This window comes from Pistacia vera, unplaced genomic scaffold, assembly GCF_008641045.1.
Source record: "Pistacia vera cultivar Batoury unplaced genomic scaffold, PisVer_v2 Contig842, whole genome shotgun sequence".
NCBI lineage: Eukaryota > Viridiplantae > Streptophyta > Magnoliopsida > Sapindales > Anacardiaceae > Pistacia > Pistacia vera.
In genome coordinates this window covers 192,506-264,594 of record NW_022196715.1, presented here as the reverse complement: position 1 = coordinate 264,594, position 72,089 = coordinate 192,506, and the positions used below count along the sequence as shown (strand labels likewise).

The following is a 72,089-nucleotide window of genomic DNA, read 5'->3' as shown; positions in this document are numbered from 1 at the left end:
CAAACCGGTAGTATTTCGTTAAACTTCAAATCCTAGAAAGTATTTCACTGCCCCAAGAGCTTTAAAAGCAAATTTACTATCCAAATCAGCAACCAAAGTAGAAATGAGCTTAGCATTATTTCCTGTCACAAGGATATCATCTACATAAACTAATAGATACATTAGTGTAGATTCTTTCCTATAGAAAAACAAACTCACATATGAAACTGAATTCTCAAAGCCCCAATCAATCAATGCAGATTTGAGTCCATACAAAGCTTTATTTAATCGACAAACCTAATGAGGATTTTTCTTATTTCCTGCAAAACTAGAGTAACCTTCAGGGGCTAACATAAACACTTTCTCTATCAAGTCTCCATTCAAGAAAGCATTATTGACATATAACTACTGAATGGTCCAGTTTTGATGCACTGCCAAGGACAACATAACTCTGATTGTTGCTACTTTGACTACCGGTGAGAAATTATCAAAGTAATCCACACTAGGAGTCTGTTGGAAGCCCTTGGCAACCAACCTGGCTTTGTACTTCTGAAGAGTACCATCTGAGTTCAATTTGGTTTTTAAAACCCATTTGCAACCTACCATATTCACTCCTTCTTCATAGGGAATAAGTTCCCATGTATTATTCTACAACAAAGCTTGATATTCATAGTCCATAGCTTGCTTCCACTCAGGACTAAGTAAGGCTTCCATGACAAATTTAAGTTCTGGAAGAATGACACTGTTAGTCACTATAGCTTGATAGGCAGTAAAATCAAGGTTTGTCCTAGAACTATCAGCCTTGGACCTAGTGAGCATGGGATGAGTATTCAATGCTAAATTAGAAGTACAAGGTAGTACAACTTCTAATTAAATACCAGGGAAAGTTCTCTATGAAGATGTTGATTGATTATGTGTATCAGATAGAGATGACAGACTATAATCAGATTGTCTTCTCTTGAGGACTAAGAAGAATCTAACACAGTTGGTGAAACAACATTTGTAGGCAAAACACCATGTGAGACATCATGTCTTAAAGATTCTAAATCAAAACCAGAAGCAGTTGGTAATGTCTTTTGGGAATCAATAGGTCATGGATGTTCTAGAGCATAATCATAAAGAGTTGTTAATGTTGAGAAGGTAAGGGCTAGTTGTGGTAAAGTCCAAGGCGCAGCAGATGTATTCATAGAAGGATCATTTTGTGAGGTAAAGTCAGTAGATGTAGGGAAGGTAAAACTAGTTTTAAAGGGAATTCTACCTCATTAAACCTGACTTGCCTAACAATTTAAATTCTACCTGTAGAAGCAAGACAGGTGTACCTCTTATGGGAAAGACTATAGCCAAGGAAAGCACACTTTTCAGTGTGATAAGTAAGTTTATGTTTGTTGTAAGGTCTTAGGTAAGGGTAACAGCTACATCCAAAGACTTTCAACTCCGAGTAATCAAGTTCTTGATAAAACAATGTGAAGTAGGGTGATGTAAATCAAGAATTGAAGTAGGTAGTCTATTGAGCAAATAAGTTGATGTACTGAAGGCTGCCCCACCAATGTTTTAAATGCATATTAACATAAGCCAAGAGGGGTAATCCAAACTCTGTAATGGACATACGTTTTCTCTCAACTCTCCCATTTTGTTGGTGCAAATGAGGACATGAATGCCTAAACATAACTCCATTCTGCTGTAGATAACCAATAAAAGTCTTATATTCTCCTCCCCAATCGGTTTGTACACATTTTAGCTTATATCCTAACTATTTTTCTACAAAGCAATGGAACTACATAAATATTGGATAAGCCTCGAATTTAAGTTTCAGTGGGTAAATCCAAGTAGATCTACTAAAATCATCCACAAAGATGATATAATATTTGAAACCTTCCCTAGAATTAACTAGAGCTGGACCCCACAGATCTGAATACACTAGTTTTAAAGGGACTTTGGCCCTAAAAGTAGAAGCAAGAAATTGACATTATTGCAGTTTACCATATTGACATGCTTCACAAAAGAAATTTTTATTTCCACTCAAGGAATGTTTTACATTCATCTTGTTCAAAACAACATTGAGAGTTCTAACATTGTCCTAATCTTGCATGCCATAGCATGAACAAATCTGCATTTGCAGTTTTATTTAAATTCCTAGAAAAGTGACAATCAATAAAAGAACCAGTAGTAGCAACTTCTATGGCAAAAGAAGCAGAAGTTTCTGATGATAATAGTGTAGTAGAGGGATAAGAGATAGAACCCAAGGGTGAGCTACCGGTGTGTGTGAATTCTAGCTGATATAGTCCATCCTTGACTATGCCTTGAAGTAGAACATCTCTACTGTGTTTGTCCTTTACCAAGCAATGGTCAGAATGAAACTCCATAATTACACTATTGTCCTTAGTAATTTGTGAAATACTAAGCAAATTCTTTGCAATTCTAGGAACACGTAATACATCCCTAAGATGAATAAGTATATTTGCATCATAAGAGTGTACTAGCATCATACCTGAATGAGTGATGGGAATGGATTCCCCATTACCAACCTGCACTTTTGAGTCTTCTGAATTAGCAGAGATTCGAGCACCAGATTTGATCCATCGACTATCATATGATTTGAGGCCCTAGAGTCCATATACCAAGATTGATCCTCAAGAGTCTGAGGTGTGGCAAAAACTTAGTAAAAGGCTACTGATGCAAGAGATGAGTCATTGGTAGCTCTTGATAAGTGAACAACAGAAGAATCAACAATAGGATTGTGTTGATAACCAGGACCAGAATGACGTTGATGATTTACTGGAGAAGGAAAATGTACACTTACACTTGAGTAATGGGGGTATTTTGGTGCTACAGGAACAAAATAATCATAGAAACCAGCGAGGGAATTATTTAAAACAGGGAAATTGGAACTGTTTGGTGTATGGCTGGAAAAGTTACTATAACTTGGTGTATAATGATTGGCAAACAAGGCCTGAGCATATTCAACAGGTCCTTCAGCTAAGGTATTTGAAGAGGGAGCTCGTGAATTATAGGCATTGGGCTGTGTTTGAGGATTATAGGAAGAGGGAACAAAACCCTGATATTCTTGATCAAATCTATGGTAACATTGCATGGCTGAGTGTCCTAGTTTACCACACACTTGGCAAATTAACCTTGGCATAAAATAAGCCTGACCTCTACCTTTACCCTTAACCATATTGTTATTGAACTGAAATGCTCCAGCATTGAAGGGTTGTGTATTAGGCAGGTAACCAGGTCCACTAAAGGTTGCTCCATGGTAGCTATTGTTTTTAAAATCAACATTACTAGCTGTAGAATGAAAAATACCAGGAGTAGGGACACCAATGTTGGGGTTATTATGATAAGTATAGCTAAGAGCAAGAGCTGGAAAATTTTGAACTGGCATTTTGAGACCAGGTGAACCATTGAGCAAATGCCATGCAGATGAATTAACATTCTCAATTTTTAGGCAAAAAGAGCATAATTAAAGTGCTCGTGGAAATGTGACATGGCATTGTCCTGTGGTTCTAACCTCATTTCATGCTGCTTCTTGAATGCTTGCATTACTACTATTGTAAGTTAGATTTGCTACCACTGCATCATATTCTAGTCTTAAACCTTCCAGAATATACAACAGCAATTCCTCATTTCCAAGATTAACACCACTAGCCACTAACTCATCTCCTAGCTCTTTCATCTTTAGCACATACTCATTAACACTCATATCACCTTTCTTAGTGGTTTGTAACAGATTTCTAAGATGTAAGGTTCTGGCTTTACAATAGGATTGAAAATGTAACTCCAAGGTGTTCCAAATTTCATATGAACTAGTACACTTAGCAACATGCCTAAACATAGATTCAGAAATTGAAGATAAAAGCCAACTTACTAAAAATTAATCTGTCTTTTTCCAATTAAAATCCTTAGGGTTTGGTTCTTTTACTAATTCCTTAGATTCAACAGATTTTCCAACTCGAAATATAGGTGGATAGATATTCTCACCGGTAATGAAACCATCAAGTTCATGAGATGCTAAAGCTAGAAAAATCCAAGATCGCCAGTGACTGTAGTTCCTCTCCACAAGCTTCAGCGAAATTGTAGTAAGTGTTGCATGCATAGTTGAATTGTTTGCGTTTGCACATCTAGCTTGTTCCATTTCTGGTTTCGAAGTAAAATTGGAAGATCTAAGATTCAATTGAGCCATTGACACTTGTCTATAGTTCTGATACCAAGTAGATTTTAGTACGGAATTGAAAATAAAACACAAAACAGAAAAGTATTTGAAAGGGAAAAAGCTTGAGCTGAAGAAAAGAGTGAGTTTTATTACTAAGTAACTAACTTACAAAACATAACAATCTGTTCTTATATAGCAGCTACAAAGTCTACAAAACGCCACCGTTCTAATCACAACTTTTAAACTTTATAAAATAGACCCTACTAATACTAACACTATTTGTAATCTTTACAAAAACAACTTTCTCATTCACTCTTATACTTAATAGACTCAGTACAAACAATTCAATTCAATTGAATACAATTTTTTCCCTCTCAAAGATTGGGTTTTAACCTATTAGTTATTTTACCTTAATTTTAAATGATAAAAGAAAACAATTTCCTACTTGAAGAAATATTCCCTTATGAAGAATATAAAAAAACGAAAAAAGCAGGATTAGAAAATAAAATTTGAAGGGTTTCAAGATTCGAGAAAACAAAAACAGAGGAATCAAACAAAAATTCTTAGCTGAATTGAATGAATGAATCAGTTACAGAATTGGCGACAAATTTATATGCAGCCATTATATCAAAATGCAGTGTTTCGATGTAGTTTTGAATCTTTACAGAGAACACCCCATGATTAGTTTCTATTTATTACAAAAGACACCCCAATTATACTAATATTCTCCCTTAAGCAAAACCATATAGTAGACTAATCTATACTTCTATATTGATATTCACCCTTAAGCTGAACACCATTAACAATGCTTCTATGCCAATATGCACCCTTAAACTGAACATTGATATGCTTCAACTCTACAGTTCAACCAAGAATACACTAGCAGATAACAGCAATGTCTCCAACTCTATAGTTCATCTGAGATTCAACTTTGTAGTTCAACCAAGAGAAACACTAGTAGATAACAACAATATCTCCAACTCTGCAATTCATCCGAGAGATACACTAGCAGATATAAGTAGTATCAAGTAACATGCTGGACTATTCAGTCCCAGTATTTGCCCTATTGTGAGTAGATTATGTTCCTCCCTGATTGAATAAGTAACAATTATTCTGCATTTCAGCGCTAGGATTACTCTGTAGTTCAAAAGTGACTTGCAACTCAAATTTGCTGCCAGACAGAGCCTTAGTTAGGATATCAGCAATTTGATAATCTGTACTCACATATTAAACAACTAATCTCTTCTCAATAGCCAACTCCTTAACATAATGGACATCAATTTCTATGTGCTTTGTTCTTGCATTGAACACATGGTTAGATGAAAATGCTCCAACACTTATGTTATCACACCATAGGATCGGAGTTTTGTTGATGCCAATGCCAAGTTCTTGAAACAAATGTTGAATCCAAACCAATTCAATAGCTGCTTGACTAAGGGCTTGGTATTCAGCTTCTGTGAAAGACAAAGAGACCACTTTCTACTTTCTAGAACTCTACTGCACTAAGTTTCCTCCAATAAAGATATTACATCCACTGGTAGAACGTCTATCACTAACATCACTTGCCCAATCGGCATCTAAATATCCTTCAAGTATGAAGTATGTATTTCTCTTGAATAAAATTCCATGCTGCAGTGTGCCCTTAATGTGCCAAAGTACTCTTTTGCAGGTTGTCCAATGTGTAGTTGTAGGAGCTTGAAGAAATCGGCTCAACCGATTGACAGAGAAAGCCAAATCAGGTCTAGAGAATGTGAGATACTGTAAGCTCCCAACCACACTTCTGTAGAGTAATGGTTCTTCAAAGAATGTGTTGTCTTCTTTGCCCTAATTTAACACCTACAACCATTGGTGTATTACAAGGTTTACATTCACTTATACCAGCTCGAGTTAGTAAGTCTTGAGCATATTTGGACTGAGTAGGTAATAAGGCTCAGTCATTTTGTTGGAAGTCAAAGCCTATGAAGTATTGCAAAGACCCGAGATGCTTAAGAGCAAAAGCCTTGTTTAAATCTTTAATGATTTCAGTTGTAAGAGTGGGATCAGTTCCTATGATGAGTAAATCATCCACATAAACTAGTAAGTAGATAACTTGACTATCTTGTTTGAAAAAGAAAAGACTAGTGTCTAAGACAAAGTTGGTGAATCTCCATGTAACTAAGGTTGTTTTTAATTTCTTAAACTAAGCTCTAGGAGCTTGCTTTAGGCAATACAAAGCCTTGCTAAGCTTGCAAACATGTTTAGGATAGGCTGAATCATGAAACCTCTTAGGTTGCATCATGAAAATTGTTTTGGTGAGCTCACCATTTAGGAATGCGTTATTAATGTCAATTTGTTGTATTTCCCACTGATAGTGAACAGCCAATGAAAGCATTATCCTAATGGTGGTAACCTTAACAACAGGGGAGAATGTATCAAGATAATCAAGGCCTGGAGTTTGCTGAAACCCCTTGGCGACCAGCCTTGCTTTATACTTTTGTAGTGTCCCATTAGCTTTAAGTTTGATTTTAAAAACCCATTTGCAGTAGACTATGTTCATGTTTGGTGAATAGGGAACTAGTTCCTAGGTTTTGTTTTGCAAGAGAGCTTGAAATTCATCATCCATAGCTGCTCTCCACTCAAGTATTTTCAAGGCTTCTGAAGAAGTCTTTGGTTCAGACAAAATTTGACAAGTAGAAAGTAAAGCATCAGTACACCAGATTTTGCAGTATTCTGCTCCTAATTCAGTACACCAGATTTTGCAGTATTCTGCTCCTGATTCAGTACACCAGATTTTGTAGTATGATGATGATGTTGACGCTTAGAGTGAGTTATCATAGGATGACAATTAGTGACAGATGGCATTTGCTTAGGTTTAGTAATAGGCAAGACAACATTTATCTTAATACCTGGTGATGTGTTATCCTAGGAAGAGAAACCTGAAGAGTCAATAACAGATGTAGACTGTAATCCTAAGCCCGATATGGCAGTAGTGGAGAAAGGATTTGAGAAAATTGGAATTGAAGGTTTTGTAAGAGGTAAAACAACGTGAAGAGGCTAAAGAGTTGGACTTTGAATCTGAGTTTGGTATGACAGTAGTGCAGTGAGAATTGGTATGGATCGAAGTACTAATATGAATACAAGGTTAGGTGTCTAAATTATGTGTATTTCGATGAGGATAATTCTGTAGGTTAGAAAAATTCCTTACAGAAGGAGATTCTGTAGGTTCCTGCCCAGACCTTGTATCAAGTGATCTAGGAATAGTAGTAGCAGAAGAATTAAGACAGGAGCCACAGCTGAACTAACTGGTATACTATCAGCTAATAAATCATTATGTAGACAATGAGTTAGATCTCAAGTAGAGGAAAAAGTACCTGACTGAAGATCTGATTTTAGGCTTACAAGATCAACATCTCTAAACATGTGACACTTAAACCCATTCTTAAAGGGGAACACAAACTCATTGAACTTGGCTTGCTTAACAATGTAGAGTTTGCCCAAAGGAGATAGGCACTTATAACCTTTGTGTGAAGAACTATAACCAAGAAATACACATGCTTCAATATGGTAAGAGAACTTTTGTCTTTGATAAGGTCGAATGAATAGATAACAACAACAACCAAAGACCTTAAACTCATTATAGTCAGGTTCTTGTTGAAATAGTTTCTGAAATGGTGAAAGATCTTCAATAGAAGAAGAAGGTAGTCTGTTAATAGTATAGGCTGTCACACAAAAGGCTTGCCACCAAAGACAAAGTGGCATGGCAGCATAAGCCAGGAGGGTTAAACCAAACTCAGTAACAGTTCTATGTTTGCGCTCCACTCTTCCATTTTGCTAATGAAGGTAGAGGCAAGGATGTCTAAAAACAATCCCATGGTCTTGTAGATAACTAGTAAAAGACTTAAATTCTCCACCCCAATCAGTTTGCAAACCTTTCAATTTGACATCAAATTATCTCTCAACCATAGTATGAAAATGCTTAAAAACAGAAAATACTTCAGATTTCAGTTTTAATGGATAAATCCACATATACCTACTAAAGCCATCTACAAACATCATGCAGTACTCAAATCTTTCGAATGAACAGATGGGTGTAGGACCCTATAAATCAAAATATACCAACTCAAGAGGACCCTTAGCATGAGATGATGATAAAGGGAATGATGCTTGCTGCATTTTGCCAAATTGGTAGGCTTCACAAAAAGCCATTTTATTTCTAAATGATCTAGCTACATGTATTTTATTCATTACAATTTTGAGATTCTTCTTATGTGGATGACCCAACCTAGGATACCACAAACTAGTAAGTCTAATTTTTGCATCAGCTTCACTACAGTAGGATGAACCAATTGGTACTGTAGGATTATTACTATTACACTTGATAGAAGAGACAATATTGGTACTTAAATCAGCAACAACAGATTTGGTTGTATTATTGTGGTTACTAGCAGTTGTTGTAGTATTAAGAGAGGTAACAAAAATAGTAGAGAGCAAGCCACCTTGTCGATCAGATCATGAGATAAGAGTAGTACCAGTAGGTAAAGACACTTGTAACTGATATAGACCATCCTTAAGAGATCCTTGTGTTAGAGTAGGTGCCCTAGAGCCAATCAATTATTGTAGAATTGACTCTTTGTAATAATGTTCATTAATCAATAAAAGGCATTTTATTCTATATCGCGTAAATCATTATTATTGCAATATGTATTGATATATTTCCTTAGAATGGTAGAACCATGACGAGGGTATCGACGAGGGTATCAAGTGTTTCAAATCTTGATAGTGAGAACCCTATGAGCACATATGGTGGCCATTCTAGAAACGTCCGTAGCCCTAGTATTATTCTAAAGTAAGGGCACAGATAATACGGTAAGGCTATCATAGTGTTGAACGACCCTGTCAAAAGACAGTGACTGATCTCACTTGTCAAGGTTGTTTGGTGATAACCTGGTGCAACACATGGGTGCTTGCTGTAGGCGATTACACCGCAACAAGTTCACTGGACTGACCCACCAGAGGATTCCATAAGGATGGTAACCCCAGTGTATGTGGAACAAATCCTCTAACGAATGGTGGTGCATGTGATCCTTAGACTTGAGATCACCGGAGCGCCTTGTACACCGATTGGTGTAGTTTGACACTAGCCTAACGTAGTTCTTTTCAGAGTTGTCAATACGGTGGTGATTGGCTGCATCAAGGAGTGTATCAAGACTATGGTGGATTGACAGAGGATTCATCACTCCCGGGTATGGGAGAAAGTTATCTCATAGCGCAATTCAGTATATGGCAATGACACTAAAACTGTGGCCACAGTGGGATTGAGTTGTTGCTCTATCTAGTTTATAATACGGGTCATTGGTCCAGAAACTGAATAAATAATATCGAGAGTAACCGAAGGTTGACACTATTTCTATGCCTTCGTCTCGTCGAGATAACGTATGATGAAAGGATCGAATTGCACGGTAACCATATCGTTGACAGGTAGCTACTTTGCTGAATCCGAATCTATCGGGTGGCCATGATGCCTTGCTAGGGGCCAATCTTGGTCTGTGTATTAGTGAGACGATTAATTGGTGTTAATCGCGATACTATACACTGCCGGTATGATGAGGAGCCTATGGGTCACACACATAGAAGATAATTTAAGAGCCAAGAAGAAAGAAGGGCGTTTTCGTTCTTTTAAGGCGAAAGGGTATTTTGGTAATTTCACAGTGTAATTAAATTTGCTGAGGTCGTAGCCTTTATTAATTTGTTAGAAAAATTAAATAAGTGAAATTACGTTTAAATGTGTGTTCGCACATATTTAAATATTATCATTATTGTTAAATGTTAATATATATTTAAATATATATAATTGATTTAATTGGGATAAAATGGAAAATAAAATAAATCAAAATGGGAGTGTTTGGCAAAATGGGGCGTTTGGGTTGGAGCCCAAGCCTATTCCGTATGGGATTAGGGCAAATGATTATTTACTATAAAAAGAAAAGTGTGTGTTAATTAAAAAAGAGAATTGATTTTCTTTGAAAACAAAAAACAAAGCCCCATTTGACACTCCCACGCCAGAAACCTTTCTTGGCCTAAATCAATTCAATTGATTTCTTTCTTATTAATTTGAGCCAAAGAGGATCTAGCAAATACCTCTTGGTTTTTGAGATTGTTCGTGTGGACTACGTTGGTTCGATCCTACACTGGATCGGTAGCAAAACGTTCAAAGCAATCGTGGTGGAGCCTCCAAACATGCGTATGGTTTTAAACACATATATTAATTTTTGTAGATTCTGTTTTAATATGAATTGTAAAATTACCCTTGATCTTGGCTCATGTAAACGATCCTGTTATATTAATTTTTTTGTTTCCGCTGCGTATACGGGACTGTTTACTAACACCTTGGAGTAGCACATCCTTGGTAAACTTATCCTATAAGACAACAATCACAATTAAATGCCACAATAAACATTATTATCCCTGGTTATTTGAGATATACTCAACAGATTCTTTGCAATATGTGGTACACATAGCATTTTCTTAAGATGTAGCAACCTAGGACGTGTAGGAGAGAAGATTAAAGACTCACCTGTATGAGTGATAGGTACATTCTGACCATGCTCAACCTGAATAATAGACCCTCCTTGATAGTTGTCTTTGTGCAACAAATTAGTTGCATCAGTAGTCATGTGATTAGTGGCCCTAGAGTCTATACCAAGTTTGATCAGTGAGAACTTAAGGTGTAGCAACTGGAACATTTTGAGAGTTGCCTCCTAAAGATAAGTAGGTCACTCCCTAAGATGGCTGAGCTGAAAAAGAAGAGGATCCAACTCCATGATTTTAAGAGCCAGGTTACTGATATTGACTTGTCAGGAACTGTTGAGATGAATTCGATCCTCCATAGCCAGTATATCTAGGATTGGCAAGCATGTTAGCAGAATTATGTGCTTGATTTTGAACGACTTGTCCAGGCATCTCTTGTAAACAAAGCATGAGCTCCATCATTGGCTTGATTAGGAATTGATCCTTGCAGTGCAAATTGATGAGGACTCCCAGTATTAACAAAGCCCTAGAATTCATGATCAAACCTATGGTAGCATTGGAGAGCAGAATGCCTCCTTTACCACAAACTTGACAAACTAGTCTAGGTCAAAAGTATCATATACCTCTACCACGACCTCTCATTCCTTGAGGATTATACAGAAACATAGCAGAGGGATCACCATTTAAAGCAAACAATGACTAAAACTAAGGAAGAAAACTAGGGCTGAAACTCACTTGATTACCATAAAATTGAGAAATAGTAGAACCCCTTGTTGAGTGTTAACAACCTGATGCTGAGGAAATTAAAGATTCTAGGGAAACGGAGGCAATGTTTGTGAGCTTAATGCTTGTGAGTTGAAATCTTTGGTAGGTTCAGTAACAAGGTTTATGTTGGGAGCAATTAAAGCATTGGTTTACGGAGCAATTAAAGAGGTGTTTGGTTGAGCCATAGAGGATTCATTGGAACTATGTTTAGCAGCTAATAAAGCTGAAGCTAATTGATCATGAACGGTTGTAAATGAGCTATTCTGTCGTTCTAGTCTGATTTTGTGTTTACAAAGCAAAAATTGTGCTTATTGTAAAGTTGTTTGGCCACTATTTGCAACTAGATTTGCCACTACAACGTCATACTTAGGTTTCAAACCATCAAGTATATACAATAACAACACCTCATCACTTAAATTCACTCCACTAGAAATCAATTCATCTCCTAGTTCTTTCATTCTCAAAACATACTCACTTATACTAGATGAATCTTTCTTGGTAGTTAGCAACATATTCCTCAAATGTAGAGTTCTAGCCTTTGATACAAATTGGAAATGTAACTCTAGCAGGTTCCAAATTTCATAAGAGGTACTACATTTTGCTACATGGCGAAACATGGATTCATAAATTGAGGAAAGAAGCTAGTTTACCAGGAATTGATCAACCTTTTTCCAAGTGAAATAGTTAGGGTTTGACCTTTTTATGGTTTCGTTTGGATCATCTGTTTTCTCGATCAAGAACAATGGAGGACAGCTTCTCTCACCAGTTATGAAGCCATAGAGTCCATGTGAAATTAGAGCTGGTAAGAACTATGAATTCCAGAAAGTATAATTTCTCTCTAGTAGCTTTACATAGATTGTTGGTAGTGTAGGAGGAACACTTGAATTGGTAAAACTTGAATCACCTTCCATCATTGAAGAAGCTGAATTTGTAGAAGAATAGAAGAAATTTGTAGAAAACAAAAATAGAGGAATCAAACGAATTCTTAGCTGAATTGGATGAATAAATCAATTACAGAATTGGTGGAAAATTTATATGCAGCCGTTGTATCAAAACGCGGTGTTTTGATGCAGTTTTAAATCTTTACAAAGAACACCCCATGAGTAGTTTCTATTTATTACAAAAAACACCACTCTTATACTAATATTCTCCCTTGAGCAAAACCATAGAGTAGATTAATCTATACTTCTATACTGATAAAATTAATTCTACATACTCAAATATTCAGTAGTTAAATTGCTACTAGAAACTATACTTTAATAAGTCGGATACTTAATAAAAAAATTCTTTATCAATTATAAAAATTACAGCTAGCTATAGCAAGGATGCAAAATGTTTAAATACTCCTTGTTAAGTTTGTTAAGATATGCCTATAATTGTTTTTCGATATTGTCAAAAAGAATTTTGAATGTTCAAAACTATTTTTGTGTTAATTTTGGTATGTTTAATTAAAAAAATTACCTGTTATTTCGGGGAAGGGTAGAGGGGATATCAGATGTAAAATACCCCACAAGTTTGGGTACCCTTGGGGAACCGCTTCCATTGGAGCGAGGATAGGGGATTTAATTTGGGGAATGCACTCCCTATGCAGGGATTCCTCATCCTCATCTCGTTTAAATAATTTCAGGAATGAGGTTGGGAAATAGGGACTAAAATCCTAAGTGGGGAGGGGAATGAGGAGGCTTCCCCGCCTCAAACCATCCCCTTTGCTAGCCTTGATATTATGAGCCTTCCCCTTAAAGAGTTTGTAAAATATTCATTTTTGTCAAACTTATGAGTTATGTGTGTGCACAACAGTTATGTGTGCACACTGGCTGCCAATCCTTTTATTTGGCTTGTTTCATCTGTTGTGTATGATCACATCAGTTCTTAGTGCACACTATTTGCCAGACTTGTGTCTTAGCTTGTTTTGTTTCGAGTGTGTGTGCACAACGGTATGTGCTTACACTCTAGCTTCAAATATTTTGCAACCCAACACGAGTTTTATGTCTAATAAAGTGAAAAAGATATTATTTATCTTTGTCTCTTGATATTTAGGAGTTTTTACATGTGTCATAATATCCTTAAGTGGTCCTAGGGAATAAAGTTATCTTTCCTAATTTGTTTTGTGGTCCAAACCAAAAGAAAGAATACTTTCCTTATTCGGACAATCATGGGTCAACCCCTTGTTGGCTGATGTGGCACTATATTGTTGAGCAAGAAATCCTTCATTATATAATACTCTTTCTTGCGTAAATGAATCTAACCTTTTGACAATTTGTTTCATTGTCCTCTGAATTTCTTAGAGTATTCTATCTCTTAAGGTTGAAGGTTCATTTCTCTTTTGTGCCAAAAACTCACCATATCAAAAACAGACTTGATGACTTTTGGAATATGGTTCCTTTGCTGATACTGGTGCATGGCGTCAGTGGTTGAAGCTTGGTGGTTCACAAGCTGCTCACGAGTGTGTTCCCAATGAGAAGAAGGTCCAAGGAGTTGCTATACGTTAAGGATTTAGAGTGTGGTGCTAAGTGTAAAGTTGAACAGGGAGTTCTTTTTACTGTAACATAGATCAGCTTTGAACTATATCTCATAATGCGTTTTGACTTTATTGGATTTTTTCGATCTAGACAAGGTCCCATAGATGTAGGCTAAATGCGGATTTAGCCGAACCATGTATATAGTTGTATTCTTTACTTTCTGCACTTATGTTTGTTGTGGTTAAAAACTGGAAATCTCTTAATCAACTTGGTAATATTCCATTACACATTAAAATAGGTACTCAAACACCGAAGTGTGTTAACCAATCCCCAACAAGTGGTATCAAAGCAGGTTCTGATAAGTTACTTCAATATTTCCTTACCCATTTTACTTGTTTTTGTGTGCATCTGAGTGGTCTAGTTGTTAGACGAAGTCTGGTCTGTGTTGCGTTTTTACTTTAGATCTACTGTTTATCTGTGTGTATATTTCCATTTATGTGTTAGCATCTGTCTGATTATTTTTCTTCATGAGTTTCTTCAGTAAAGGTGGATCTGCTCATAGACCTCCTCTGTTAGAAGGTCCTAACTACTATACATGGAGACCTAGGATGCGTGCTTTTCTAAAATCTATAGATGAAAGAGTCTGGTCCACGGTTGTGAACGGTTAGACAACCCTAGTTATTGTTGAAAATGAAGTGTCTAGACCAAAACCTGTTGCTAGTTGGACTAAACCTGTTGCTAGTTGGACTGCTGATGAAATAACTCTCGCTAATTATAACTCTAAAGCCCTTCATGCTCTTTTTAATGATGTTAATGTGAACCAAATGAAAGTCATAGCTAATTGTGAGCTTGCTAAAGATGATTGGGATAAGCTTCAAGTCAAGAATGAGGGAACTAGTGCCGTTAAAAGAAATAGGCTTAGAAGACTTGTCACTGATTTTGAAAATTTGAACATGGAAGAGGATAAGACTATAACTGATTTTTATGGTAGAGTTGTGATATTTCTAATGAATGTTTTGCTTTGGGAAGAACATATTCTAATGCTGAACTTGTTAGGAAAGTGCTTTGCTCTTTGCCTCGTAGATTTATGTCAAAGGTCACTACCATTGAAGAATGCAGAGATTTGGATGCTATGGACATTGATGAACTCATTGGCTCTCTCCAAACCTATGAGCTGAATCTGTAATGATGGGAAAAACAAAAACCAAGCAAAGGTATGGCTCTCAAACATGAGGTTGATTCTGATCCTTTTGATGACTATGATTTAAGTTCATTGGATGATGAAAATTGTGTTTTACTTACAAAGAATTTTGCAAAGTTTTTTAAGAAAAACATGAAAAAGCCTCATAACAGTGGTTATGACCGAAAACCTTTTATGAAAAAGCCTTATGACCATCAAAACCCTAGTACCTTTACAAAGAAATTTTCAAAAGATAAAGAAAAGAAAAATAAAGGTATCAAGTGTTTTGAATGTGAGGGTTTTGGGCACATACAATCTGAGTGTGCTAATACACTGAAAAAGAAGAAAGGTAAAGCCATGGCTACCAGTGAGCATGATGAGAGTGATGATGATGATTTAGCTGATGATGAGAATGTTTTAACCTTCACTGTTAATCAAAAAGATGGTAAGAGTAAAGTTTCGGACGACACTAAAGATATCTATGCTGAGCAACAAGAAGAATATGATAAGACGTATGACCAATGGCTAAAGGCTGTGAAAAAGTTGGAATCTCTTGGTATTGAGAATGCTTCCTTGTTGAAACAAAAGAAAGCCTTGTCCGAAAAGATTGTTGTTCTTACTGCTGAACTAATTGAGGCTAAGGCCATCATTGATAAGTTGAATGCAGGTTCTCTTAAGCTTGATGAAGTGCTTGGTTAAGGAAAATCCTTTGGAGATCAGTATGGTTTGGGCTTCAATCCTGGTGCTAGCACATCGAAAGTTGGTGCTAACATGTTTATGAAAGCCACCGGAATTCCTGTTGAAGGAACTACTATGAGACAGGTTACAAAGGTATCAAAATTCATTCCTATTTGTCATTTTTGTAACAAGAAAGGTCACATCAGACCCAAATGCTTCAGATTCATTGCTTATTTGAAGAAATTTTTTAAGAACCATAGTTTTGTTGCTAATATAAATCATAATACTAACAATGGTTTTTCTTCCAAAAGAGTTTTGAAACCCAAGGCTGATGTGAACTGTTTTGTGTCTCATACTTCTTTGCTTGCATTTCAAAATGATCTTTGGTATCTAGACAGTGGTTGTTCAAGACATATGACAGGTAATAAATCTCTCTTAACTGAACTTGAATCGGTTGATAGTGGACATGTCACTTATGGAGATGGGAAGAAAGGTAAAATTCTTGGCAAAGGATCAATTGTGCTTCCTAATTTTCTAGTTTTGAAAGATATCTTACTTGTTGATGGTTTGAAAGCTAATTTGATCAGTATTAGTCAAATTTGTGACATATATTTTGTGGTTCAACTCTCAAAGAACAAGTGTCAAATCTTGAATGGTAAAGGTGTTTCTCTACTTGAGGGGAAAATGTCAAATGACAATTGTTATTTACTTTCTAACCGTGTGTCATGTTTTAGTTCAAAAATAGATTCCATTAACTTGTGGCATGAGAAACTTGGTCACATGAACTTCAAGGACTTGGTGAGACTTTCAAAGAAGGAAGTAGTTAAAGGACTAGAAAAGCTTGAACTTCCAAAAGGTAATGTGTTTGGTCCATATCAATATGGTAAGCAAACCAGGATATCTCATAAAACTTTGTCTAATCTCAATACCTCATGTGTTTTGGAATTGCTCTATATGGATCTAATGGGTCCTATACAAACCGAGAGTTTGGGAGGTAAGAGGTATGTGTTTGTTTGTGTTGATGATTTTTCAAGGTATGCTTGGGTTGATTTTTTGAGTGAGAAATCTTATTCTTTTAATGCTTTTCAAAAATTGGCTAAAAGGTTGCTAGTTGAGAAGAGTTCTAAAGCTACAAAGATAGTGAGAATTAGGAGTGACCATGGAAAGGAATTTGAGAATGCTGAATTTGCTAATTTTTGTGAATTGCAGGGCATATTTCATGAATTTTCAGCACCAAAAACACCTTAACAAAATGGTGTTGTGGAAAGGAAAAACAGAGTGCTTCAAGAGATGGCTAGGGTAATGCTTAATGCAAAAAAGCTTCCTACAATACTTTGGGCAAAAGCCATTAACACGACATGTCATATTTCCAACAGGGTTTACCTTAGAAAAGGTACTATTCAAACTCCCTATGAGCTGTGGAAAGGTAAGAAACCTGATCTCTTATATTTTCATGTGTTTGGATGCAAATGTTACATTTTGAATGATAGAGAGAATTTAGGTAAGTTTGATTCTACGAATGATATAGGAGTTTTTATTAGATATTCTTCCAATAGCTGTGCATTTAGGATCTATAACATGCATTATGAAAAAGTCTTATAATCCATTAATGCTGTGTTTAGTGATGTAGAAGATTTTTCAGAATATTCTCAAGAATGTGAAATTCAAGACATATCTATTCCTCGTGTGCCCATATAAGATAGTGTGAACACTATTGAATCTCCTAAACCTAAACCTTCGACAAACATGCTATCAGTTGCTCCTGGTGCTACAGCAACAAGATCTGGCCTTTGCAAAGAATCATCTATTGATTCATCATTGCAAAATGAAGAGATTGAGCTGGTTATTGATCTTTCTTATGAGAATATTCAAAGGAGAAATCAAAGAAGAAAAGAACCACCAACGTGGGTTCAAAAAGCTCATCCGTTATCAACCGTGATTGGAGATCCAAATGAGGTCATGGTTACAAGGAGAAGAAGAGAAAATGAAATTAATCATCTTTGTTATGTGTCTCTTACAAAACCTAAGAATGTCAAACAAGCTTTGGAAGATGAAAATTGGATTGAAACAATGCAAGAAGAACTAGAAAAATTTGAAAGGAATGATGTGTGGACACTTGTACCAAGACCAGAGGGAATCAACATAATAGGTACCAAATGGGTTTTCAAAAATAAAACTGATGAGTTTTCTAATGTTGTTAGGAACAAAGCTAGGCTTGTAGCTCAAGGATATACACAAGTTGAAGGAATCGACTTTGATGAAACCTTCGCCCCTGTTACTCTACTTGAATCAATCCAATTGTTGTTGTCTGTTGCCTACTGCCTCAAGATCATATTATTCCAATTGGATGTCAAAAGCACCTTCTTGAATGGAATGCTCATTGAAGAAGTATATGTTGAACAACTGATTGGCTTTCAAGATCCCCACAAACCTGATCATGTATTCAGATTGAAGAAAGCTCTTTATGGTTTGAAACAAGCCCCACGGGCCTGGTATGAAAGGTTGAGAACTTTCCTTCTTGAGCATAACGATGAACGAGGTAATGCCGACGAAACCCTTTTCATTAAGCGTGATAACAATAAAATCATATGTGCATAGATTTACGTTGATGATATTGTGTTTGGTTTTACATCTCATTCACATGCTCTTGAATTCATTAGTCTAATGAAAAATGAGTTGGAGATGATTATGGTAAAGGAATTGAATATGTTTCTTTGTCTTCAAATTAAACAAATGAATAATGGAATGTTTGTTTCCCATTGAAAAGATTTTGTCTTAAGAATGCAAAGCATGCTAGAACCCCTATGAGTGCTACCCTTAAGCTGTGCAAAGACGAACATGATAAAAAGGTACACAATAAGATGTACCGAAGCATGATTGGAAGTCTTCTTTACTTAACTGCAAGCTAGTCTAATATTTGTTTTAGTGTTGGTGTTTATGCTAGGTTTCAAAGTAATCCATCTGAGTTGCACTTGAATGCAGTGAAAAGAATCATGAAATATGTTTTAGGTATGTGTGATTTTGGCCTTTGGTACTCATTTGATTCTAACAGTTGTTTGGTTGGACATCATGATGCAGATTGGGTAGGAAGTTTGGATGATAGGAAGAGTACTTCGGGTGGATGTTTCTATCTTGGAAACAATCTTGTGACATGAAACAGCAAGAAGCAAAATGCAATCTCCCTATCCACTGCCGAGGCTGAGTACATTGCCGCAGGAAGTTGTTACACTCAAATTTTATGGTTAAAGCAAATGTTGAATGATTATGGTATTGATCAAGATTGTGTGACTATTTTTTGTGATAACACGAGTGCCATTAACATCTCTACGAATGCAATCCAGCATTCTAGGACTAAGCACATTGACATTCGACATCATTTCATTAGAGAGTTAGTTTAGGAGAACATCATTGCACTTGCTCATATGAACACAAAATCTCAATTGGCTTATTTATTTACAAAAGCACTTGACTATGATACTTTTGTTTTCTTGAGGAAGTCCATTGGACTACTTCGACTTGAATAGTTTTTCATTTCAGTTAATGAATAAAGCATGAACATACTACTTTTATTTTTGTTTGTTAAGACTTCTTGATCTGTGCTATCATTCTAATTGTCATTTATTTTCTTTTATGTGTGTGCTAACTCTGGTATGTTATGTCCACTGAGACTCTCTCTAACATGACCTTATTGCATCATGAGTTGATTGTCCATTCTTGTCACCATTATGAAAGAGCTACCTTGCATGAAGTGTGAAAGTTGTTTTGAGTAATTTTCTGATTTGTAGAGACCCCTATATTTTAGAAAATCTACTATTAAGAAGACTACCTTCTTGCAAGTGTGAAAGCTACATTTTGGTTACGTCTATGAGAGTTATTTGCCCCTTTGATCAAAATGAAAAGAAAGAAAATTTCATTTACTATGCTGATAAAGAAAAATGCATAATATAGTTGGGCATGAGGTTCTCTTGCAAAAATTTAAAATTGACCAATGTGTCATTTCAGCCCCTTGACACTATCACACACTAAGACAAGCTCTTGGAAATTTATCTCACTTGTGTGTGATTAAGGAACTGTTGTTTTGATTGCACTATGTTGACAACTTCTGTATGAGTTTTCGTGCCTTTTAAGATTGAAAATTTGATCTCTTAGGTTGTTTTGCACAGATTGGTTGTCTTGACCTTCAAAAATTCATGTGACGCATTTCATAATTTTAATTTTATGTTCTTTAAATTTTGATCAATACAGTATAGTCTTTTGAAAATTTCTGATGTTCTTTTGGGATGCTGCGTATTCACACGATTGCATATGTACACTCATTTAGGATAGAGTCCTATTTTTTGGTAAAACTCTTTTTCAGCATCTCAGAATCGCCACCTACCATAAATGTGTTGCCCTATTTTTTCTTTCCGTCAATCTTCATTTTCTAAAACCCTATTACCCTACCTGTGTTCTCTATTCTTCACATTTATTTTCTCTCAAATCTTCACTGATTTTTCTCGAGTTTTTCTCACATGAATTCAAGAAAGAAAGCTATTGAGAACCCAAAAAGAAAGGCTATGGAGACATCTCTCAAGAAGGGATTTCAAGACCTGAAGAAATCCAGCAAGAAAAAGGTGCTGAAGGAGGAGATGCCACAAAAGTCTGATTCTGCGACTCCAAAGGAATCCTATAAAGAAGAAACCAGCCATTCACCCTCACCTGGTTCATCCCCTGTTTCCAATGACCACCAAAATTCAAAGCACTCACATAATGAGTCAGTCCGTGTCTCAGCTGAGAAGACTCCTAAAAAATCTTCTTCAGTGTGAGACAGTGCCTTAGAGAACACGCCGATAGCCATTCTAAAATCGCACAAAGAAAGTTCTTCAAAGAGCACGCCTTCAAAGACTCTAACTCCAGCAGATTTGGCGAAAAATAAAGGAAAAGTCGTTATGGAGAAGCCTTCGTCTAGTAAAATTTCTCCTTTTGTTTTACCTGCTGCTAAGAATAGATTTAGGAGCCACATTGTCAAGAAGACAATTGTGAGCGAAGCGAATGTTAGACTAGAAGACTTTGATGAATTCCTTGCTTTGATGAAAGAAAGAAACTGGTTAGGGACTATCACTGGGTTAACTTCCCTGTACAAACTCTTGTCCAAGAGGTTGTTGTCAATTTTGGCTTTGATAATGATAGAGTTTATGTTAGAGGACATTGGGTTCTGTTTGCGAAAAATGTTGTAAGGGATGCTCTTGGTTTTAAGAACAGCAAAAAGAATTTTGATTTGAAGAGTTTAGAATAGACAAAATTGTCAAAGTCATCACTAGTGGTTCAATTGTTGTTTGGCCAAGAACTGGTGTTCTTTAGCCTAGTGTGCTCACACCGTTTTACAGATTGTTGTTTAAAATCTCATTAAAAAATTGGTCCCCTTCAATGCACAATTCGACTCTCAGACCTAAACGAGCACAACTCCTTTATGGAATTGCTCAAAGGAAAAAGATTGAATTGGCTGAGTTGATTTTTACCAGTATTAGAGTTGCAGTGCAATCAACTCACTCTCTGCAGATTTTGTGCTTTCCTTCTTCACTTTACAAAATCATTTCCACTTACAAGCCCAAATCATATGAAGTGGAACTTGTTTTGAAGATAAAGACTGTCACCAAGAAATCTTTTAGACAGCCTACAGGGAACTTGCCACCATCTTCCTCAATTAATCAAGCAAGGACTAACACTTGGCAGTCCAAGCTTTTTGTTGCCATGCAGGACTTAAAGACTTCAATGGAGTCTGTCCTTCAATATGTGAAGAAAATTCACATTTCTCTCTGCTCACGGATGGACAAAATGGAGGTTGATCTGAAAAAGAAGAAAAAGAAGAAAGATAAGACTATTCTGACAGAACCTGCTGATCAGAATGTGGTACCTCCTGCTCCTCCAGTTGATGTTGTTGTCGTTCCTATGTCTGCCATACTTGCCAACGATGTTACTCCTGAGATTCAAGTTAAAGATGGACAGGCTATTGATGAGGGAGAAGAACAAGTTGGTGATGAGGAAAAAGAAAAAGTTGTTGATGACGATGAACAAGAACCTCCTGAAGGTGCAGCTGCTCAAATAGATTCTCATGTGCGCATTGACGCTGCTCCTCCAATTCAAGATGAAGCTATTGACACCTCCTCTGCTGCAATTCCAGAAGTTCATGTGGAGGACTCACATGTTACCATCACTGCCCCTCCAAAACGCAAAACCAAGAGGAAAGCTGTTGCTCTTCTCTACCCTCTCGAAAGTCATCAAGACTTATGAACAAAGAGGGAGGAGTAAGAAACATGTGGGAGTTTGTTACTTTGTTTGCTATTGTTTTTTTTTTTTTTTTTTTTTTTAACTCCTTAGTTATCTTACTTTGATGTTTTTATTTGTTTTATCTACTAACCATGTGTTTACATTTGTGTTGTTTTGGTTATTTTGTTTTCATGTTTGTTTGTGCAAATTTGCAGGTCTTAAATGGTTGTTTTAAACAGGTTTGCACTTGATCTCTTTTATTATGTTCTTTGTTCATAAGTTTGACAAAGGGGGAGAATGTAGAATATTCATTTTTGTCAAACTTATGAGTTATGTGTGTGCACAACAGTTATGTCTACACACTAGCTGCCAATCCTTTTATTTGGCTTGTTTCATCTATTGTGTGTACACATCAGTTCTTACTGCACACTATTTGCCAGACTTGTGTCTTGGCTTGTTTCGTTTCGAGTGTGTGTGCACAACGGTCTGTGCTTACACTCTAGCTTTAAATATTTTGTAACCCAACACGAGTTGCATGTCTGATAAAGTGAAAAAGATATTGTTTGTCTTTGTCTCTTGATATTTAGGACCTTTTACATGTGTCATAATATCCTTAAATGGTCCTAGGGAATAAAGTTATCTTTCCCGAATTGTTTTGTGGTCTAAACCAAAAGAAGTAATGCTTTCCTTATTTGGACAAACATGGGTCAGCCCCTTGTTGGCTGATGTGACACTATATTGTTGAGCAAGAAATCCTTCATTATATAATACTCTTTCTTGCATAAATGAATCTAACCTTTTGACAATTTGTTTCATTGTACTCTGAATTTCTTAGAGTATTCTATCTCTTAAGGTTCAAGGTTCATTTCTCTTTTGTGCCAAAACCTCACCATATCAAACATAGACTTGATGACTTTTAGAACGTGGTTCCTTTGCTGATGCTAGTGCGTGGCGTCGGTGGTTGAAGCTTGGTGGTTCACAAGCTACTCACGGATGTGTTCCCAGCGAGAAGAAGGTCCAAGGAGTTGCTATACGTTAAGGATTCAAAGTGTGGTGCTAAGTGTAAAGTTGAACAGGGAATTCTTTTTACTGTAACTTAGATCAACTTTGAACTATATCTCATAATGTGTTTTGACTTAGTGGATTATTTTGATCTGGACAAGGTTCCATGGATGTAGGCTAAATGTGGATTTAGTCGAATCATGTATATGGCTGTATTCTTTACTTTCTGCACTTATGTTTGCTGTGTTTAAAAACTGGAAATCTCTTAATCAATTTGGTAATATTCCGCTGCACATTAAAATGGATACTTAAACACCGAAGTGTTAACCAATCCCCAACAGAATTTAAACATTGAAAGAAATAGACTTTGAATTATCATTTTGGACACAGGAGAATATTTATAATTTTTCTTTTTAAATAGATGATAAATAATTTTTTAAAATAATTGCTTTTCGATACTTTTAAACAAATTCCATTTTAATTGAAAGTTCATTTATGCTAAGAGTACTTTCACACATCTTTTAAGTTTTATATCAAAGTAAAGTAACTTTAATTTAGAGCTATAAATTAGGGTTTATTTCATACACCTTTGTGGGGTTGTTTACTATGAAATGCACCCTAACTTTTTGGAAACCATTAAAACTTCCTATAATTATTAAAGACCCTTGTTAAATTATTAAACAATTATAGGGAGGTATTGGATGATTTCCAATTTTTTTTGGGTACGATCATATCAAATAATCTCATATGGTGGTATATAAAATAAATGCTTAGAAATTATAGCTATGTGGTCACATATTTAATTTGTTTGTCTAAAATAATGTCAAAATTTGAGATATATAATATTACTCTTACAATAAAATACTTTCAAATTAATTCTAACTGTTTATTAGTGCTTATTTTTATATCGTAATTTCCCCAATAATGCAGAGGACAGCCATGCTTTTAGAAATATATGTTTGACTTAATAAGCTAATTATGGCAAGTTTAGTCTAATAGGATAACAAACAAACAAAAAATGAAAAAAAAAAGAATCATACAATATTTCGTTAACCAAATTATATTCTCAACTTGCACTGTTTTATAACATGAAAACACATAGGATGTTTTAATTTATTGCTCAGTCTGACTCTGAACCGAAAGGCCAACAACCCATTTAAAATAAACAATAAGGTTTTATGAAAGATATAAATAATTTCCATGTGAACACCATTTTTTTCATACAACGGAGGCAGGCCTTATAAACGAAATAATTTTTGGTTGTTTCTTTAAAATCATCATTAAATTAACTTAAAAAAGAAAAAAAAAATTACAAGAAAAATCAACACCTTATCCAGTCGTCAAAGCACCTGTTATATATTATTAATTGATCAAAAATAATATACCAATAAGTGCCTCTTAATAAAAGACAACCAAGTTGAGGAATTAACTAAGTTTCCATGATTACAAAAGAAAATAGTATAATTAATTAAATTAAATTCAACATTCGTTTAATATTTGTTATAACGAGGTGAAAATGAATTTATGAATTCAAGCTTAATTTAGTAATTAAGACGAACAGTGAAGAGTGGCTCACAACTCATTATTACAAATTTTCTCTTACAATCTTGACGTGACAGTTTGTAATTGGTCAAACAAGAAAATTTATCAGAAATCAATTGCGAGCTGTTATGTTGGATTTGTGAAAAAAAAGTTTATGAGATTAAGTTGTAAATGTAATATTACCTTACGGCGAAATGAATTTGATTTTGCAGTATAACATTAATTGGATGGGATCTTGTTGTCTAAGATCTTGTTGATTTAGACAGAAGACATGAACAACTGCGTTTCTATCTGATTTGATTAAGATATTGATTATATATGTCCGTCCTAAAGATAGACTATTTAGATGCTACGATATTAACGAGGCAATGAAGGTTAAAACACCTTCTTGAATGTAAAATCCATCTTGAATAAAAAATTTAGACACATGGTTAAACGTAGCTATTATATCTATTAGTAAATAGGTCATAGATTAGATTCATTTATTTTCCGGGTGTATAAATTTGATTGAAATTATATAGTAAAAATGTTGAGATAAATATGTAAAGTCGTAAAAATTCCAATAAATAACATAAGGAAACAATTTAAATTAATTCGTGTATATGTAAGATTAGAATACATCTTGATGACAATATCCCAGCCACTAATTTGCTGTTAAGAATTGAAATCGGAAATGAGCAATTACAATACAGAAAGTGGAAATTTCACTGGAGAGGAAAAGGCATATATATATAGTATTCACTATTAAAGTCTATCATTTACTTTCAATTTATTGTAAAAAATTACTATTCGCAAATTATTTTTCCTTATTAGTCTCATCATCTTAAGTGGGGATTGATCACTTGGCATGAGAATGAGGATTTAAGTTTAGTTTGAAGAATTTTCAGAATATTAAAGTTTGGAAATAAGTTTTGATTTTGGAGGATTTTCGGAATATCAAGATTCGACATTGAGTCCAATTTTACGTTCAGGGAATTTCTGAATTCTCAATCGAAGAATGTTTGGTTTAAGTTCAAGTTTTGAAGGATTAATGGAAATATTGAAGTTTGGTTTCAAAGGATTTTCGGAATATCAAGGTTCGGAGAGACTCTAATGTTAAGTTCAGGAATTTCCGAATTATCAATTGAAACTTGATACAATGAATTCAAAGGATTTATGAATTATATATATACAACAAAGAGTATTTTGGAATCAAAACATCGAGATGAAATAAATGTTAAAGCCTGACGAATTTAACAAATTTCTTTCTACGAGCGATTTCTTATGTACAAATTCTACAAAGGCAAACATCTCAAGGATGAAACAAACTATATATTATTATTACTCAAATTGGAGCTGTGAATTGTTCCTTTTAGTCAAATTAACAGTTCTTACATGTGAAACAATCTCCCTATATTAATGAGATTCCGATCACAGAGATCCTACACATGACAACCCCTCATGCAATTAAGCACCAATGCATCACCCCCATTAAATTTTAAGATATACATCTAATTTAACAATTAAATCAAGTTAAATTTATCTGTGATTAAGCTTATTATAATCCATAAGATGTGCAATTATTTTAATTTCCGTCTTCGTTCTTATCTTTCATAAAACTATAACAGATTCTAAGAGCATGCGGTCGATCCATTAAAGTCTCATTCCATATTTGATATCCCCCAAATTCCATGATTAATTAAACAACAAAAGTACATTACTCTAGTCAATAGAAATAAATTAATCCCCATAATTATTGTTACTTTCGGAGCAAATATCGAAACCACGTGGCGTTATACTGGACTATATTCATGTTTCATGATGCTGAAACACCAAAGCTCTTCACATTGAGCCCTAATCTAAACATAGAGAATGAAAATAAACAAATGAAACTAATTACATTATGAATTCATCATGATAATACAAATTATATATAAATATGTCATTTGGGTTTGTTTAATGGGAAAATGGTTGTGAACCAGCTGCCAGCTCTATCCAAAACAGAAAAAAGAAAGCTGCAAATTATGGAAACCCTAATGAGTCGTGCGAGCAGCCAGCCATAAATGAAACAATGAACACAAACAAGAAATGTGATTATTCTCATGTGCGGAACAAAATCAGATTTTATGAGGGTTTTCCAATATTGTTGTAATACCGAGATTTTATTCCATTCCAAACGAGTTGTTTTTATGCAGAAACTCATTAAAATTTTTGTACCAGCCAACAAGAGATCGTGCATATGGCCGGCTGGCGAGTTCTTATTATTTCAAAATATGAGCACGGTGTATATAACGAACACAATTCTATATCAAATTAAGTGTACAATTATATCTGTATCCATATGGGAAGCTTCCTTTGCTCTTTGTTTAAGAAAAAAATATGTTTTGTTTTAAGCGTAACTGGGGCGTTAAAGTCGCCGGAATCTTTGGAAGGACTTTGGGATGTGGCCATGGAATTGGACTAGTTCTTCACTGCTTTTTTCAGTTTATTAATAATCATTCATGGAGTTCTATTGCTTAATTATAACAACGAGTTTTCCGTTTTAGGGTTGACAAGGGTTTGATCCGAATCTTTGTTAATGTCAGTTTAATAAACTTTTACAGCTCAGTTCAGAAACTTTATTTTAATTTTGTACTAGGGTTTAAGCAAGCTGTGGTTTAAGAAATTGGCTCTGTTTCATGCATGGTTAATTCATTAATTAATTATTTGCCTCTTCAACTTCTAATTACTTACCATTACTTATATTAAACATTGAAAAATTAAATCTGAAATGGGATGGCTACTACTTTTAATAGTAGAAATACATAATCAACATTTTTATAATTGTATAATGAATATCTTTTTACTCTATAAACTACCATTTATCCTATGTTAATAAATCAACTTATATCACTTTAGATATTCTTCAAGTTGTAAAACTAATTAAATACCTTCTCAGTTGAAGTTGATTGAAGTTAAAAATTTATAATGAGATGGGCATCTTATTATTTAATTTATATATAACAATTAAGTGTTTAATAATAATAATAATAATGATAATTGATTTTATTGAAATATATGTTTGTACTTTTAAATGCCTTTAGAGAATGTGTAATTAAAATGTTATTAGTATTTTTATGATATATATTTTTAATGTCACATGTTAAGAACACAAATCGAAAATTAATTTCATTATATTAATGAATTATATATGAACAGTCAAATAGAAAAACAAAATACTTAATAATACATTGAAATAAGTAAAATTTTGTCTTTTTCTATATTTAACAAACATATCTTAATATTTTTTATTAATAATAAAACCAATAATCGAGATTTGGTAAATCAAGATTATTAATAAATTTGAATTTGCGTCAAGATGATTATTACATTAATTAGATATATAATTAAAATTTAATATAGCGGTTAAATCGATGAGGTTTGAACAATACAAGAATTTGAATGACGTTCATAATTTAGATCGGCATAATCATTCAATTAATTAGAAATACGATTAATATATATTCTTTTTATGAAAAAATTGTTTTGAATTAAGTAAAAACACTTCAAAAAATTTATTAGATTAATTAGATATGAATATTTTAATATATTTCAAGGGGTAGAGGAAGAACATTGGTGTTAGATGGTCAAATTTAAGGACATGTGTTTGTTAATATTAAATATAAGAATGATGAGAAAATATAAAATATAGATATAAATTTAGTAATAGATATAATAGATAGGTAGATTTAGTGAATAGAAAGTGTAGATTTGTAAAATGGTAGATATTATTGTTTTATGTTTACTAAATTTTGCGAATGATTGGGTTTGTAGATTTACAATGATTAGAAGTTATTTAAAATTATTTGTTTTCAAGGGATATAAATTCCAAGGAAACCACTCTCTTTCCTCTTCCTCTTTTCTGCTACCAACCTTAAAAAATTGGATTATCTCCAGATCCCCTTCAATTATTTGTCATCAACTTATATTAAATTATTTATCGAACTTGATAATTATTAAAAAAATAAAAAAACAAACAAAAACCTCCACCATCTTCTGGCACACAAAATAAATCAATTGTGCCAAAATTATCTTTGCTTTAGTTAATTATTGGATTCTGGTTAAATATTTTAGCATTGTGACTACAGAAAATGAGCATGTGTATAGTTGAACATGCCCTAATCCCCATCTTGAAATAACTTAACTATATATTTCATATAGAGCTGATGAATCATAATTTTGTGAATCCCTTTCCTGACATTTTTATTGCTTCATAGAAGTTAGAAACATTTCATAATCAGTGTAATTGGCCAGTTTCTCTTACCCGTTTGCATTGAATCCGAACTTTTATTTTACCCTGTACAAACTTTCACATAAAAAATATTACATATCAAATATGCAGGGTCGTTGCTATATCAGACTGTAGGAAATAATTTCTATTAATAGTTAGTTTGTATGCGTATATCATTACTTTGTTATAAACCGTCCAAAAATCCATTTCTGTTCCATGAACTTGGAAATTACGGTTGCAATAAGCTTAAAAATATACAAGAAATCTGGTTTCACCGTCCAATGAAAAATTTGATCAGAATTTTTAATAGATATGGATTCAGATTTGTGAAGTTTGAAGAAACACTTGTTAGGTAATGAAGAAGGGAGGAGACAAGTATCCAGTAACCAGATAATACTGTCTGATTCCATGTAGTATTTGAGAATGTCATACTCATCTCCACGATCTGGCCGTCCTTTTGTTAACATAAAAATTTTCATTTTCATACTGTTTAAACACAATTGTTTATGTTTAATTTATTTTAAGAAAAAACACCCCCACGTTCTCAAGATTGCCAGGTGTGATTCTCTTCCTCCCAAATCTCACTTTCAATTCAATGCTTTAGTTTTTTATCCCAACTAATCGCAGTTATATTTTTCAGCTTGAATCTTTAATTTATTCTTCGTTTTTGTCATTTAGTTAAGTCTCCAGGACGTTTGAGGCCACTCAAAAGGTTTCCTTATTTTATTTGTATTATTGAGTGAACTTGGTCTCTCTGAGTTGTACCGTGGCCCCATTAAGGATTTCCGAAAAAATTAGTTACAGGGTGTTGGGTCTTTCTGCATACTAATAATTGATAAATATGAAATGAGATATTGTTACACAAATGAAGTCAATGCTTTTGAGAACATTCTTCTCATTTGTTGGGTATAAATATGTCTCACAACCTTGTTTCCCATTCAAGCAATCTTCCGAATTTGAGAGCTTATTTCTCTTCTTTAAACACTACTTAAAAACATTTATCTCTAAAGGAAAAATAATATGGAGTCTTTGGGAACTATTGTAGAGGGAGAGTGGGGATCTCTAAGTGGAATGTCTACCAATGAGGAGGCTGATTTCATGGCCCAACTGCTCGGAAACTGTCAGTTTCCGAATGATTTAGATGGCAACACAAACTTCGGAAACGCGTTAGCGTTTTGGCCTGGCCATCATGAATCAACAATAAACTTGTCAGGTTTTAATGAAGGTTCTTGTTATTCTTTGGATGCTGGTAATAATAATACTAGTTCATATAGTTATAGTGGTGGTAGTAGTACTGTTCTTTTTCCAAGTTCATCCAGCCAGGAAAGCCACTATTTGAGTGATTCACATCCAATTTTGGTCACTAATAATACAAGTTCCATGTCAATGGATTTTTGTTTGGGGGATGCAAACAACACCACCTCTTACCTAATTGAAGGCGATGAATGTTTGAACCAAGAGATGAGCGATGGCAATAAGGAAAATCAGTCCAAAAATGAATCCGGGATGCAACTACCAGAGCCAGTTCCTGAAGAGAAAATCATCACCAACTCATCTGAGAACTCTAGGAAAAGATCTAGAAGCACAACTGATGTGAGTACAATATGAAACATTTGTTACCAATTTATTTTTATTTTTATTTTTATTTTTTTTTTTCTGGTTGAGGTAAAAGTTTTTACTGATTATAGTTTAACAATGTAGGCTCAAAAGAATAAGAAGATTTCCAGGCCGAGGAAAAACCAGAAGACTGTTTCACCAAGCAACAATGAACAGGAAGATAATAGTAAAGGTGGTCTTAACAGGCAGACCTCAAGCAGTTGCTGCTCGGACGACGATTCGAATGCCTCTCAGGAACTAAATGGAGGAGAGACTTCAAGTTTGAGCTCAAAAGAGAAGGCAGCTCTCAACCTCAATGGCAAAACTAGAGCCAGTAGGGGCTCAGCAACTGATCCTCAAAGCCTGTATGCAAGGGTAAGTATCTAATAATTATATCACTCAAAATTTTAATTTTACTGCGAATCAGTAGAAAGTTGATTGATTAACATTTTCCCTTCTCCTTCTTGCAGAAAAGAAGAGAAAGAATCAATGAGAGGCTCAGAATTTTACAGAACCTTGTTCCTAATGGAACAAAGGTTGACATTAGCACAATGCTTGAAGAAGCTGTCCAGTATGTGAAGTTTTTACAACTCCAAATTAAGGTAAGATCAATTGCAAAATAAGAATAAGATGTATGACATTTGTAATTAATTTGAACCTCTTAAAAAACATTGATTAATTGATTTAACTCTTGTGCTTGTTTCGGCTTCGATTTTTGCAGCTCTTAAGCTCTGACGATCTATGGATGTATGCTCCTATTGCTTACAATGGAATGAACATTGGACTTGATCATTTCAAAGTCACTGCACCTAGGTGAATGTGGAAGATAATTGAGGGCCATTCTTGAATTTTCTGTTAAATACAAATAGCAAGTTCATATATAATAAAACTTTTGCCATCATGTAATGAATTTATTTTTTACAAGTAATCATAATTTTCTCTCATCAAATTCATGAGAGTAATTTTTTATGAGAAATTCATAGGATATGTTCAATTCCATTGTTCATCGGCGGAATATAATAGAAATGTTTTTACCAATTCTTCTGCTTCTTCTTCTCTGAGAAAGTCTTCGACACAACACCAAGTACTAAATGTGTTATGGACTTGTTCAAACAGCTTTTATTTTCAGACAAATCAATGGATATGCAGTTTCCGATGTTTACAGCATTATTGTTCAAAGCAAAAACCTTGTTTGATGAATCTTCGAATTAGAAGTCTTGTTCAAAATAAATCTTAGAATTAATTTCAATCTACTCCCCTGGACTCAATGCAGACTAACATTTTGATCCACATATTGTTGATGTAGCAAATCAGTCCATTTCCAATCTCTCTTTTATGAAGTGTAAAATATCAATCTTCACGCATTTCGTCTTATCATATATTCTACAGGATTTATTGACAAGCTTACGCATTCATTGTGCCATAAACTCTAAACTCGGAATCAGCACTGCTTTTACAAACAATAATTTGCTTCTTGCGTTTCCAAGTCATAAGATTTTAGCTCCAACAAATGTACAAAACCTGATCTTCTATACTTATGGAACCTGCTCAATCACATTAGCATCCGTAAAGGCCTTCATTCGTTATTGTTCTTCCTTGTTGAAAAACAAACCTCTCCCTGGTGTTCTCTTTTAAGTGTTTTAAGATGTTATTCCCTTGTATCCCCCTTGCAACAAGTCTTACTTTGTATTCGAGTTTTCAGAAAATTCACTAGTTTCCGAGTGTTATTCTTCTCGTTGGCCTCATCTAAACAAAATTTGGGAATTTCTGTGCCAAAAAGGTTAGAGGCACATATATTAAACGTGGGAGACAATTTGTGTTATGAGTTATGACACAAACTTTGATATGGGATGAAGGGTACATGTAACAAGTTCATTTTCAAATATATATATTATATATAAATAAAGATCATGTAAATTGTTAGGGCTATATTGAAGGTTATGGATAGGATTATAAATTCCATATGTTTCTTTGGCATTGGGTTTTGAGTCATGACTCTGCATCAATGGTGAATGAGCATATTATGACTTATTTTCGAGTAGGGAAATATCCCAAAACCACACATTTGAATACCTTCTTCCATTATAATTATCAAATTTACAGATAACAACTTAACCCTAGTGACAGGTCATAATCAAGAGGAGAAGGAGAAATAATTATTCCATTCAAGTTACCCAATAAAAATATATACTTTGAATATCTTCCTATTATTAAAAGCAGGGAAAAAAATTTCTTAAAAGATAAATATTTAATCCCACAAGAAAGAATGACCAAGTAATATAGCCAATATCCAAACACCTTAATAGAAACAAACCAACAATATTATATTTAAACTCCAATAAGTACAAATAAAACAGTGATTTCTCTTTAAAATTAAAAATAAATAGTCAGTGAGAAAATGCTCATCCCCATCTAGAAGGCATAAAATGAATTTAGAGTTGTCATATAAATTAGGGGAAATAATAATCTTAAAGGGATGGGAACGGAAAATTCTTAAACGTTACAGCCAAATCCCTTATAATTTCTTTGCCCCAAATGCAATTCCTAATTCAACTCTTCAACATGTTACAATCCTAACAAACAACAGGACTACCTCTATTCTGCATTTCATTATTGTCCAATTCCAACATTTATATTACATAGACATTATATCCATGCTTCAAATAATTTTAGACTGTAACAAAGAATGACATCAAAACACATCCAGTCTGTATTGTCAGAATCCTTGAAAGATTCATGGTTCCTTTTCACGCGTGTTCATCGTTCACATGGTTTTGAACTTCAGCTTGACTGTCCAGAGGCATATACTGTGCCATTATGGCTCTGATCTCAGAATCCATGTATGACTGCCAAGGCAACAGAGAATGAGATAAAGAAAGATCAACAACCCGAAAGTGTGAAAATAACGTATTACAACTTTTCTTTTTCCTGTAAGAAACAAAATCATAATTTGCCTATCTATCAAACTGGCTGGCTCTTGTTTGAATAATCAGCCACATGCCCGAAATAGCAAATGAAGATAGAAGACCATATGACAAATATAGGCATACCAAAAAGCTATCTCTTCAGATGTTCAACCAAAGTATTTTATATATATATATATATACCAGGCATCCTAGTACAATAATGGATCGATAAGGTCAAATATAGGATAAAGTTAGGAGCCTCTATACCCTTTGACTAAGAATACAGAGATTCAAGCAGTTTTGAAATGTGTAAATCCTTCCTTGAATCTCTCAGTAACCTCCTTTAATGGAAAGTTTTTGACAACATGAGTTGCCTATTTGGGTCACACTATATCAGAAGTTAGAAAAACTTGCCCATATAATAATAAAAGCAATACTTCAAGGGGTTGTACACAATCAATATGGACAACCAACATAGGCAAAGCAGAGATATGCAACCAAGATTTAATTAAAGAATTATATCTAAGGAATGAAAATAGTATATATATATATATATATAGCCCAAACTTACCCTTAATCTATATTTATAAACGAGATATGCTCCGCCAGCAGCCATAGCCAAGCCAATTAGAATGACCCAAAAGGCAGTCCAAGCAGATTTAACTTCTGTAGCCCTCTTACCTGTCATTAACAAGGAGAGAACATCAAGAGAAGAACCATAGCAAAGCACAAACATATTTACAAGTAGGAAAGTATTGAAAAAGCAATCTTGGGTTGGCAAACTCACTTATGCAGGTATCATGGTCCCTGATATACAGAAGATCCCCACTACAAGTGCATTCGTAGCTCCCCCAGGTATTTTTGCAGCTACATTCAGGGCACTGACAAGCTTTCCTCTCTTTGCATTCATCAATATCTGTATGTACAGAGAAAATCTTTAGAGACAAACTTAGTCTGGTTCTTTGACTTGTCTTCAATAGTAAAGAAAAACTTTTAGTAGGAAGGAGCTAAGCCACATCTACTACATATTACTTTTTCCATATTCCAAAACTAGTTGCAAACCAAAATAACAATATATACATTACACTAAAAATACATGTACTCGGTCAATTACATTAAAAAAACAAACAGAATAATCCAGAATTTTCATGACTGTTGAAGCTTTCATTGGGCGTGTGATTGCACTCATTCCTAAGTGTCAATGCTAATGAACCCCATGTATAATGACCTAGGACCTAGGTCTAATCTCTTAACCCTTTTCTTCTTTTCAATCATCGAAAAGTTGCACCTAGAATCAATTTCCAATAGATCTGAAACCTATTCACATCAAACAATATAACTAAAAGTTATAATGCTGGATTTTAAGATGCTGCACCTGCACAGCAGAGATTTCCTGTTCTGCATCAAAGTTGACTATACACATGAAACATCAATGACCATTTTGTGTATGCAGCCATAATTGCCAAAAGTAAACTAGCATTATCACAGAGTTATGATTCCTTGTACTCATTACTTTTGATGCTGTTGAAAGAGTTGCACATAAGATGTTAAATTGTCTTTGTCCATTGTGAAAAGGACCTATGATTCTTCTCATGACATATACCACTAGTTCCCAGTAAAACAAATTTTACATTCAATTCATCTTGGCAAGAGCAAAATAAAATAAGATAATAATGGAAGTATCTCTCACCTATGCAGCTTTTGACACCATCACCTTTAAAACCTGGAGGACACTGGCATTTCCCACCCTCAGAATCCTGTTCAAAGAATCATGAATATGTGAACATGAATTCTGGTGGTGAGTACAAAAGTGTGTTGAGAGCAAATAAGAATTCGTAAAGAGAAAATCACTGACCAAACAGGCAGAGTAGGTGTGCCCATCCTTTGACTCATGCCAACAACCTCCATTATTTATCTTGCACTTTCCAGGACCACTAACTGTGAAAAAAAAAAAAAAAAGGAAAATTTACTGCTTAAATTATAATATAGCACTATTAAGTGTCTGAAATTACTTATCCAAGAAAAAAAAAAGTGTCTGAAATTACTTATCCAAGAAAAAAAAAGTGTCTGAAATTACAACTCAAAAAATTCAAACATCTGACCTGAAGCAAAAATTCAAAATTTATGATACCTTGCTTTGTTCTGGCCCATAAGTAGAGATTATGGTTTTTTGTGAATCTTGATAAATGCACATAAAACGGCTCAGCCTGAGGTCAACAATATCTACACATCTCAACCTAGGTGATACATGGAAAAACTTAAACTGCCTGATCTGTGTTGGGATAGGTTTAGTCTGCCAAATTCCAACTATCCCCTTCCGAAAAAAAAGCCTTGCATGGCCCCAGCATTGTATCCCAAATACTATTTTATTTTGAGAAACTTATAATTTTCTTTTCTTTCTTGTTTTTTCTTTTCCTATAAATACTTGGTAAGCAACTCACATTCTTTGCAAATATCCTATATTCTTTGTATACCAAATATTCAGAATAATATTACACAGAAAAAGTAAATAATTCATCTCTTAATTAAACTTACACAAATATAGAGACTACATTTACAACAATCTCACCTTCACAGTGGCTGTAACCATCTCCTTTGAACTGCACACCATCAACCAGGGGGCATTCACATACTCTCCCACGGAATGTATCCTGTTAGAAGCATAAACAACTCAATAACTCAGCTAAATAAATAAACAAAAAAATCAATTGAAATAAATATGAAACAAAACAATAACCTGCCTAACCAAACGATTACATCCATACCTTGCAGGCTGTGATGTTGGCTTCTTTATCTTGCCAGCAACCCCCATTATTATCCAAGCACTCATTTGTCTCTACATCTGCCACCGAAAAAAGTTTACTCATGAACTCATGTTCAAAACAAACAAATCTCCAAGAGTTAAACCATACCCAGTGAAGGTTCCAACTCCCACCAAAGGGTCCTGAATATGTTCTAACCTCTCCAATTTCAAGATTCAATTAGCACACTTGAGGTAAAAAGCTTTGAGACATCAATAGTTGCACCAGAAAACTATATATGACCCAACAAGTGTAACACATTTTCCTTAATTAGTATCAGACTAAAATTTAAACTTACCACCACTCAAACAAACAGCTGGTTCAGTTGTTTCCTCAAAACCAGCACAGATGGCCCTCAAGACAGCACCTTTCTCCAACTTTCCTGCAAGAAGCAGCACATACTTCAGTAAAGGGAAAAAGTCCAAGTTTTTTATCTACAAAATATAACATCACATGCAGACCTCGATATTGACGATTGTTGACAACAAGGGTTGGCAGTATGGTTACATCACCCCTTGATCCTTTACCAACCTACAGAAAGTGCTCTTGTCAAAGAGATTATGTATAACTGAGCTAAGAACACCAATTTTGAAACAGAAAGGGAAATATATCAAGATGTACTAAAATTTAATAACAGTACAAAATAAGAGGACAATTACCTGGGCATCTTGCTCTTCTTTCAGAACAGGATTATCAGCATCTGCCTCTGGGTCTCCCATGCACTTTTCAATCTTTTTACTATCAAGCCCTGTTGAGACATCAAATGAACATCTAAATATCATTTGTCATCAAAGAACAGCATCCTCTTCTCCATGAGGCCATAAATGGCCTCTAAACTAAGAATCAGAAGATAAATGATAAATTATTTACCTAGAGATTTAATTACACCATCAGCACATTCCTTATTATATTTTTTATCCTTCATAGGACATCTGATTTGAAAATCAGTTACATAGTCCCACCACACCCAGGGCTTCTTGGACTCATTTGCCACTCTATACACACATAGTTGCCTTAAGTTCTCAAGAACAACATCTTTTCCTTCATAGCCAGAACTGAAGTCTTGCTCAGGATCAGGAGCACAGTATCTTCCATGATTGATGCACTGCGACTTGCACTGTCTACTCAAAGTGAATGTCTGAGGACAATACCAAGTTATATAATGGGGTGTGAAAAGAGTGTAGCCACCTTTCTCAAGTATCTGTGCTGGACCCCTAAAATCCTTTATAAATGCCATCAACATGTCACATTTAACTCCACATTCATCATTGCTGTTGGTCCACAACTCATACTCCACACGGTCATCAGGGTGTGGAACAGCTTCTCTCCAATCAAGATTCACGTTTACCATTTCTCCATCACTGAGTGCTTTCTTTAATTTTTCACCAAAGCTTTTATCAATAAGTGCAGATGGTATAGTTATATTCTCAATATATGTTGTGGATGAAATATCCTCTGCAGGTGTGTCCATGGTTATTAATGCTTCCTCAACATCATCTGCAACAAGTACGGCAGAAGCACCGGCTTCCTGGGCATTCCAAACCTTCAAAGCAAAGTAGCAATCTGGAAAGAAACACAAAACATTAAATGTCATTTCTACAATTAAAGCTAGCAGAAAACATAATCCAAGACTCAAATTTGAAGGAAGATTTTTTTTTTTTTTTTTCCTTTCAAATGAAAAACAAAAAATAAAATACTTTGACGTAGGACAGGGAGAAAAGATATAGATCAAAGAAGATTGGAGAGAGAAACAGTAAGCAAAGAGCAAACATTTAAGAGAAGCAAATAGAAGAATAGAGATTAAAATAAAAATTAAAGTGAATAGGGATAGAAGGAAGAAAAAATTTAGAAGAACAAAAAGAAAAATTAAGGGGAACACAATCATTCATCATATTATTTTTTCCAGGTCTACATCCAAAGAAAAAATGATTGGCTTATTTATAATAGACAAGTCCTTAACAAAACAAGAAGCAATGAATCTACTTTTAAAAAGTCATTTAAATTCTACTCAAATAGGAAAACCTAATTTAGGAAAGTTAAATCTTAATCAAGTAACAGATCCGACTTAAACAAGTAATATCTCTATATTCCTAAAATAATAAAAACTTCAATTGTTGATTCTACATCACATTCATTCCAACACAAACCAGCATTTCATAGTCAAAAAGTTTAAGAGAATAATTGTCAGAGATGGAGAATAGCTTATAAAAGAAGCACATTCAAGAATTCATATCAAGCAGATAGAGAACTATATCCAACATCAAAATAAAATATGGGCGACAAGAAACCTAGTGTTTGGTTAAAGAATAATAATGTGCGTATCCGCTGTCAAGAAGGTTGACGATGCCAGTTTAACAAAAAGGAACAGGTTTGCATCAATTCAGGCTAGGAAGTATCTTCACATTGAATTCCAGCTTCCAACTTTTCTATAGAGGTTTCAAGTCATTGGCTAATTTTCATAATAAAAGGATATCAAGTAAGTTCTTTTAAATCTCCATCACCTATGAATGCATTCTTATATCAAAGGGGTTCAGTCTGGGGGTAAAATTAATACAAGGAATACTTTACCCCACATCCACATAACTATAACTATTCACAGCATTTGGCCCCAATAATTGAAACCATATCATAATATCATCAAGTATGAATAAGATAACACTCAAGCCTATAAGTAGAATCATTTCCAATGCCTGAACAAGATATAATATTTCAGTTCTGTTGGATACCTAAGAAAGATATTTCACGTTATAAGGCCAGCTTCTCCCACCATAACACGAAAAAAAAGCCACGAATAAACATAGCTCAAATGTTCTTTGGACTTTCATAGCTCATTCGGAAAGAGTCATAGTCACTCAACAAAATGAAAACCTAGAATTTTGAATGCAAATGTGGTTGGTTCCAAAAAAAAAAAACGTATAATCTGTATCTAGTGCAATACCAAAGAAGATTAACTCAATCAATCCCAGAAAACCAATTAAACATCATAATTCCGATCAGATTTTCCCAATTAAAAAAAAAAAAAAAAAAAAAAAAAAAAAAAAAAAAAAAAACACAACACTTCAATCAACATAAGAAACTACTTAAACCTCAAATAAATGCCATAATTCCGAAAGAATTTTTTAATCCATAAGAAAATATACATGCCAATAACAGAGAAGAATAAAAACACAATAAACTGCACTTGATTTGGGTAAAAAGAACTCTATATGTCAAAGAGAACAGAACCATCAAAACCTAATGTTATACAAAGCAAATTACTAAACAAACCACAAAACGATTATCTGTGATATGATTAAACCAAGCAAGCAAAATGCCATATTAAAGAATATCTCTTAATAATAAAATAACAATTAAAAAAAAATAAAAAAACCTAAAAGACTTCCCAATTAATTACCAAAAAACAAAAAAAAACCTAAAATCTCAGCAAAGCAACCAGATTAAACCAAATTTACTTCAAAAGACTACCTCCCAAATGACTAAAACAAGCTTAAAATAATCAAAATAATAACAAAAACCACAGTATTAAAACTTTACCTCATAAATCAACCAAAAAACAAACCAACAAATTTAATTTAAATAATCAAAAGGGCACATAAACAAATCATCAAATCAACCAAAAAAAAAAATCTGAAAAGCCAAGATACCTCCACGATCGACCAAAACAAAATTGGGCAAAGCACCAGGCTTGGATTCAAACTTAATCCTGAACTGATCAAACCCTTTACAACCCTTCTGGTTCTCCTTGGGATACACCACAGTCCCAGCCATGCTTCCCCCATATTGTGGAATCCCGAAATTCCCAATCGCACTGTCATGCGACCCTTTAATCTTCTCCGGCGATGTCACCATCAAGCTGTTCTTCTCCACCACGAACCGGGCCAGTGAATTGGGCGCATAACTTATGCACAGAAATAGAAACCCAAAAAGACACAGATTCCAAGTGGGTTTTCGAATCACCATTTCTTTGTGGGGGTTATGAATGTGATTTTTGAATTTTTGGATGAATCAAGTGGATTAAAACATCAAATGGGTCAGAATAGAAATCTTAGTTGTTGGGCGTTGGGCGTTGGTGTTTTTGGGAGTAGAATCTGTTTTGTTTGTTAAATTTTGATGATGATAAGAAGTAGAAACTGGAAAGAGCGTGACTTTGGGTTTATGCTAAATCAAAACAAAAACACTACTATTACTAAAGAGCAAAAACCTTTTCCCACCCAAGGTTTGAATTAATTACTTGGCCAGCCGAAATGTTTCAAAATATCACTTTCCCACCCAAAGTTATATTTTGTTTACTATCCAGAATATACTTATCGATTCAGCGGCCAATGGAGAGAAAACTTGGTCCAACCTATTGGTACTTTTGAAGAGGGGATATCATGAGTCTTTGGTGGTGGCAAGTTGGATTTAGGCAATTGAGATTGGTCAAAATTTGATTTCAAAAGGGTAGTTGCATGTTATACAAATCACTCATTTCCAATGATTGATGGGGTTGATGGGAGCAAAATTTGAAAGGTTTGGGTGAGTGATGATCAAAGAATATAATGGTGGTAGCGTGGGATTACAAAGATGCCAGAATCAGCTGGTGATTGGTCAGAATATAAACTTTAGATAGGTAAGTGGTATTTTGAAACTCTTTAGATGAGATTAAGGCAAACCTTTGGTGGGAAAAAGATCATTTACTCATTACTATATACTCTAATCTAATTTATACTTTAATAAGTATCAACGTCTGCAATTTTATTTTATTTCTTATTGGGAGTGGGAATTATAAACTTTGATAAGAAAGTGGTATTTTGAAACATTTTAAGTGGGAAAGTGTCATTAAGACAAACCTTGGGAGGGAAAAAGATCGTTTACTCATTACTGTATACTTCAATTAATTTATACTTTAATAATACTATAAGAGTATCAACGTCTGCAATTTTATTTTATTCCTTATTGGGAGTGGGAACATAGACGGACGACTTTGTCGTCCTTAGAGGTGGAAAAGTAACCCGCCCGGCCTGACCCGCAGCGGGTTACTTCTTTTGGCGGGTTGGTTCTAACCTACCCACCAACAAAGGCAGGCCAGGTTAGGCTCGCCATTTTTGGGGTAATGGCTGGCCCAACCCGGCCCACCAACCCTAACCCGCCAGGTTAAGCTGCAGGTCGGGCTGGGTTAACCCTATATTTTGATTTTTTTTTTTTTATTTAGTTAACTTTTCAAATAAATAATTAATGATTTATAAATGAATAAATTGTTTTTAGTTAACTTTTCAAATATCAATAATTCAATTAAATTAAGTTTTTTTTTAATTAACATTTCAAATATTAATTCAATTTTAATACAATAAAATTGTAATATAAGAAAAATTAGATTCATTCATTCGATTGATGAAACTTTAGCATAAGAATGAATTATATTTTATACAAGACATGGAAATTTAAGAATAAGACTTCAATATTTAATTTTTTTATATTTTACGTACCATAAAAAATAATAATAACAATGTGTCAAATATTATGAAGTTTTATACATTTTAATATTTATGATTTAGAAGTATAGTTTAATATTAATGTGTAAAATTATTTGTAAGAGTTCAATGATAATAGTTTAATTAAAAGAATTAAAAAAAAATGGGAGAAACTTGAAAAAAATAATTTATTTTTTATTTTTTTAATTTTTTTTGGGCCAACCCGACGGGTTGGCTATTGTAAACAAATAGCAACCCGCCAACCTGGCAGGTTGCCATATAGCAACCCGACCCGCCCAAGGGGTTGCATGCGGGTTGGGTTCAACCGGACCGCCTAATGCGGGCCGGGTTAGGGTTGACCCGCCTAACCCGGCCCATTTGTTCCACCTCTAGTCCTTATCAGACATTGCAACTTCATTTTAAGAGTAATTGTATTTCTTCTCTAATATTTAAAGTAACCACAAAGAATACTCTAAATTTTTATAAATACACAAAATCGTCCTTTTATTGTCTAAAGTAGTGTTTTAAAACCTAGCCCAACCTTTCAACCGGGACCTAGAGCCTTCACCGATTTGAATTACAAGTTTTCATATTCACTGAAAACCCTAGAAATTAGGACATCAATCCGTGAACAATTGAAGGTTGGAATGTTAAGGCTTTTAAAAAGAAATTGCCGATGATTGCAATGGTGGCAATTGCGTTAATTTTCGGTGAGTGAATCGACCGGAAATCGAAAAACAATGTCGTCAAAAAAAGCCTGTTATCGTCGGTGATTGGGGCGACTAACGAGGAAGGGTGAGATAAGTTTTGGTCAAGAGGCTAGGGAGAGTGTTTTCGTGATGAAGGAGAGTGTTGTTGTTGCCGAAAGTAGGCCTTACTCGGCGACACCAACAGTGGTGTTTGAGGTGTTTTTGCAAGATTTCAAACCTATAGGGACTTACATAATTTTTAGGGGTATTTTCGTTAGATTTCAAACTTTTGGACACCAGTTTGACCCGCCAGCCAAACTGGTTAAATCGGTCAACTCGAGACCCGATCACTTTGCTGGGTTTCACCACAGGTTGGGTTTTAAAACATTGGTCTAAAGGTAAAAACATTTTTTTTTTTTTTTTTTTATGATCAGGAGTATTCATGCTTATCGAACTTGGAGGACTTTATAAACTATCCAAATATCTTTTTATTATTATTTTTTTTTTTTATGACTAGGGGTGCTCGGGCTAGTTTGCGTGTACCTCAACTAATTCCCCGAGACCCTAAAACTTCCTGTTGAGTAAAAGCTCAAATGATCACCCTTATTAGTAGCAGCGAGGACTCAAATTCGAGACTCAAACAAATCAAACATGAGAGACCATGTAAACTTAGATTCTTCTTTGCTCTTTTACTATTAAGCCATTCAATAGTAGTTAAACAAATGCCAACATGTATTAGGGTTATTTGAGTCATTTTGGCATTTTAAAATGTGCTTAAAAAAACCTTAAAGGGAATTATTGGAATTATCTCAGACATCAAAGGAGAAAAAAATTATCAGTTCTTGTTAAAAGGAAGGGTTTTTTTTTTTTTTTTTTTTTTTTTTTTTATTTTAAAGAAAAATATTTAAATAAACAATTTAGGGTAGTTTAATGAATACTACAAGTTTAGTTTTTAATGAATTTTAACATTTTGAAAATGGTTTTTGGCATACTATAAATCGATGAAGTTGTCTTATATTTTAAATTCATTTTTTCTACATGTGATTTCAAAATTAAATTAACAGTCTCTTATATCGAAAGGTCTGTTTGGTTTGTTATTTTGGATAGGATTTTGAAAATAATATTGGATAGTTGAATAGGGTGATTATTACGAGGTAAAATTTAAAAATTAACCAAAAAAACTCCTAGGTTTGCTAATTTAACTAAACACCCCAATATATAAAAATTTTATAAAATGACAAAAACACCCCCACCCACCCACAGCGGCCAGAATCTGGTCAAAATCTAGCGTTACAACGCAGATCAGTCGAATCTGGCCAGACATGCGTCGATCTGGCCTTTTCCAGCCAAATCTGATCGTCAACGACCGGAAAAGGCCAAATTTGGCCGTGAGCGATGGCCAAAGATATGACCGTCGTTGTCGGTCAACGATATCCATATTTTGTGGATCTGGCCAGAAAAGGCTAAATCGTCGAATTACCGGCCAGTTCTGGCCGTTTGTAGGTCGTTGTGACAGATTCCAGCTACCACCGATGGTGGTTGCCGGAATCTAGCAACTATGGGTAGGTGGGGGTGTTTTTGTTAATTTTTAAACTTTTTTCTGGAGGTGTTTAATGAAATTAATAAACTTAAGGGGTCTAAAAGTAATTAAAAAATATAATAGTATTTCCTAAATAATTAAACAAACGGTTATTTTGGGAATAGGGTATGAAATAATAAACCAAACGCACCCGAAAATATTTCTAACTAGTCTTTAAAGGAGCAATTAAGACTTGAGAGAAGTTTCTAAGTAATTAAAAAAGCTTTGATATAAATTATGATAAATTTTGAAACTATAGGGATTTAAACGTAAGAGAAAGATAGATGTGGACAGTGGAAATATTGTAATGAGTAAACGGCATATTCCCACCCAAGGTTTGAGGAAATCCGAGTTAGTACCATTGGTTCCATTTATTCCAGATTCCCACCCTTAAAGTGACGGAAAAACGTTTGATGTAACGGTAAAGGGGTAAATTGGTCATTTTACATGGGTGGCGCACGTTAGCAGACCACCGTCTCTAACAGTCCTCCAATGCAAATTAGCAGCCGTCGTTCCTGACGTTTTTCGCTCTTTTCTGGCGATTCTTCCACCCAAAATGACCCCTGTCACCACCATTTGAACCCCTATCCTCCCCTCTATAAAACCATACCATTCACAACCCCTCATCACTCGCCGATCGCCAGCCACGGCAACGAAAAAGGGCCAATGAACACGAACTCTCGGCCGGCAAATGACGATGAAATGGTTGCTGGGGACATAGGGATTTCATTGATTTGGAGACGGTGGTCGCATTGGTGGTGTCCAATTGGATTTTCACCGTCAGAATTGACTGGAATCCAGTGAAGAACACTAAAACCTTAAGTCTAACGGTGCCGGCGATTGGAGGGGCAAATGAGTCAGGAACCAGAGGGGTTTTAGACGAAGACCTACGTGGAAGGTGATGGAGGTGACTAGGGGGTTTGACGTCGTCTGAAATAGCCCAGATCGAGCTGTTTCTGACGAGGGTGTATAGTGATCGAGGGTGTTTTTGATATAATTTGAAAATAAAACGGTAAGTTTTGTAATTCTACTAATTTAGGAGTTAAAACGTAATTTATTAATTTAGAGTTAAGGGCATTATGGTAATTGCACCCTCTAAATCCTAAAGATTCATAACACTGTTACTTTAAGGGTGTGAATCTAGAATAAATAGAACTAATGGTACTAACTTATGATTTCGTCAAACTTTGGGTGGGAATATGTCGTTTACTCATATTGTAATCTTAGAGAGTAGAACAAGAGGTCAACGTTTTGGTAGCCACCTTTATGTGATTCGGTTGAAACTACCTAAACTATTTCTTTCTGACTGTTTGCTTCTCTTCCTAATTTACATATATTTTATTAATTGTTCTCGCTAAAACCTTTTTTAATTATCAAAAACTTTTTCTAAACTTCGGACAAGTTTCTCGAAACGTTCTTTTTTTTTTTTTTTTAAACAATTAAGTAGAATTTCAGTTTTATTATTTTAACAAATTATCAAGTTAGTGATTAATAATTAATATAAAAGTTTAGATGAATAGTCTAATTATTTATTTTGCATATTTAAAATTACTTTCCAAATTCTTCTATTTTTTTTTAATAATCGGGGATGTTTGGACCAGTCTATGCACATCTTAACTAATCATTCGGAATCTTGAAGTTAATGAGCGAATAAACCTCCAGTAATAGTGATCACTCTTATTAGGAGCCCAAGTTGATTGAATTCAAAGCCTTTTGAGTAATATATTTAAAGTCTTAGTTGATCATTCAGTCACCCAATAATAGTTGATTCTTCCAATTTTTATTATCCGTTTCTTAAATATTATAGGATAGTAATTAAATAAAAATATAGAAACATTCAAGAAATGGTATAGTTATAAAAACGGAGTAATGGTCAAGTGGATGTTAATTTTTTATTGGTTAAAAAATCAACAAAACCATATTGTACGTCTGTTTTGAGTCCAAGTATTTTATGCTTCTTAAGAGACTTTGACCATCAAGTCATTCTTTCACTATCTAGGGCTGCGTTTGGTTCAAAATTTAGGGGTTTTGGGAAAAGTTTTTTGAAAGAAGTTAAAAAAAAGTTGAATTGGGCGGGTATTACGAGGTAAAATTTATAAATTAATAAAATCTCCTTTATGTTTGTCTTTTTACAAAATACCCCCTATAATAAAACATTAAAAGTTAACAAAAATACCCCTAACCCACCCTCAAACACCCCCAGCCGGCGACCACCACCGGAGGTGGCCGGAGTCGCCGTATGGGCGCATGACCGGTTGGATCTTGCCGGTCATGCGTCGCTATGGCCTTTTCCNAGTAATCACAACAATAATACCCAAAGGTTGCAATTACATAATTTTGCCATAAATTTATATAAGGTTGAAATTAACTGTGGCATGATGCACTGCTGCACTAATTAATATGCTAACCATCACCATGGTGTTGATTAATGACATCTGTGAAAGCTATATATATGAAGGCATGTAACCGTATCAAATTTCATATCGAATATGCTTTTCACTCATATATTTTTCTTGAAAAAAAAGGAATTGCTCTACTTCCAATTTGTTTCAATTATTGGGTTGCCTTCCTCCCTACCTCACAGCTCATACACAACAAATATATGGTGGCTGGAATCCAGGTGTGAGGTCGTACTTGGGTTCTCAGCAGCCATGGCCTCTATTTATTACTTTAATTTACTTGAATAAACTTTAGAATCTTGATTTATAACTGACTTTATCAATTATCATGTATAAGGTGGTCCTATATATGAAAACATATTTATACACTGAATGACAACTGACTGCTGACTTAACTTTGAATATTCAAAAAAGCAGCCTAATTGCAATTTGCATGCTCTTTCTATATATCTCAGTTTTGAGATTGCAATTGCAGATAAGATAACTTACTTCTAAATATCAAATAAAACCACATCCACTTGGTTGCTTCTAGCTATCAACAACTTGAACCCAGGAGAATATGCTTCCAGTTTCACACTAAAACTTAAACCAAGGATTAACAATTTTTAATAATTTAGGAAAAAAAAATATGCATGTATATATTTAGCTATTACTTGAATTGAATATTATGAAAATATTTATTACTGAATCATTTAAACATTGCTGAAAATACAGAGCATCTTTCCACAGTAAATTAATAATGTTTACAGCATGTTGAAGTATGAAAAGTTTCAGGCCACAATCACTAAAAAAAACAAAGGCTTCTGAATATGGGGAGATGGTTGCTCCAGCAGTAGTAGAAAGAATTGGGCCAGTTTCCATTGAGAAAGAGAAAGACATACAAGGCCGCAAGTAATGAAGGGTCCCGTCCCGTCTGCCAATAAAATTGGCAGGTTAGATGTAGTCAATGAAATTAAGAGGGGCCCAACTATTTATATGTAGGACGCCCTATTCCCACCCTAATTTTAAGAAGGACCCCTGGGCCTTGGGCTCCATTCCCATCTCCAAAACCTAAGCTGTAGCTTGTCCATGCCGTTGCCATCCATCACAACTTAAGCTCTCAATCTTCCAAACTAAACCTTTGTTACCAAACAAACCTTAGAAAGAAAGAAAAGCCAAAAAAAAAAAAAACGATTCTGGACGCGACAACTTTTGGGTTTTGGCTGACGGTTTCAACTGCATTTCGATGATTGTTTACGGCAACCGGTCAGTGTTAATGACGAGGTAGACTGGCGGGGTGGACCTGTGGTTGGCGATTTTGGAGTTTTGGGTTCGCTTACAATGTTGACAATAAGGGTTTGGGGTTGTTATCAGAAAGTTTTTTCGGTGAACGACAAGTTCTTTAGTGGCTTCCAGTGACAGTTGGTCTACTGACTCACGGCTTTTGAAGTCGTTCATCGTTGAGGTTGGTAACGATAGGGTTTGTGTTTGCGAGTGGTTGAACTTGTGGAGGACTGGAGGTAGTCATCTTTTTTTGCACCTTTGTTTTTTTGTTTACTGTAGGTTGTATGGAAAAAATGTGGTTTTTGTTTTGTTCTTTTCGTTTGCAAATGGGTTTATGACAGGAAGATTTGTTTGTTGTTTTCGTGTACATAGAGTTAGTGCTTTATGATTCTCATGGTATATTTTTAGGTTCTTGCTGGTATGGGATCACAGTCACAAAATGTTGTTAATGTCCTTGCTGCATTAAGAAATTTCACAATGTCTCGAAAGGAAAAAACTTTGGATGAGCAAGTGCAAGACAAGTGCCTTTGTTACACAGAAGATGGTAAAATAGGACTTGGTGTCAGGTATTGCCTTGATTTGCGGAGTTGGTTCCGCAATCTGGATATTGCTTCATGTAAAGTGTGCAATGAAGTTGTACTGAGATTGTATTGAATTGTTTCTTTGCTGCTCTACTTTCCAGATCTGATTGATGTTTGTTTAGAGCAAAGGATTTTTTTTTTTTTTTTTTTTTTTTTTTGATTAGTCCATGTGATTATTTTACCCAATTAGCTTATTCGATACCCTTAAAGGAAGTTCTTTCTAGGCTGTTCTTGATGCTTTATCAAAAAACATAATTAAGTTTGTAATGCTTCCAGCTAATATAGCTTTTACACGGGTCAGTTAGTTGGAGGTTAAGATATATTTAAAGATATGCTCATATGCATAGTATCAAAGATAAAATGCAATGCCTAGTTCTTGCAATTTACCAGAGAACTTGAGGATTTAAACATCAAACTGACGGATTAGTCATAGTTTTAAGCTAAGTTGTTGAATCATTGTTTACTGACTCCATTAATACTTTGTTCTAATTATATTTGACTGGGAGAATTGTGCCAAACCAAAGGTTGCCTCTCTTGAATTCACCACTATTGCGTGAAGAAGAAATCTTCTCAAAATAGGGTACAAGTCTTGACACATTCCCCTTTGTCTTGTGTATTGTATAAACAGATTTCTTGAAGATGAATCTGCTAACTTAATTAGTTTCAGGGCGAAGTAGTTTGTCCAAGTTGTGCCATGCATTATACACTAGTTTTGCTGTATTGCTGATGTTGAGCTCTTTTATGAGCCTTGGAGATGCGTAGTGTGTGAATGAATTATGTCTATTGCTTCCATGCAGGATGAATTCTATGTAATCATTGTTTGTTGCATGATATTGCTGAAATTTGAAATAATGGTTTGTAATTGAATTTCTTGAATTTGAGCTATATAGGTAGTATACATGGATAATATAATTTTTGTTTTGATGGTACATCAATTTCCTTGAAGCAACTCATTTCATCTTAATTTCAAGTTTCAGCTACTTGAGCTATTTATATTGATGGCAATATTCTGGTTCTGAATGCAAACTTATCTATTTTGGTTACTCTGTGGTAACCTTGCTGTAAGGGTTAGGCAGAAATAATAATAACATTTGATTGGATAGTCAATAAGACTATATCACTATTTTGGATGGGATTGTGATTGGGATTGGGAGTGTAGATTAGATATGATATGATCTAGTTGTGTGGAGTACTTTCTTTATGTTACGATGTGTTATTGAATGGAATTATAATGATATGGTCATGCATTTGATATAATATGAGGATCCTTTTGGCTGTATAATTTGCTTATCAAACGGTAAATCAGTAAATCACAATGCAAAATTGTTGTAGAGTGTAGACATGTATTGTTATTTAAGTTGTATCGTTTGTTCCAAGCTGCACTCGTTTTGGTAGATATTGAATGGAGTTATAATGTTATTGAATGGAAATATAATGATATGGTCCTAATTTATTCTTTTTTTTTTTTTTTTTTTTTTGGGTTTCAATTCAAGGAATTGCATTGTGATTTTCAAATCCGAACTCTTGCTGGGTTTTAATTGATAAAATTCATTATATAAATGTGAGTTTATTTTGCATCAAACGCAAGGATAAAATGGTAATATTAACTGCTTCAAAATTTTAAAATCTTAGCGGTTACTGATTGATTTTTAGCATTAGGGACAAATTAGTAATTTAACTTTACACATGGTTGGGGGTATTCAGTAATCACACAATCGAAAAAAAGGGTATATTGGTAATTGGATGCCTTGACATGACATATACTAATAAAAAAATTTCGAGTCAAACTGTTACGGGCATTTCCGTCTTTACAGTTAAAATTACTGTATTTAACGAAACTTACTAATGGAGCATGACGTTCGGGTGGTAATTTTGTATTTTGAAACTTTTTGGGTGGGAAATTGTCATTATGTCAAACCTTGGGTGGGAAATAGTTGTTTACTCTTAATTCAATTCACTAATATATTCTTTATTATTATGCATAATCCAAAAGATATCAACAACATCAACACATTAACAAATCAAAACCAAAATGAAGACACCACAACTCACAAAGACTCCTTCAGACTAGGCTATATAAAACTTATGAATAGAACTCTCTTCTGTCAAGGATTCTAAGATAAGCTTCAGCTTTACTGAGTGGTAGGGGTAGCTATTCCTGCTGAAACTCTAACCAGTTTCTTCTTGATTTTCTTTCTTGCATATAAATTTCTGCAAAAGTCTTTGAATTAGGTGAACAAATTCTTCATCATCAATTCTATGGCTACAATCTTATTTTTTGGAAATATTAGAGTACAGACTACCTACCTTCTGTTTTTTTTTTCAATAAAAAAGAAAAAATGCGAATCTCTGGATCTTAGCTAATATTGTCGGGCCGCTTTAGTGGGTATCCCCTGTTTTGGAATGCTAATTGCGAGTTATGTGGTAGGACATGCAGTGGCCTCTGCATTCTGTAACACTCTGACATTGCACATGCCCTGTTTCAGGAATCAATGAATCAAAAACTAATGCTTTGGAGAGCTGGGACCATTGCCTTTCTTCACTTAGCATTCAATTATTTATTGAAACGGGGACCCGGTGATCAATGTCACACTTTTTCACATTCACCAACTGTTTGTTTTGGAGATCTATCGTCATTTATTTTTCCTCCCTCTCAATCCCCTTTCACATCCTCAAAACATGAATTAGGGCTGCAAATGAACTGAGCTGTTCGCAAACAGCTCGATGTTCATTTGATAACTATTTGACTCGACTCGATAAGAAGCTGTTTGCGAACAGTTTGATGTTGGTTCGATAATGTGTTCGATTCGAATTCGAACATAAGATATTCGTTCGATTATGTTTGCAAACATAATACGTTCGACTAACTGATCCATCCGTTCGCGAACAACCTATTTGATTATTCGTTCGTTTATGTTCGAAAAATATGGTGTATATATATATTTCCTTTTTTATATTATGCTTGTTTTAGTTTGAATGAATTTTTTTTTAAGGTAATCAATAATAAAATATTATGATGCTTCTTTGGCTCTGGTCTCGTATCAGTAGACTGTTTGTGCTAGCAGAGGTGAATTTTCTGGCTTTGAATCAGGGTCGAAACCTGATTCACCTTTTCCTATTGAGGATGAGCAGGAACGTATTATGGGATTCACAAATTGCACAGAAAACATTCAGTCCTTTATGAGTTCTAGGAGTAGGCAATCTACTTCCTCCAACAGGTTTGCCTCGCTTGTTCTGCATAGTGATGATCTCCAGATACCAGATGCCACCTTATCTGGATCAGTTTCCTTGCCACCTCTGGCAAAGGGGATAGGTCGGGGAAAGCGGGGGCTTTGGCTCAAGTAATTTTAGCTTGTTTTTATCCCAATTCCAATGATAGGGAGTTGGAATATTAGAGGCCTTAACGGCTTCTCGAAACAACGCGCAGTGCGGAATTGGATTTCTGACTCTTCTTTGGGCTTGATTGGTTTGTTGGAGACTAAGGTTGAGCAGTCTCATTTACAGTCGGTGGTCTTGTTAGTTTGTCCTTCGTGGCAGTTTTTGTCAAATGCGACAGATTATATTGCTTGTCGTGTTCTGGTATGTTGGGACTCTTCTCTTTACTTTGTAAATATTCTTCATTGCTCTCTTCAGGAGATTACTTGCAGGGTTACTCATGTTTCTGAGGGGTTCTCATTTGGGATTATTTTTCTGTATGGTTCTAATGACCCTGGGAATCGCTGTAATCTGTGGGATTTCCTTAGGGATCAGTTGGCAGTGTTTGATTCAAAGGGGCTCCCGTGGCTTGTGTTGGGTGATTTTAATGCCATCTTGGGAGCCTCTGACAGAGTGGGTGGTGATCCTACGTGGTATGGTTATATGAATTATTTTGGCCAATGTATCCATGATGCTGAGTTGATTGGGGTTCCTTTTACTGGGCTTCGGTATACTTGGCATAACGATCAACAGGGCGATGGGATTATTTTACGGAAGCTCGATTGGGTCTTTGCATCACTTTCTTGGTTCCTTGATCAACCAAACACAGATTCAGAGTTTTGACCTCGGGATGCTTCAGATTATAGCTCTATTGTTGTTCGATTTGGTCCCCGCCATGGCAAGGTACCATCCCCTTTTAAATTTCTAAATTTTTGGGCTGATCATGCAAATTTTAGGGATATTGTTCAGGCAGTTTGGGACGAGCCTATTGTAGGCAATCCTATGTTCCGTCTTACGCAGAAATTGGGGTTAGTGAAACGGAAGCTGAAATCTTTACATATTAGGGTTTCCAGTCATATCTCCAACAGGGTAATTGAGGCTCAGGCTCAGTGGGCAACAACTCAAGGAAACTTGGATCGGGACCCCTTTTCTACTGAGTGTATCTCGGAGGAGAGGAACCTTGCCAACCAGTATTTCAGTCTTTGTTGAGATGAGGAGGCTTTCTTTAAGCAGCGGTCTCGTGTTCAGTGGCTGAACTTAGGGGATCAGAATACTAAGTTCTTTCATAAGTAGCTGATCCATAGGCAGGTTCGGAACCGCATCCATAGTTTAACTGATGGGAATGGTACCCATATTACTGACAGTCAGGGTTTAGGGCGTTTGGCAGTGGGTTTTTTTCAGGATCTTCTTGCTGCCCCTAGTCAATCTCAGATTGCAGAGGCTTCCAGGTATTTTTCTGGACGTATTTCTCCTGATATGATTTCTTCCTTGACTGCTCCTATCACTGATGATGAGATTAGGATTGCTTTATTCTCTATCCCGGATGATAAAGCCCCGGGCCCGGATGGATTCACATCTTTGTTTTTTAAGCGGGCATGGGATATTATTAGTACAGATTTCAAAGATGCAGTGAGACATTTTTTTGCTACTAATGAAATGCCAAGATGTGTTAATGCCACCAGGATTGCTTTGGTTCCTAAGGTGAGAGCCCGAGTCGTATGACGGGCTTTAGACTGATATCTTGTTGTAATGTACTTTACAAGTGCATTTCTAAGGTGATTGTGAATCGGTTTAAAGTAGTGCTTTCGGATATTATTGGGGTTTCTCAGTCAGCTTTTGTCCCGGGTCAAAGGATTTTTGATAATATTCTACTGACTTAGGAGCTTTTGCGGAATTATCATCTTGGGGGTACTTCACCTCGATGTGCCCTTAAAGTTGATATTCGGAAAGCTTTTGATACTGTGAGTTGGGATTTCATCCTTTTGGGATTGCGTTTGGTGGGTTTTCCTGAGGGTATGGTGAGGTGGATCATAACATGTATCTCTACACCGTATTTCTCTGTTTCCTTGAACGGAGAGCTTCACTGTTTTTTTAGGTCCTCCCGAGGTGTTCGGTAAGGGGACCCTCTTTCTCCTTACCATTTTCTGTTGGCTATGGAGGGGTTGGCTAGTATTTTTCGGGAAACCTCTCACAGCCCTGGTTTTCATTATCATTGGAGATGTAGGCGGGCATCTATTACTCATTTGTGTTTTGTGGATGATTTGATGGTGTTTTGTAGAGCAGATGCTTCCTCGGTTAGCTTGATCAAATCGGCCTTGGATTATTTTGCTAAGGTTTCTAGATTAGTGACTAATGTAGAGAAGAGCCAGTTGTTTCTTTTTGGAGTTACAGATGAGGAGCAGATTGGGTTACAATCTATCATGGGTTTCCAGTTGGGCCAGTTACCGGTAAGATATCTAGGGGTTCCTCTAATCTCTACCCGCCTTCGACACTCTGATTGTAGGCCTCTATTGGAGTTAATTCTCACTCGGATTAGACTATGGACGTCGGCATCTTTGACCTATGCAGGCCGACTACAGTTGATAAAGTCGGTACTTTTCTCCATACAGGTTTATTGGTCATCCATGTTTCTTTTGCCGGCAGCTACAGTTACACGGATTGAGAGTATTTTGGCCTCATTTCTTTAGAAGGGTACTTCTTTGTCCTTTTCTAGCGCCAAGGTTGTATGGTCTTCTGTCTACTATCCATTGACGGAGGGTGGCCTAGGGATTAAGAGGATCCAAGATTGGAATAGGGCAGCTATTCTTAACACGTTTGGAGACTACTTACTGATAGATCTTCTATACGGTCTTCTTTGGCCCGTTTGGTTCTCCTCCATGGTCGGTCCTTTTGGCATATTCAAGTTACTTCTAGGGCTTCATGGGCTTGGAGGAAGATTTTACTTAGTAGGGTTTGGTGCCGCGGTCTTATTGTGACTTGTATTGGAGATGGTAGAGACACTATGTTATAGCGAGATCACTAGCTTCCGCAGGGTCCTCTGTGTGACTTGCTCCCTTTTAGAACCTTGACTTCCACTGGTTTGCCATGGGATGCTCGGGTTTCAAACATTATTCGGGATGGTTTGTGGGACTTTCCTTCGAGCAGTGCAGACATTCAGCATATCTGGGGCTCTATTATAGTGCAGCCTTCAGCGAGTCATCCTGACCATCTTGTGTGGAAGGGCCATCCATCTGGACATTTCTCTATTGATTTAGCCTGGAATGTGTTATGAGACAAACGGGATGTGAACTCGATTCATCATCTCTTGTGGTTTCCAAGGCATATTCCACATCACTCTTTCATTCTCTGGCTCGCTTCTCTTGGTCGGCTTCACACCATGGATCGGCTCAGCTCTCATGGTGTCATTACGTCCTCCCAATGTGTTTTGTGCAGATCAGCTACAGAGACCCATGACCATTTGTTTTTCAGATGTGACTTTTCCAGTTATGTTTGGCAGGAGGTCACTACCAGGACGCTCTCTACATGGCCTACTCTCTCCTGGCTCCCTCTGCTCCAGTGGGTTAGCTTGCATCTTCAACGAAAATGTGACTTTAGCCACCTTCTTTCCCGGTTGGTCCTTTCAGCCACAGTTTCCTATGGCTTGAACGGAATAATCGCGTGTTTCATCGGCATTGTGGCTCTCGCAGAGATATTGTCTTAGCTATTTGTGATCTAGTTCGGGCCAAGATTTTAGGTCTAGCACCTAAGTACGAGATCTTGACTCAGCTCCATGCGATATGGCATCTTCCTGGTTAGCTTTGTAAGGAGCATGCGTGCTCTTTTGTGCCGGTTTGTGGTTTTGTGTTTGTGGTGAGCTTGCGTGCTCTTTTATGCCGGTTTGTGGCTTTGTTATTTATGGCATCTTTTTGCTTTGTGGGGAGCCTGCGTGCTCTTTTTATGCTGTTCGTGACTTTGTGGGTTTTCCCATGTGTTTTTTGACTGAGAGTTATCAATCATCTTCTTGGGCTATGCCCCTCGTATTTGTATATTTTTTGTCTCTTTTATAAATACTTACTTTTTCCAAATATATATATATAACAAATTAATCACATATATGTATTGATCATCTATTACAATAGACTTTCATACTACTGTGAATTTATAGGTGTTGATACAAAATATATATGTAGACATTTAAAATATTTATGATATATATATAACCTATAATTTTGTAAAATCTAAAAGTAGTGACTAAACGGTGAGTTTTTTATTTGTCTATAAAAGAATAGATTATTATGTTTTTGTACATTTATTCATTCAATACAGAAAAATTCAGTTTTAGTTATCTTCAGCTCGAGCTATATTTTATTCAAATGCTGAATTAAATGGGTGTATATTTGTTTTTTAGAGCATGAATTGGAAAGTTTGTGTATGTTTTTTATTCGAACGAGTTATTCAAACAAGTATGAACGAGTGATTCGAACAGGTATTTATGAGTTAATCAAACGATCATGAACATATCGTTTTGCTAATCGAACGAACTCGAACAGCCATTCTGTGTTCGTTTGAGTTCGAACACTCCTTTAAGCTTATCAAACGAGTTTCAAACGAGAGTGTTCGTTTGTGTTCGGTTAATTTGCAGGCCTAATATGAAGAAAACTATAAAACTATAAAAACATGTTGAAGGACCTAAAAAATAACACTCTTTGAAAGGGAAGGGTTATTTTTTAGGCTTAATTTCATTGAAGCATTAATTCGAGAATTGAGACTTTTCACAAACACAATGTGGACAATAAACGTAGTTTGGCATCGTACATAACGATGGTTCACGCGACGATGAAGATGGGGGGTAAATAATAGCATAGCATTTCCCTCCTACCCTAATAAATTTATTTGCTCATATTTTGCGTCGAGCCGCTGGACACGCGATGGACGGAGCCACGCATGACAGGACAGCTAATAAATTTTCCTACTTACTCCTTCACCTCTCACCATTATTGACTTAACTTCCCCCACCCGCCGTTATTCTATTATCTCCATTCTCCATTGCATTTACTGCTACAACTTTTTATCATCTTTTCACTTCCCAACAGTACCCTTACCATATCACCTAAACCACGATCGAACCTGTAAACATAACACACATAAACCCAAATATCCAAATGAATAATACTATATTTACCAACCTAAATACTGATTTTTATATACCGACTCACTACCCAACAACTCAAATCTGAAAATTTAACTCAAGTCGATATGTAAAATCTGTGGCTGAGTCGGTAAGCCTAGCATCACTGTATCCAAATTAATTTACCTTTTAAAAAATTTGCCCTTCTCTTCCTTATAAAACCAACACTCCGCTCTATCACTCACACTCTTCTTTACAGTAGGTTTCTCAGATCTCTTAAACACAATGCTTCAACTTCAGGCACTCCTCTTTCTCTGTCTCTCGCTCTCCTGCTCCGCCACTGCAGGCGACCACGATGCTCCACATGATCTTGTCCGTTTATCGTGCGCACACGCCAGCTACCCCACCATCTGCGTTCGCACACTCTCCGCCTACAAGGGACCCGCCAAGACCCCTCGTGACTTAGCCCAAGCGGCCGTGAAAGTCAGCCTTTCCCGCGCGAGCAAAGTGTCTGCGTACCTCACACAAGTCTCGTCCACCATCAACAAGGGCAACAACACGAACAAGAAAGAACGCAACGCACTCGGTGATTGTGTGGAGCAGATATATGAGTCGGTGGAGGAGTTGAGCAAGACATTGAATGAACTGAAGCATTTGAGACGGGATAAGTTCAGTTGGCAGATGAGTAATGTGGAGACATGGGTGAGTGCGGCTTTGACAAACGAGGACACGTGTCTTGATGGGTTTGAAGATGTTGATGGAAAGGTTAAGAGTGATGTGAAGAAGAAGATCACCAACGTGGCTAGAGTTACTAGTAATGCTCTTTATATGATTAATCGTCTGCATGAGAGTCGTGAGAGGTCCTGGATAAACGTGATGGAAGATGGACGGCAGTGATTACTGTATTATGTAGTTAATACTTTGTTTGAGTGTTTTAGTACAAGCTGTATGTATGATTTTACTGATTATTATTAGTGAATTAAGTGTGATGCTATAGCCTTTTTATTTCACAACATTTGTTTTTAATATTTTGATTTTCTTTTTTAAATTCTAACAAATATATGTATATAGCTTGCATAAATTAATTTAATTTTATTATAAAATAATGAGAAAAAGACGGGGAAATTTTATTTCTGAATATTTTGTAATTATTGACAACCTAAAAAACAGTCAGCACGGGAAGTTTTGAAGACAAATGATCTGTTACAAAATTAATTAATCCATAAAGCAACAAGTTTGAAGTGAAGAATCCAAATCCAATCCTTTGAAGCGTCAAGTATAGACCACCGAAACCAACGAAATAATTCTTTTTTTTTTTTTTTTTTTTTGGGTAATAGAGGTGTTCTTTGCACAAACTCACCCATTTCCAATTTTCCAATTTTTCATTCAAAAGCTCTGTGCTTCTGTCCTGTCCCAATCCCACTAAAGTGCATGTGTTGAAACCATTTTTATTTTTAAATTCAATAAAATATTTTTAGTTATGTGAAATAATCCTTACAAATAACCATACAACTAATTTGTGTAAACACATCTTATACAAAAATGAAAATATAGATAATATGAAAAATCATATCATTAACTTACATCACTTTATACATAATATATGATTTGAAAAGGGAGTTGTGAAAAAAGTCACGTGTAAATAAAAGAAATGTATTTTATTTTGGAACTTTAATCAAATAGTGCAACCTAATTTAGATTTTAGTGCAAGTAGATGATTTAAAGAAAGGGTGTGATGGAAAAACACAACTGAAATTGATTACTCTTATGGAAAGTTGTAACTTATTGAAGCTTACATATTGCATTCTAAATAAGACATTAAGTCCTATATCATAGTGAATATAATGTTTTTTTATTTTGTACCATACGGTAGGGGTGAGCATAGGTAAAGGGTAGAACTATTGAGGGTGTATTTGTAATCTTTTAGGGGTATATTTGTCATTTTCCAAAAAGTATGGGGCAATTAAAATTTACCTGGGTACCTGGAACCAGAACCAGAACCTATGTTTCAAGTTTCAATTCCAAGTTTTTAGGAATTAGAACTGGTCAATTTCGGTTCCTTAAAAAAATACAGGGTACCCAGAATCGATCACCTCTACCATACGATATCCAATATTTTAAGAATATAATTAGAGTAATGCAAATGATGTGTCATTTTACATGTCAATCACATCAAATTACGTTTCACTTGGTCGAATATATTTTGAGACTAAGGGTGCGTTTGGTTTAGGAAATATTGTATTACTGGTAATGTTATATTAATGGAAAGATAGATTACTTTGAAGATTACTGGGAATATTTAGAGAAATTTATTTGGTTAGTTATAATAAATTGGTGGTTATGTTATATTGATATATTTGGTTAAGAGAAAAAATTGGTGAGTATGTTATATAGATTACTAGATTGTTTTTTTTTTTTTTTTTAATTATTTTCTGAATCATTCTTTTAACCCTCAATATTTCAAAATTTTGTCAAAACACCTCAGCCATATAAAACCTTAATTTTTGACAAAATCACCCTAACCACCCCAAGTCGCTGCCAGCAGCTAGCCACCACCGCCTGTCACTACCAAAAGTCGCTGGAATGGTGCACAACCGGTTGGATATAGCCGGTCGTGCGTCAATGAAGCCATTTCAGGAGATCCATGGCTGTTTCACGGCCACATCTTTTGCCATCAAACGGCCATTCACGGCCAAAGATGTGGCTATGAAACGACCATGGATCATAGCTGTGAAAAGGCTAGATTTTTGGTCATGAAACGACCGCTATTTCACGGCTACATCTTTAGTCGTGAAACGACCATTCACGGCCATATCTGGCCGGAAATGGCTTCATCGATGCATGACTAGCCATGTTCGACCGATCGTGCACCATTTCGACACCGGTCGGCAGTGGTGACTGGCGACTGGCGATGGTGGCTGGACGGCTGTGGTAGTTTTGGTGGGCTAGAATTTGTTTTAAATACAAACGCATTAATGTCCAAAAACTTAATTAATTAGGGGTGAAATTGTAATGGCAAGTTCATGTAAATAATTTAAAATAAGGGTATTTTGATCCAAAAAATTATTAATAATGGGTAAAATTGTAACAAAAATAAGATTACCAAGTAATCTTAAAATATCTAAGAAAATAGAGGTAATTAGATTACCTCCTATATTATCAACAGTAATTACTATTGGTTTTTAAGATTGCTATAATTTTTTATTACTTGACAACCAAACATGGTAATCAGGTAATATAAGATAATATTACCTTAGTAATCCCTCATTACGCCTAACCAAACGCACCCTAATATTATATTTATCTCAATATTGCTAATTGTAGACAATTTTTGTTGTATCTAATAAGCAATTTGTTATCTTCATTTTACGAGATTGTTGTTAAGTATAGTACTCATTCAAAAATTATAAAAGCCAATAAAAATTACAAGCTAGTTTAGGTTAAAATACTAATTTTAATATATGATTCATACTCTAGATTGTTAAAATGCCTGAAAAATAGGCATATGCAAAAATAGGAGAAGGAAGGGCTATAGAGTGCAAGCTTTTCAAATTGGGCTATTTTTCAAGTCTAAGAGGGAAACAGTGGTCAATTAATATAAGTTTGCAAAAAATAGAAAGATGTTAGGATCCCACATCTACTAAGCATAGGATTAGCGAGTGGTTTATTAATCCCTGGTGTCACGGCCTCATAGAATTGTGCGGCCTTAAAGCCTAAACGATGGCAATTGGCTCAAAGAGCTGGAAAGCACACACACAAAGAACTCAAAAAAATATAAAGTATACTGAAAAAGAGATGGAGAGAAAAATCTCTAGATTGGAACTAATGGACCATTGAATTCGGGCTGGACATGACACTGGGCTTCCTCCTCTCACAAGCTAGTTTTATGGTGAATTCTACTTAATGGGTTCAAAACAATTGGTATTATAGTCGACCACCATGCATAATGGGCCCTCATAGCAGGCAATAACAATTGGTATTAGAGCCAACCACCACCCATAATGGGCCCTCATAGCAGACAGGGTGACCTGCGAAGTGCCTCTACTCATGAGAGAATTAGGAAGATGGGTTGTGTAATGCTCTCTCTCTCTAGCTAGTATACTCGTAAAATAACAGTAAAACTCACTCTATATATATTATTATATATATATATATTTATATATATATATAAAAAAGAAAAATATACATGTAGATGAGTATAAAATAATGGGCCCATATCTAATTTTTTCTTATATACAAATATTTACATAATATAATACGGTCACAAAACAACAACTCGACAGTGTTGCCAAACCCTTCGCTTCTTGACATTCCAAGCAACCGCATCTCACCTACTACTGCAAAAACATTGAAAACAAACAAGTGAGCACTAATTGCTCAGTAAGTAAACCCGCTATGCTACCTTCTATCTCCGTTGCTCATTTTGATTCTTCTCACATCACACTCGCTATCTTCTTTGTTCTTTCTTGTTCTTCTCTGTTCTTCTCTATTCTTTCTCTCTTCTTTCTCTATTTCTAATTTCTCATTACTCATGATAGTACGCATGGTATCATGCATAGTAGTATGATGCTAATGCACAAATGCATAGGATGTGCATTTTATTTCTTGTTTTTTCTATTTTTCTATTTTTCTTATTCTGTTTTCTTATTGTTTTCTGTATTTCTTCTATGCTTCCTCTTTCTATTCTTTCTTTTCTTTTCTTTCTTTCTTGCCGATCGGACTCGGTTGAGGCATAGATTTGGAACCTTGGCCGTGTTGGGTAAGTCTTCATCCACATGCACTTCTAACGGACTGTACAATTCTTCTTTCGATTCTGAGGCCGCTCACTAAAGGGGCGTGCATGCGGGGCTATGTCACTCATGGGTTCCCCATTGCAATAACCTTCTCTTCTTTATCTTGTTACACTTCTTTTTAATAAATTTCAGATTTAAACTTCTTTAATATTCTCATTTCTTTCTATTTGTTCTTTAACTTTAATGGCATTATTGCTCTTTAATGCTCTTATGAGTATGTATGCATGTAGATGGGCTCATGCTTTATATTCTTTCTAAATTCACATGTTTGGATGCAATAATGCAATATGGTATGTTAACATGTCATTCTCTACCATCCACAAACTCATATCACAGATAACAAAAATTGATGGGAATGCAGAATGTCATATTACCCCTTAATGTTTAGTCTTTTATATGTATTGGTTGCCTAAATGTACTCATTATTATCTATTTTGATTTAGGATGCAAATGGAGGCGTTAATTGCAAAACGGAACTAATTAAGTGAATTCGGATAGTTAACGTTGTTCGTTGTAATCTGGGCATAACTCTCTCATCCGAGCTCGATTGAGATGATTAAAATGAGTGGAACACTAAGAAATATATCTACAATTTCATGTTTTGAGTTTTGAGAAATACTCACTGCATCAAGGTTGTAATTGAGCTTGAATTTGACGCATCTGCACTGGACGTCCTGAGCATTCTGCCTTTCAATTGGGCAGTTTATTATTGGAAGATTTGAGGACATGTGGCACACAAGTTGCAGCTCCGAATCACACTTTCCTATTTATTTTAGGACTCTATCTTATTTTAAATGAATTAGAATCAATTTGATTAAGGTTATTTTAGGATATTAGAATATTTCTTTTAGGAGATTGAGGGGGATTCAAATACTTGAAATGGATTTTTGGCTAAAGGGATCAGATTAGGGTTTTTGAGGGGGAACATGCCTCTTCTTTCTTCTCTGGAATTTTTCTTTCTCTTTTGAGTTTTGATTATGGCCATGAGCGGCTAAAAACTTTTGTAACTTGGTCGTCGGAAACGGAGACCTCGGAATAAACCAACTGTGAGATCTAATCTATTTTATTTTAGTGTTCAATTTTCGTGTTTGAGTTTGAACGTTATTCTGTGCTATCTTCATGATTGATGCATTTAATTACTAGGAGGCCTAAGTGTATTATTTGTTGCAATCTACTGCTAAGTTTGATATCAAATCCGTAATTGTTTGATCCCTCTAACTTGTGAAGCAATTAGGGTTAGTAATTTGCTGCGTCGGAATTAATAACTAAGAAGAACATTCAAGTAAATTAAATACAACCGCTTGTGTTTGTGTTGTTAGTTCATCGATTTCTCTAATTCTTAAGGCTGCCATTAGAAATCTTGAGCGCTTGTTTAGGATGTTTAATGGTAAGATTAATTAAGATCGTTGTTTCCTAATTAATTATAATTAAGGAGAGATAGGAAAATAGTTTCAACGGTGAATATTCAAAGTAAGAATTGATTAAATTTGCATCAATGATCAGTTGTAAGATTCCAATGGTGGATGTGATAGAAACCAAGTTTCGTTATATTAATTGATTTCGAATTAATTTGTTTTTGTCTGTTTTTGCTAAGATTGTTTTTGTTTTACTAAAACCCCCCAGCTTTATTCACATCATCGAAAATTCGGCTAGACACTCTTCGTGGGATCGACTCTTGCTTACCCTATTACAGTTCAGTAGTTAGGTTAGGAAGGTTTTTAATCTTGGTTGCCTACGCAGCGCACCAATAATATAACTCATGCATGCACTTCTCTTTGACATTTCATCAAACAATTTATATGCACACATCAACTCTAATTTGGCTACATTTCTACCTCTCTTCTGTTAGGAAGGTTTTTAATCGACAGGCACCAATAATCCTAATCATGCATGCACTTCTCTTTGACATTTCATCAAACAATTTATATGCACACATCAACTCTAATTTGGCTACATTTCTACCTCTCTTCTAAGCCACCAAAATTTGGAATAAAACACACCAAGATTAACGTCAAACCTGTCCAGGATTCACACTTCATAAATTTTACTCCAAGTCTTCCATAATTCATCCAAACTCTCATCAAACATCAAGTACACAAACACTACTTCTCATGGATAAATTTTAACCATCATTCAACATCAATTCCATCAACAATTCTTCATATATAAGCACATACATGCATAAAAGAAATTCTCTACACAATATTACTCCAATCATGACTAGGGTTGGATTTACTTACCTTACTTTAGTAACCTTCCTTGACACAACTCTCTTTCTCTTAAATCCTATGAACACAAATCATAAGAATTCAACACTTTAAAAATTAAATCTCATATTTTAGTACAAGGATTTTACCTAAGGATGCTTGGGATTGAAATTCCACTAAAAATGAACAAAGATCTATGAATTTCCTTGAAAAATGATTGAAGAAATTTGAGAGAGCTTGGGTGGAAGGTGGCATGAATGGAGGAGAAGAAATGGCTAGGGTTTCATTCTTTAACCCTTAGGGGGCGTTTGGTTCAAGAATGTTAGATTACTGAGAATGTTGGATTACTGGAAAGATAAATTACCTTGAAAGATTACTGGGAATCTTTAAGAAAATGTGTTTGGTTAGTTGGTGGGTATGTTATATTAATATGGTTGGTTATGGGGAATAAATTGGTGGGTATGTTATTTAAATTACCAAATTGTCCCATTTACAAATATTAATATAATATTTTTTTTATTATTAATTTTTGAATAATTTCTTTTAACCCCGAATATTTCAGATTTAGTTAAAACACCCCTGTTTATATAAAACTTTAATTTATTACGAAATCACCCCCACCTCCTGCCGCCGCCACCGCAGACCACCACCGGAAGTCTCCAAAAGTCCCTATCAGCAACTCACCGTGACTAAGAGGCTTCGATATGGCCGTTTCAAGCCATATTGATGGCCGAAAACGGCCAGATCTGGCCGTTAACAGCCAGATCTATTTCGGTCAGAATAGATCTGGCCGGAAATGGCCAGAATTCTGGCCGTTTACGACCATCAATATGGTCGAAAATGGCCATATCGATCACTCCCGGAGCCTTCCACCGAAACTCATTCTTTTTTAGGGACTTTGGTGAGTTTTCCAAGGCGGTCCGTGGTGGTTGGCCGCTGTAGGTGGTGGTGGCTGGGTGGCAGTGGTGGTGGTGGCTGAGTGGCAGTGGTCTGTAAATTGTTTTAAATACAAGGACATTATTGTCCAAAATTTTAGTTAAACAAGGGTAAAATTGAAATAGGATATTAATGTAAATTTATTTTAAAATAAGGGCATTATTGTCCAAAATTTTTATTAATAAGGGATAAAATTGTAACAAAAAAAGATAACCATGGTAATCTCAGAATACCTAAGAAAATTGAGGTAATCAGATTACCTCCAATATTACCAATAGTAACTACTATTGGTATTTGAAGATTACCAGAATCTTATATTACTTGACAACCAAACATGGTAATCAAGTAATATCAAATGACATTACCCCAATAATCTGAGATTACCGCCTACCAAACGCCCCCTTAATATAACAAAATATTACTTATAGTTTTCCATTTTACCCTTGCACTTTCTATGAAATTTCATCTATATCCCTCATTCAATTACCATAATGTCCTCATTTATATTGCATTCTCCATGAAATTCTATCTTTTTTCACTCCCCACTTTTTCAACTAATTATGAGTGAAAATACTATTTTACCCCCAATGGAATTTTAGAGAATTTTCTTCACACTTGTTCAAGATAACTTTAACAAAATTCAAATAAGGGTATTAGGACATAAGTAAAGCTACGTACCTCGATGTGGGCGTTACAAGTTGTCATGGGCATTAGCTTCGAAATAGTTGAAAACAATCACTTAGCGGATTTAAAAAAATACTCCCTCCGTTTCCTTTTAATTGGCATTTTAAGTGTGGGCACAGATTTTAATAAAAACAAAAATTTCTCTCTCCCACCACTTTTTTCCCTGATTTCGCAGTGGGAGAGACTTTGAAAGTGAGAACTTTCCGCTTATTGAAATGCAGTAACATTTTTAATAATTTTGTCTTATTCATCTGTTTTAATAATTTTGAAAGGTGCAGACAAGAGAAACGGCAGAACGACTTTAATTTTGAAAATTTTAAAAAGTCTTAGAACGACAATTAAAAGGAAACGGAGGGAGTATATACGATGTAGATCACTTAGTTGGATTAAAAAAAAGTTGATGTAGACACAATGAGAGGATGGGATCCGCGAAGTCATCTTCTGAAAATAAAAAAAATAAAAAATAAAAAAATAGAAATTAGACACAAGCCTTTGAATTTGGGCTGGACGTGACACTGTGCTCCCTCCTCTTATACACTGGTTTTAAGGGTGAATTCATAACAATTGGTATTAGAGCCAATTATCAACACATAACGGGCCCTCGTAGCGGACAGGGTGACCTGCAGAGTGCCTCTACTCGTGAGAGGGCTAGGAAGATAGGCCGCTGGCGATGGAAGCAGTCACTTAGTTGGATTAAAAAAAAAATGATGTTGACACAATGAGAGGGCGAGATCCATGAAGTCATCTTTTGAAAAATTTATTTAAAAAATTGATATAGACAATGAGAGGGCGAGATCCACGAAGTCATATAGCTAAGAAGATGGGCCGTTGTGAGCATCGCTTCAGAAGCATGGTGGAATGCTAAGAACCCACATTCGCTAAGTATGAAATTAATGGGTGACTTATGAGCCGGCTTTAAGAGTAAGTTCTACCTATTGGGTTTATAACAACAGAACAAGAAAGAAAAATAAAAGTTGATGTAGACGATGAGAGCTCCTGAAAAAATTTTTGGCTGAAGCAAACTAACCCAACCCGAGTAATAATACTGTATGGGGCGAAATAATCATGGACTGGCCCAAACAAGTTTTCACAAAATCTAAATCCATTAACAGCCTATAACAAGTTAGACGGATCAAGTATCAGTTCTATCATACTCTCTGCCTAAACCCTAGCTAAAGTGTCTTCTTCTCAACAGCTACTTTGGCTAGGGTTTTCTGCAACTACACACAGACTCACCATGGACGACGCCTTCGAAATGGAAGATGTCTCCACATTCTTTTCAGAAGATGAGGACTTGTGTTCTTCAATCCTCTCTCGTTTATCAACCTCCACTCAAGACGACCACCAGCACCTCTGCACCACAATTGGCGCCATATCCCAAGAACTTAAGGACCATAACCTCCCTCTAACTCCAGTCGCCTACTTTGGTGCCATCTGCTCCTCCCTCGACCTTATCCTCTCCTCTTCCGACCAAGACTCGTCCGCCCACCGCATCGCTTCTCTCACCACCCTTCTCTCTATCGTTCTTCCTAAACTCCCGTCGCCAATTCTCAAAAAGAAGGGAGATTACTTAAAGGACCTCGTCGTCCGCGTTATTCGATTGAACTCTGTTACGGTTGTTGCCACTGCTTCTGGATTGAAAATTTTATCGCGTTTGCTAATCAGTAGAGGGAGGGTCAATTGGTCTGATGTGTCGCAGATGTACGGCGTCATTGTGGGGTTCATGACTGATCCACGTCTCAAGGTGAGATTTTGGTATCATAGTTTTGTCTGATATGCTAAAAGAGTTGAGAAGCAAGAATGCTAATTGTGTTTTAAACAGGTGAGAAGGCAGTCACATTTGTGTGTCCGGGAAATCCTACTAAGTTTTCAAGGAACTCCGCTATTGTCACCGGCAAGTGAAGCGATAACAAACATCTTTGAGAAGTTTCTTCTGCTGGCTGGTGGATCAAATTCAAACTCTAATGATAAGCCGAAAGGAGCTCAGGAGGTTCTTTTTATGCTGGATGCTTTCAAAGAGTGTCTTCCTCTAATGTCAATGAAATATACGACTACAATCCTCAAGTACTTTAAAACCCTCCTTGAACTTCGCCAGCCGCTGGTTACCAGGCGTATAACCGATAGTCTTAATGTAATTTGTATCCACCCTACACTGGAAATATCGAATGAAGCTCTTCTTGAGCTGTTATGTTCATTGGCTCTTTCTGTTTCCACAAATGAGATTAATGCGGACGGAATGACATTCACTGCTCGTTTACTGAATGTAGGAATGATAAAGATCTATTCACTTAATAGGCAAATATGCGTGACTAAACTTCCCATTGTATTCAATGCCCTCAAAGGTTTTTAATGAGTTTGATTGAGTTTCTTTGTGTCTTAGTTAAAGTATGAAGATGCGTCTAACTCTAGGTTTTGGCAGATATTTTGGCGTCTGAACACGAGGAGGCGATATTTGCAGCCACCGAGGCATTAAAGAGTTTGATAAATGCTTGTATTGATGAAAGCTTGATCAAACAGGGATTAGATCAGATAAAAAAGGAAAACTTAGATACAAGAAAATCTGGGCCAGCTATAATTGAGAAACTGTGTTCAACTATTGAGAGCTTACTTGATTATCCCTATAGTGCAGTATGGGACATGTCGTTTCAAGTAGTTTCAACGATGTTTGATAAATTAGGTATTGTGATTGCTCATTCATACTTCTCTTTTTCATGCTATGTTTTTGTTTCTATGCTGCTTGGTGAACAAGGAACTAAATTTATAGAATGCTCACGAAGTGATGTTCTGATTACTACTTTTCTGACAGAACTGTATCACATGTAGAAAATTATCAAGTTACATTTTTAAATTTCATGTTTTCTGGTAAAGTGTTCTTGTCTTGTTTCATGTGGAAGTTAACCTCAATTGCTAATATTCAGGAAACGATTCTTCTTATTTAATGAGGGGAACCCTTAAGAACTTGTCTGACATGCAGAATCTGCCAGATGAAGATTTCCCTTACAGAAAAAAGGTATTGATATGCTTATCTGGAAAACTGTTGAATATAATCCTTCTTGGTGTTATCATATTTTGGGTATGTCTATTGGCATTTGGTGTTTTTTTTTTCAAATTGTTCAGTTTCCTTCCTTGTTAGTGGCTTTAAACCACAAGTTATATTTGCATTATGCCTATATGTGTTCTACATTTAAATAGTATTTTGGCGTGGCTGGCAACTAATCTTATGGCATATAATTATTTTTCTGTGTTAGATATCTTAAAACATTGTAACCTTAATAACAAGACTTTAACTAGGACCTAGGATTCAATTTAAATGATTTGCCCATAAAGCATTGTAGTAGTATTGACAATGCACTTAAATAGCAAACATTCAAGGGCTGAAGAAGGGGGAAAAATTGAAAAAGGAAGAAGGAAGAAGAAATAATGAACATATAATTACTTGAACAAAATAACTGATTAAACAGAAAGATAAAATTTCATTCAGAAAAGGAAAAACACCCACCTGAAATTGTCTAGCCAATACCTATTGGGTATATGGCATATTGGACACATGGCTACGGATTATTGCTTTAGTGAGATATGGTACTGTTATGTATTGGTATTGTTACACAATGGTTGATATGTGTGGTTGGTTGAATGTTAAAACTTGGCTGTTTTTCATCATTGATACATTCTCAATCTTGGTGGTTGGCAATTGTATCCGGCATGGACTATTATTTAGAAGTAATTTGTAACTTTCAAGAATTTGCACTGTTTCTACATTTAAGGGAACTATGTACAGTAACCCCTTGTATTGATACTGGGTCCTTATTGACTAATAGATAAGGTTGTGCACCCTATGATAAGAATGAGGTAATTTTCAGCATTCATGCGTGACAGTGTCAACAACATTCTGTACTGTAGTATGGTTGAGTGGTTGACATTCAAGATGATGTGAAAGTATATCATGTACTTCCTTCATTGGTACCTTCTCAACATTGCATTTTTTTTACTGAAGTCTAGCTTTATTTCCCAATTTTAGCTGCATGAATGTGTTGGATCAGCTGTTGGCGCAATCGGACCTGAAACATTTTTAAGCCTTCTTCCTCTCAAGTTAGAGGCTAAGGACCTTTCAGAGGTAAATGTTTGGCTGTTTCCTATACTGAAGCAGTATACAATTGGTGCTCGTTTAAAATACTTCAAAGAGAACATGTTGGGTATGGCTGGATTGATGAGGCAGAAATCTCAAAAGGTATGGATGTTCCTTGTGGTCCTTGTTTCCTTCTTGTTTCTGGCATTTGCTTACTTGTAGCTTTTGGCAGCTTGAACAAGAAGGGCGGGTTCTTGCAGCAAGGAGTGCTGATGCTCTTGTCTATTCCCTGTGGTCCTTGTTGCCTTCATTTTGCAACTATCCTCAGGATACTGCTGAAAATTTCAAGGAATTGCTGGGAGTGTTATGCACCACCCTTCGTGAAGAACATGATATTCGTGGAATTATATGCTCCAGTTTGCAATATCTAGTTCAACAAAATAAGAACGTTCTGGAAGGAAAAAATGATTTTATTGGTGTTGAAATAAGTAATGCCAGACGGCTAGCAATGGCCCGTTATACACCCCAGGTTGCAGCTGATAACTTGAGTGTGCTGAAGTTGTGTGCTCGTGAATTATTGTCTATTCTGTCACGTATCTTTTTGGAAACTGAAAAAGATGAGGGAGGTTGTTTGCAGGTACTTTGCTTTCTCAGTGGATAAATGCTTGCTATTTCATTTCTAGTATTCTATTGATTACTTCTCATATAACTTTACTTTTCTATTTCTGGAGAAGTTTTTGTCAGGAATTTGTTTTAGAGGTTGAGTTTCCACATCTTAAAATCTTATAACCATAAATCAGTTACTGGATGTTAACCTAGAATTGATATTAGTTGGTGATTTATCTTTATCATGATTCTTTGATTTTGTCAAACCACTATTTGCTGGAACCTTGAAAACTGCTACACACTAGTCAGCCTCAGAATTTGACCTAATTGAAGATGTTAATTGGGCATCAAAATTCAAAACATAATTCAAGTAATCTACGTATGTTAATGATACTGAACAAAGTCATCAATTGATTCAAATCTGTAATAGTTTAAATTTTGGTAGCGTGAGCTCTAATGAGTTCATATTGATCTTTTTGCCATTGGCAGTCCACAATTGGTGAATTCGCTTCCATAGCAGATAAAGAAGTAGTTCCAAGGTTATTCAAAAGGACAATGCAGGGTCTTTTGGAGGCCACCCAGGAGGCTGGGAAAGCAAAAAGTACTAGAAATTCTTATTCTATGCAGATTGATGATTCATCAAATGAAAGCTCATGTGTTTGTTTTTTTTTTTGGGTGGGGGGGGGGGGGGGGGGAAGAGATTTGGGTTCTTATGGGACTGTGCAGACAGTCATAAATCTTGATTCTTACTGCTGTGCAGACAGTCATAAATCTTGATCTTAACTGCAGGGCCCGACTATTTGACCTGGCAGTTTCACTTTTGCCGGGTTTGAACGCCAAAGAGATTGATGTTTTATTTGTTGCGGTAAAAGCTGCATTAGAGGTTGGTGATTCAACATTGTTGTCTATTGGAAGTTTTCCAAAAGTCATTACACATTGTAAATGTTGTTTGACTATGACTTACGGAGAGCTTGTTCTTGAACTGCAGGATGATGAAGGTTTAATCCAAAAGAAGGCATACAAAGTGCTTTCGGTTATTCTTAGGGTATTTCTTCTGTCATTGCAAAAGTTTGTGAATTGTATGTTTCAATCATGTCAGTGCTACATTTTTATGTGTATTTATGTCCAAAGATGGTGACTAATATAACACGTTTTATTTTCTTTATGTGATGTCATATTTTAGTAGTTGATTTATTATGAGATTATAGTGGGTCTTATCACGTGCACACACAAGGGAAAGGGATGGCAATGGTGTGGGTAAGTGGGAATTTTTTAAGGGGAAAGGTGGGTGCTTGGAAAACACATGGTACAACGTGGGAGCAGGTCTATTGGATCCTTGACCTGACCTGGGTCAACATTTCTGCAATTAATTAAATTTTTGGTATAATTTTGAAAATACCTAGACATGGGCACGAATACTCCTTCCCCATTGGAGCTCCAAAATGCCACCACTATATTTGGCGTCTAGGATTTTTATTTTAGTCATTTCTCCACCATACCCCCTAGCCTCCTTGGACACCGAACAAAGAAATCACCAAAATTAAGGTCATCAACAACAATCCTGCAATCATGATGTAATTGCTGATTGTATTGCCTCCTTGGATGATCCCTATGCTGTCTCCAATGACCTGCTTATCAATGTTGTTGAATCCTGCAGCTATATTATCAAGTACATTGTAGTTCATCCTCTCTTCAGTATCATCACTGTGATATTGACAAATTCACCACTGGAACAAAAAGGTTGGGGTAGGATTGGGAGGGTTCTTGTTGGTGGCCAGGTGATGGGTTTACATATTTTTAGCCAATATGGGTATGTGGTAGGTGTGGGTGAAGGTTTTCCCCTGGAGGAATGGGAAGAAAATCTGTCCTGTCCTTGTTGCCATTCCTATTTACATATTGACTTTATGGAAGAGAAATTTTGAGTATGGTTTGCCCATTGCTTGGCATCACATTGTGAAATTCTAGAACTGTACCTTTGTTGTATGTTTGTTGTTCTGATTGGTGGATTTGTTTTTTTGGGTTTTGTGTGGCTAGAAATGTGATGGGTTTCTTTCATCAAAGCTTGAGGAATTGCTTGGATGTATGATTGAAGTGTTGCCTTCATGCCATTTTTCTGCCAGGCGCCACAGACTTGACTGTTTGTACTTTATCATAGTTCATGTATCCAAGGTCAGCTGAGCTAAAACTTTTTTTTTTCTCTTTCTGTTAAAGCTTATGATAGTCAACAGTTGAAGCCAATTTTCCTGTTTGATAAGAAGGCCTTCTAATCTTACTTGAATAGCTTAAATTTCTATCAACAGGACAATTTTGAGCAGAGAAGACGTGACATTCTTAGCTCTTTTCTGACTGAAATAATACTTGCACTAAAGGAGGTACAAAGCTTACCTACTGGAATATTTGGTTAGCCTTGTTAATATTTTATCTTTTTACTTGTGTGTTTATTATTTAGTGGTCTGTGACTGCTGATCGTT

The 72,089-nt window shown here is 35.5% G+C and overlaps 4 protein-coding genes across 4 annotated transcripts in view; 3 read left to right on the top strand and 1 right to left on the bottom strand.

The window, feature by feature from the left end:
* Nucleotides 1-29,780: 29,780 nt before the first annotated feature.
* LOC116118404 (transcription factor bHLH84-like) lies at nt 29,781-31,173 on the top strand. Its single transcript, XM_031404387.1, has 4 exons — nt 29,781-30,353; nt 30,462-30,731; nt 30,827-30,958; nt 31,078-31,173. Exons 1-4 carry the CDS (start codon nt 29,781-29,783, stop codon nt 31,171-31,173), a joined length of 1,071 nt encoding a protein of 356 aa, XP_031260247.1.
* Nucleotides 31,174-32,699: 1,526 nt separating this feature from the next.
* LOC116118407 (vacuolar-sorting receptor 3-like) lies at nt 32,700-40,197 on the bottom strand. Its single transcript, XM_031404391.1, has 12 exons — nt 39,708-40,197; nt 36,934-37,626; nt 36,723-36,811; nt 36,525-36,594; nt 36,362-36,445; nt 36,028-36,104; nt 35,832-35,913; nt 35,118-35,200; nt 34,953-35,019; nt 34,050-34,178; nt 33,834-33,943; nt 32,700-33,202 (listed from the first exon to the last, which is right to left on the bottom strand). The coding sequence occupies exons 1-12, from the start codon at nt 40,021-40,023 to the stop codon at nt 33,104-33,106; spliced, it is 1,899 nt and encodes a 632-aa protein (XP_031260251.1). The 5' UTR covers nt 40,024-40,197; the 3' UTR covers nt 32,700-33,103.
* Nucleotides 40,198-56,585: 16,388 nt separating this feature from the next.
* Nucleotides 56,586-57,354, top strand: LOC116118398 (pectinesterase inhibitor 3-like). The gene has a single exon (XM_031404383.1). The coding sequence runs from the start codon at nt 56,612-56,614 to the stop codon at nt 57,221-57,223; it is 612 nt and encodes a 203-aa protein (XP_031260243.1). The 5' UTR covers nt 56,586-56,611; the 3' UTR covers nt 57,224-57,354.
* Nucleotides 57,355-66,140: 8,786 nt separating this feature from the next.
* LOC116118406 (RRP12-like protein) overlaps nt 66,141-72,089 on the top strand; it is a 10,695-nt gene continuing 4,746 nt past the window's right edge. Inside the window, exons 1-11 of the mRNA XM_031404390.1 lie at nt 66,141-66,690; nt 66,769-67,288; nt 67,366-67,623; nt 67,865-67,956; nt 68,965-69,174; nt 69,245-69,649; nt 70,108-70,279; nt 70,383-70,501; nt 70,607-70,663; nt 71,653-71,787; nt 71,919-71,990. Coding sequence (XP_031260250.1) covers nt 66,184-66,690; nt 66,769-67,288; nt 67,366-67,623; nt 67,865-67,956; nt 68,965-69,174; nt 69,245-69,649; nt 70,108-70,279; nt 70,383-70,501; nt 70,607-70,663; nt 71,653-71,787; nt 71,919-71,990 — 2,547 coding nt within the window. The 5' untranslated portion in view covers nt 66,141-66,183. The remainder of the gene's footprint in view (nt 66,691-66,768; nt 67,289-67,365; nt 67,624-67,864; nt 67,957-68,964; nt 69,175-69,244; nt 69,650-70,107; nt 70,280-70,382; nt 70,502-70,606; nt 70,664-71,652; nt 71,788-71,918; nt 71,991-72,089) is intronic.

Coding starts and splice junctions, on each gene's coding strand:
- LOC116118407 (XM_031404391.1), bottom strand. CDS start 40,023: ATGGTGATTCGAAAACCCACTTGGAATCTGTGTCTTTTTGGGTTTCTA. Junction 36,105..36,361: donor AGCTGTTTGTTTGAGTGGTG/GTAAGTTTAAAT, acceptor TTTCGGTGGCAG/ATGTAGAGACAAATGAGTGC. Junction 35,914..36,027: donor CCAACATCACAGCCTGCAAG/GTATGGATGTAA, acceptor TGCTTCTAACAG/GATACATTCCGTGGGAGAGT.
- LOC116118398 (XM_031404383.1), top strand. CDS start 56,612: ATGCTTCAACTTCAGGCACTCCTCTTTCTCTGTCTCTCGCTCTCCTGC.
- LOC116118404 (XM_031404387.1), top strand. CDS start 29,781: ATGGAGTCTTTGGGAACTATTGTAGAGGGAGAGTGGGGATCTCTAAGT. Junction 30,732..30,826: donor CTCAAAGCCTGTATGCAAGG/GTAAGTATCTAA, acceptor TCCTTCTTGCAG/AAAAGAAGAGAAAGAATCAA. Junction 30,959..31,077: donor TTTTACAACTCCAAATTAAG/GTAAGATCAATT, acceptor CGATTTTTGCAG/CTCTTAAGCTCTGACGATCT.